The sequence below is a fragment of the Castor canadensis genome, chromosome 11 (assembly GCF_047511655.1).
Source record: "Castor canadensis chromosome 11, mCasCan1.hap1v2, whole genome shotgun sequence".
Lineage (NCBI taxonomy): Eukaryota > Metazoa > Chordata > Mammalia > Rodentia > Castoridae > Castor > Castor canadensis.
The window spans coordinates 11,886,973-11,946,283 of NC_133396.1; the positions used below are offsets into that span (position 1 = coordinate 11,886,973).

A 59,311-nucleotide genomic window follows, 5' to 3' on the forward strand; every position below is an offset into this window, starting at 1 on the left:
ATCCATTTGTTTCAGATATGCATTTCTAACTTCTTGTCCCTGAGGTTGACCAAATTAATCACTTTGCATCTCTCTGAATTTTTGACAGCCTGATAAATTAATAACATATCCAAAAATGTAAATATGAACTGTCTGTGTTGCTAAGAACAAGATTCATTCCGTTTATGACCATTCAGCAATCTTGTATATTATTATTTTGTTTATTATGCTTTCGTTCCACAGGCATTACTGTTGGGTATCTAAATCCAATGTTCCAGGCCAGCCTGAGCTACACAATGAGCCTTTTCTAAAAATAAGTAAATAAACAAACAAACAAACCCAACTATTGGCTAACAGAGATAATATAATGGGTAATACATAGTAGGTGGCCAGAAAATACATTCTAAGTTGGAATATATGTTGAGCTATCTAAATATTTACTGACATGATACTACACATGAATAATAAAATATTCATTACATTGTAGTGTCTTTATGTTGTGTAGCATCTTTATGTTTACATGGAATTTTCCTTACTGGACAAATACATAAAGTAGAAGGAAATTTCTTCTTGACTTTATGGGTTTCTTAATCTTTTGGGCCAGAATCCATAAAGGTGCTCAATTTCAGGAATGTGACATTTTTCATCATTTCTCTTGCAATGTATATGAAGTCATTTGAGCATTCTTTTCTATCAGCGTGATTTTTATATAAGCACTAAGCTACAATTAAAAGGAAAGTAAAAATGAATTATAGAAATTGATGCCTAATACATTAGGTATGTGGTTTTAAGTTACATAGCAATGCTATGACAGAGGCAAAAATAAGCTAAGTAAATATTGACTTTGACTACAGGATGTCCTTGTAGTCAAAACCTTGGACAAAGGTAAGTCAAAGGAGATACTCACCTTGGCCATAAAATTTAAGGGAATACCAAAAACTCACTATTTATCCAGATTAATAATGTTTTAATGGACTATTTTGGGAATGAAAATTAATGTAAAATTACATTACAAACAAAATATCAAAATTTCAAATAAAGACAACATCTAATCCTGTACTTGTACAATTTGGCCTCACTCTAATCTCACCCCTGAAATAAAAATATACACTACAAGAAAAGTATAAGACATTTTGAAAAACAATAAAAAATGCTCTTAAAAGGCCCAATGGACAAGTCAGGGTAGAAATAGGTGAAGATCAAATCCAAGAACTAGTTGACCTAAGAAATAATCTAAAATTTCCCACAGACATATAAAATGTAAGAAACTTGGAGATAAAGAGGACAGAATTTAAAAAAGAAAAAATAGAACAATCAATACAAAAATCAGAATTTCCGAAGGAAAGAAAAAACAAAATAAAGATAATATCTGAAGAGGAAGAAGATGGTGGTTTTCCAAAAATGAAGAAAGACAAGATTGTTCAGGTTGAAGAATCACATCAAGTTCAAGTAGGTGACAAAAATTCATCCCAAAACCAGAATGACTCTATCACAATTAAGAAATAATGATATTATGACATACCAGTACCAAAGATAAAAATCCTACAATAAGAATATTAATAGATACATCAATTATTAAAGATATGTATTACTTTTAAAATACCATTAGTGAATATTATGAGTTGGACTCAAGTTCTTTACCTTTCTACTCCATTGATCCTCATGACAACTTTATTTAATATTGTCACACTTTATAGCTATAGAAATTGAGGCACCAGTGATTTGGCAACTTACCAAGGTCTCTAAGATGGTAAGTGGTAAGCTGGGCTTCAGATCCACAAAGTCTGATTTTGAAGCTCATGCACTTAATCATGATTCACAACAATTCTCAAGGAGAAGCTGTTTAGAAAAGAATAATAATTTGACTGATAACAAAAGAGTAGAATAATATCCTCAAAACACTAAGGAAAAATTTTGATCTAAGTTTGATAACCAACCAAAATTTGGAAGTAATAAAGCTATTTTCAGGTAAAGAAGGACTTAGAGTTCAGTTAATCACTAAATAGCTGTATCTTGGATGAAGGAAACTGAACCCAAAAGAACAAGTGAGAGACAAAAAATAATAGCAAGCAAAGAAACCCCCAAACACATAGGTAAATCTAAAGAAGCAATGACTATAATTATAATGACTAATTGGTTACATGTGCTTCACAATGGAGGAGATGAAAATGTTAGGTAACAATATTATAAAAATGAATGATATAAGTAGAGTTAAAGCATTTGCTATCCAATATTGATGGACTTGTTTAAGTTGTGTATGAACATTCGTATTAAATACAATACATAACTTCTGAAAAAGTAGGTTGAGGAACAAAGACATTGAAGAAATTGTACTTAATCTAAAGTCAGGGGAAGCAAAGAAAAAGCATAATAAATAGAAAAATAATAATACGCCAGACATTAACCCAAATAGAATTTGGTCAGAAAAAGACACATGAATTACTTTTTTAAATGCTAATTGAAATAAAAATTCTATAGCCATATAAATTCAGATGGAGTAGACATTAGTAAAACATTATTTTGTGATACATAACGTATCAGAAAAAACATAACTTGAGCCAAAAAACATCAGTAGTATAGTCTCAAAATTTTGGTTTCAACCATATGCAATTGCCAACATTTGACCACTTTTTGACCTTTAAAATAGCAATTTATGTAAAGTCAATAGAATTTTGAAAAACTGAATTTTTAAAGTACGATTTTAACATTCAAGTGTTAGAAATCAAACAACATAAGACACTTGATAAAATTCATGTATTTTAGGACTTGATGCCAATCCTTAGATTCTCTGCATTCTTTTCAAGTATTCAGCGAATATTTTCAAAACCTGAGCACATACCAGGCCCTATATGGTATTTCAATAAATATTAAAGAATTTATAAGATATATGGGCTATATTTCTCTGACCACGACACAACAAATGAGAACTCAATTCTAGAGAGAGAAAGAGGGAGAGATGGAAAAAAAATTCTCCTGTATGTTTGGAAATTCTGAAATTATTTTAAATTATTTATGGGTCAAAAAGGAAAACTCAGTGGAAATAATGATGGAAGTTATAAATAATACCAGGCTGATTTATCATGCTCTGATTTTCCCATTTAATCTGGTTAGCGTGATAACATCTGGCGATACTGCTAAAGCTAATATAGTGGACTTCAGTTAAGCACCCAGAATTCTAGATTAACTGTGGTAGGTGCTATTGTTGAAACAGGCATCTCCCTTACTCATGGATGTGGGCAGATCTGATTCTGTCTCTTTAGCGTTCTAAGTGAAAGGCAGTTCAAGCAATAGTTTAAAACATTCAGTGCCTCCAAATCAGAGCAATACAAACAAAAACAGGGGAATATGTTTTTGCAGCCCTGTTCATTCTCCAGTCATCCAAGAAAAACATTTCCATAAAATGTCATGTGCATTCGAACAGAAAGGAAAAAAACATGCAGAAGTCAGCAAAGCTGAAGTCTGCTCTTTAGTAATTCACTTAATGAGAGCCTGTGGATTCCATCCACACCATTCTCCAGTAACATCATAATGTTGACATTCCAGAATCAGGGTCTAAGATGGCAGAGAAATAATGAAGATGAATCTCCACGAATCCCGGGGTTTTGTGCAAAAGCAAGAGCTGCATGAACACTGTTGAGTCTGGACACCATTCTAAAAATGTCCCGTTTTAATAATTGGAAGAGCTCTCAAATAAGCCAAAGCTTAGTGTCGCCTGACAGCATCAGGTAATCAGCTCATCTCTCTTCCTTTATGTCACCAAGGACAGGCTCAGGTGGTGGGCAGCATGGCCTTCCTGAGGCAAAGAGTTTGATCAATCTGTGTCAGCCAACGCTTTAACAACAAGAGCAAAGAAAACATTTTTGAAAATGGATGCCTTTGCTTTAGGGTTGGGGGTTATGGACATTTTTAATTCTGTATTAATTGCCTTTAATGTTGTCTTGAAATGAATTAATAAGTGAAAATAATGATCACATTAGATAAAATTCATTCGCCACCCTTACTGTGAGTCAGTGGCTCAAAGCGAAGGTCCAATGTAAAGGGTCCATATTGTGAGAGAGACAAAGGACTAGATCAAAATTTACACTATGCTTTCTGGCGTCTTGCTTCTTTACCCCTGACTACAAACCTGTGCCAGGAAAATATTTCTCTCTGTCCCTTGGTGACTTCTTACAGGGAGGGGCTCCAGGCCATGAGGAACTCTCTGTCCTGATTACTCCTCCCCTTCCCTGCTACAGTGGACACAGTAGGGATGGGGAGAACAAGCCAGGATGTGTTAACTCTTCCTCACAGTGTCTGAGGTTCCTTTGGGGGTTTCGAACGCCTCATAACTCCCTGCCCCAGTTTTGCTTAAGCACGGTGGGGTGAGGGAGTAGGTAGTCCCTCCTCAGTGACCAAGCTGCATCGCACATTCTGTTGTACAGGAACTGCCCTCCCTCCTCTTGGGGAAATGCCTTCTAATTCCGCTTCCAATCTACCAGAAATTTCCCATAAATCATTCCCTCTACTTGCTGGACACTATGACATTCATTGATCTTATGTGATCTAGCATGGCTCTTTATATACTAAAGGAAATCTCTAGAAACTTATAAAACCCTTTTCTCCTTCCATGAAGACTGATTTCTAGGATGATTACCTTGCTGTGAATTCAACATACCGTCTTAGAATTAGAACCTTTAAAGTGACTCATTTTCTTTGCTTTCCACTTTATCCTAATTTTCTCCAAACCAGGGGAAGCTACATCAGTGATGACTTACTGAAAATAGGATGAGTCATGCTGTGTGTGGTGGCTCAGAGACTGAGGCAGGAAGATCTCAAGTTCAAGGCCGCCAGCCTGGGCTACATAGCAAGACCCTGTTTCAATAAAAAAAAAAATCAAAATAGGATAAGTCAAAATGGTTTTTATAAATAATGGATTGTTTACAAAGATAGCAGAGAGGTAGAGGAATGCTGCAAGAAGCAGCACAGTGCGTTTAACTGATCACAACATAGCCAGTACCACCCAAGTTCCAAGACGTGATAATCTGAGGAACTGGGCACCAAACCCAGGATACAGCGTGCAGAGGGAAGTAGTAGCCTTCAGTCGCCATCTTGTAATACTCAAGGTCACCTCTCAGAGAGGCCAGGCAAGGTAATAATGCTGGCAATCATTATTCTCTCTTCTCTTGAGCTCTGCCAGAGCAGTCCATGGGCCTAAACCAGAGACAAGGGAACCACTGATGTAATAGAAACAGATCAGCTCCAGGGTGGGACAGAGGGAGGGTGAGTATGACCAACAAACATTAGATATCCTGTCACAACACCTTCCCCGAAAGAGAATGAAGACCGGGTCAAGTATAAGACAGTGTGAAAAAGGAAATCTCATGCTAGTTTTCAAAAATATTACATCCTTAAAACATGTCTTTCTAACCACAGTTTAATTTCTGTCAGTATCCATCTATGTATGAACAGTTGTCCCTCAGTATTCATGGGGAACTAGTTCCAGGACACCCATGAATAGCAAAATGAATGGATGCTCAAGATTCTTATACAAATGGTGTAGCATTTGCACAGGACCTAGCCCCACATATACTGTAAAGCATCCCTAAGAGCACTTAAAATACCTACCACAATGTAAATGCTACATAAGTAGTTGCTATCCTGTGTTGTTTAGAAAACAATCTTTTTTTTTCTTTTTTTTTTTTGTTATTCATATGTGCATACAAGGCTTGGGTCATTTCTCCCCCCTGCCCCCACCCCCTCCCTTACCACCCACTCCACCCCCTCCCGCTCCCCCCACCTCAATACCCAGCAGAAACTATTTTGCCTTTATCTCTAATTTTGTTGTAGAGAGAGTATAAGCCATAATAGGAAGGAACAAGGGTTTTTGCTGGTTAAGATCAGGATAGCTATACAGGGAGTTGACTCACATTGATTTCCTGTGCGTGAATGTTACCTTCTAGGTTAATTCTTTTTGATCTAACCTTTTCTCTAGTTCCTGGTCCCCTTTTCCTATTGGCCTCAATTGCTTTTAAGGTATCTGCTTTAGTTTCTCTGCATTAAGGGCAACAAATGCTAGCTAATTTTTTAGGTGTCTTACCTATCCTCACCCCTAAATGAGGATCCTAAAATGCTCTCGCTTTTATCATGTGCTCAAAGTCCAATCCCATTGTTCTGTTTGCCCTTGATCTAATGTCCACATATGAGGGAGAACATACGATTTTTGGTCTTTTGGGCCAGGCTAACCTCACTCAGAATGATGTTCTCCAATTCCATCCATTTACCAGCGAATGATAACATTTCGTTCTTCTTCATGGCTGCATAAAATTCCATTGTGTATAAATACCACATTTTCTTAATCCATTCGTCAGTAGTGGGGCATCTTGGCTGTTTCCATAACTTGGCTATTGTGAATAGTGCCGCAATAAACATGGGTGTGCAGGTGCCTCTGGAGTAACCTGTGTCACAGTCTTTTGGGTAGATCCCCAAGAGTGGTATTGCTGGATCAAATGGTAGATCAATGTTTAGCTTTTTAAGTAGCCTCCAAATTTTTTTCCAGAGTGGTTGTACTAGTCTACATTCCCACCAACAGTGTAAGAGGGTTCCTTTTTCCCCGCATCCTCGCCAACACCTGTTGGTGGTGGTGTTGCTGATGGTGGCTATTCTAACAGGGGTGAGGTGGAATCTTAGTGTGGTTTTAATTTGCATTTCCTTTTTTGCTAGAGATGGTGAGCATTTTCTCATGTGTTTTTTGGCCATTTGAATTTCTTCTTTTGAGAAAGTTCTATTTAGTTCACTTGCCCATTTCTTTATTGGTTCATTAGTTTTGGGAGAATTTAGTTTTTTAAGTTCCCTATATATTCTGGCTATCAGTCCTTTGTCTGATGTGTAGCTGGCAAATATTTTCTCCCACTCTGTGGGTGTTCTCTTCAGTTTAGAGACCATTTCTTTTGATGAACAGAAGCTTTTTAGTTTTATGAGGTCCCATTTATCTATGCTATCTCTTAGTTGCTGTGCTGCTGGGGTTTTGTTGAGAAAGTTCTTACCTATACCTACTAACTCCAGAGTATTTCCTACTTTTTCCTGTATCAACTTTAGAGTTTGTGGTCTGATATTAAGATCCTTGATCCATTTTGAGTTAATCTTGGTATAGGATGATATACATGGATCTAGTTTCAGTTTTTTGCAGACTGCTAACCAGTTTTCCCAGCAGTTTTTGTTGAAGAGGCTGCTATTTCTCCATCATATATTTTTAGCTCCTTTGTCAAAGACAAGTTGGTTATAGTTGTTTGGCTTCATATCTGGGTCCTCTATTCTGTTCCACGGGTCTTCATGTCTGTTTTTGTGCCAGTACCATGCTGTTTTTATTGTTATTGCTTTGTAATATAGTTTGAAGTCAGGTATTGTGATACCTCCAGCATTGTTCTTTTGACTGAGTATTGCCTTGGCTATTCGTGGCCTCTTGTGTTTCCATATAAATTTCAAGGTGGATTTTTCAATCTCTTTCATGAATGTCGTTGGAATTTTGATGGGAATTGCATCAAACATGTAGCTTACTTTTGGGAGTATAGACATTTTTACTATGTTGATTTTACCAATCCATGAGCATGGGAGATCTCTCCACTTTCTATAGTCTTCCTCAATCTTTCTTCAGAAGGAAAACAATCTTTTTTAAAGTTAGTACACACTCAGTATAGACACGTATGTTTTCCCCAGCGTTTCAATGCCCAGTTGGTTGGATCTGTGAGTGTGGAACCCTTGGATAAGAAGGGTACCTCAAAATTTGGACAGTGAATTAAATGATCACCCATCATATCTCAGCAAACAGCAGTCCTGTGTTCCAGCTGCTCATGCTAAAATGTAAGAGAAAGTCTCAATTCTTCTCACTCAAATCCTGTTTAACAATTAGTGAATCCTGTTGGAACCACCTCAAACTGTATAAAGTAACCAGCACTTCTCTTTACATTGGCTGATTCCACATGGTCCAAGGCACTTGTTCCTCCTCTGGGAACATATGTGTCCTTCTTCAGATTGTTCTCAATTAGCTCCCAAAGTTATTATGATTCCTTTAGATATCCACTAATTTGCAAAGCTTCCCAATGAAAACAGCAGCCAGTCCTGAGTTCTTTCTGTTAACCAAGCACTGTTGAAAATCTTTTTTGCTGATATTAGCTACTCCTTAAAATAACCTTCTGGGGACAAGCATTATTACTGTCTCCACTTTACAGATGGGGTGACTGAGACTAAAAGAGTGAGAGTTTGTTCAAAGTCAAATAAGCTGCCCAATATGTAAGATCTGAGATCAGAGTCTCTAAGACAGACAGGGAGCTGGAGAGGGGAGGATAGCCTTGGAGAGGGCTTGTCCTTCCAAGTCATGGCTGCCATCTGGAATGTCAGCTCTGGTTTTTCAAGAGACACTTTCAGTCCACATTGAAAAGTCCCATTTTAATTTCAGTTGGTTTTGTTTTTCTTTTTTCTTTTCTTTCTTTAAAAATTTTTATTTACTTTTGTTCTTTCGTTGTTTTGAGACAGGGTCTTGCTAGGTAGCTAGGCCGGTTTAAACTTATGCTCCTCCTGCCTCAGCCTCCCAAGTACTAAGATCAGAGACATGGGCCACCATGCATGGATACCTTTAATTGATTCATTGATTTTAAAAATCAATGAGTTACAGTATACAGCAGGATTTTCCAATCTGCAACATTTGCTGGACTGTAACAGAGAAACCCACCCCTCACTCCAACACCTCCCACCCATGATGTCCTTCCTGGGTTACAAACACAGAATGTGTTTTTTTCTGTCAAGCTGAAAACTGTATGCTTGCAAGCTCAATAATAATAATATGATTGACTATTTGTGGCTACCAGTATGAATTAAATATCATGCTAAGAACGTTGTGTATGTTATATCATTTACTATTCACAACACCCCCGTAATTTATATATGTATAATTATCCACATTTCACAGATGAAAACACTGGGTTCAAAGACATGAAGCCATAAACCTAAAGTCACAAAACAGAAAACAGCAAAGCTAAGCATTCAACTGAGGTCTTTCTGATTTCAAAACTTAAGCTTTTTCTACCAATGGTGGACTTTTCCCTGCCCAACTCTGAGATTCTAGACGCACAAACCAGAAACCCCTGGGGACAATCTATTCTTCCATATCAGGTGCCAGCAATAATCACAAAATAATGCATCTTCCTTTGCAGACTGTTAACCAATCATCCGAATATTCTTCCTAAAAACACCACGGACACTGTTAGAACACCAAACAGAAGAAAAGATAAGCAAAGCAAAGAGCAGGACAGTGTGTCCTCGGAAGTGGGCGGGCTGTGAAAAAGCAAACATTTACTGAAAATTAATAGGAAGACAGAGACTCAGCCAAAAAAAAAAAAAAATACTAGGCAAGGCCTCAGTTCCCTTTTTGTTTTTCATATTTAATTTACAGAGAAATGGTCATTTTAAAGAGTAGCTTTAAAAAAAAAATGCTGTAATCCCTGGACCTCAAAGAACAAGTTTAAATAAGAGGATGCTATCCTTGAAGCACGAATGCCCCCTTTTCTCCTTGGACTGTAATTCATCCTCCTTTTGGGTGTTTCAGCCATCCCTCTCAGCATAAGCAGCTTTCAGACTCCCTGTTTACTTCCAATACAATAACAAAGTCTGACCAGAAGTTGCAAAAGAGAAAATCTGTGATTATGTCCTTCCACATGCTATGTCATTCACTAGATTTATTGCCAACCCTTGAATCATTTCTAATCCCCCAAACTTTAGGTGTCTCAAGCTTGGTTGCATGTTCTTTCAAGTGTGTGTATCATTACTTTGAGAGGTATAGCAATAAATTACAAGGTTTGCTCTTCAAGTGAGGTATTGCCAAAAGACTTCATTTCTACATAATGCTTAGTAGTAGGTCTCCCCCAATTAATGGGCTCAAGATGAGTTTCCGTTCCTACCTTCCCACAAAACAGCTGTTCCTTCCCCATGATTTCCCTCACCTCAGTCAACAGCACCATCATCCACCCCCATTGTTCATGTTCAAACACTAGGAACTCCCTTGCATCTTCTTTTCACCCTCAACCCAATTCATCAGCAAGTCTTGCCAGTGCATCTCCAAATTCTCTCTCAATCCCATCCTGCGCTCCCTATCTCCAGTGAAGCTCTCCCAGGGCAAATCACCATCATCTCTCACCTGGACTGGGACAACTGCCTCCCTTGTGGCCTCCCTGTTCCACTCTTCCCCTCTATAATCAGTTCTTCACAAATTAACCCGCCCCTTAATTTTCATAAACTGCAAATCCAAACATGGCATTTTCTCATTGGCTTCCATTGCTTTTGGTATAGAGTCTAAAATCAGGGCCATTTCCCATAAGACCTTCATGGCCTGCCTCAGGCTTCCTCTCCAGCCTCATGTCATGACATTTCCCTGTCAATGCCACTTTGACCGCACTGGCTTCTTTTTCTTCCTCAAATATTCCAAGCCCTTAACTGCCCCAAAGCCTTTACGTTGCCATTTCCTCCGCCTGGGGTACTCGAGCCCCAGTTTCTATTTGGATCTCAGTTCTGATCCTCCAGATTCTGCTCCAAATTCTTTTGCCAAAGAGCCTCTTCTGACCATTCAATATTATGGTTGCCCTTGGCAGCTACGCCCTCTCTAGCTCCCTTGTTTCTTTCTATTCTGGCACCTTCTGCAAACTACAATTACTTCTGTATTTATTTGTTATCTTTTCTACCATCTCCCCCATAATCTAGCAGAGACCCTGAAGTATAACAGGTAGCAAAAAACAAGTGTCGAATGAACAGATCCCACGGACACCATGTTATAGCTCCAATAAAGCACCTATTAGAGCCAAAGTGAAGGAAAAATTATCACTACCTGGTGTGTGAAAGCAAGCAGCCAGATAAACTTATTAAAAAAAAAACACGCTTTCAGTTAAGATTACAGAAGATATTTTCTAACTGATAACGTTGGTCTGGGGAGCAAGATGCAAAGATAATAAACACGTTTAATTCGAAACAGATGGAAATGTGGTCAGTTCTCCACTGGTCTTTTAAAAATCATTCTTTTCTCTTCAGTATTTTATGAGTATAATTTTGAAGTGCCAGAATCTATTCTCATGAAGGCATCCCAGTTCCCCAGTAGCCACAGGATGGCCCCATTCATCTTGACAAGGCTGGGTTTAATTGAGTCCTGTGGGCTCAGACATACTTGCATATCTGCCAGATATGGTATATGGTAATGCTTAGCTACAACTTTATACACAAGAATCCCAAGGTGAGCAAAGCACTTTCAGATCCTCAAATAGGGCACTAGAGAAATGTAGAATAGCATATTTATTGAATGTAGATTTCCTTAATGTGTTAAAATATGCTTTAGGATTGTTAGTTCAAATGTCACAACTTGCTAGAAAAATTGCAGGAATCTAGTGAGCAGACAGAGAGCAGATGTTTTTCTAAGCTTAAGAATTTTGTCTTCAACACCAAACAGACCAGATCAAAATAGAACTACTCCACGACATATCATCATTAAAACAACAAGTTCAGAAACTAAGGAAAGAATATTGAAGGCTGTAAGAGAGAAAAAACAAGTAAAATACAAAGGTAAACCCATCAAAATCACAGCAGACTTCTCAACAGAAACATTAAAAGCAAGAAGAGCGTGGGGTGAGATCTTCCGGGCACTGAATGAAAATAACTTCAACCCCAGGATACTCTACCCAGCAAAGCTATCATTCAAAATAGATGGAGCAATAAAAGTCTTCCATGATAAGCAGAAACTAAAACAATATGTGACCACAAAGCCACCATTACAAAAGATTCTGCAAGGGATCCTGCACACAGAAAGTGAAACCCAACTTAACCATGAAAAGGCAGGCAGCACCAAACCACAGGATAAGAAAAAGCAAGACAGTAGAGAGTAACATCAAGTTAGGTACACACAATCAAACCTTCAAACAACTAAGATAACTAAATGGCAGGAATCACCACATACCTATCAGTACTAACGCTTAATGTTAATGGACTTAATTCACCCATCAAAAGACACCGTTTGACAAAATGGATTAAAAAAGAAGATCCAACAATTTGTTGCTTACAGGAGACTCATCTCACCGACAGAAAAAAAGCATATGCTTAGGATGAAAGGCTGGAAGAAGATTTACCAAGCCAATGGCCCCCGAAAACAAGCAGGAGTAGCAATACTTATCTCTGACAAAGTAGACTTCAAACCTACATTGATCAAACGAGATAAAGAAGGACATTCCATACTAATAAAAGGGGAAATAGACCAAAAGGAAATAATAATCATCAATCTGTACGCACCCAATGTCAACGCACCCAATTTCATCAAACATACCCTGAAAGACCTAAAAGCATATATAAACGCCAACACAGTGGTTGTGGGAGACTTTAACACTCCATTATCATCAATAGATAGGTCATCCAAACAAAAACTCAATAAAGAAATCCAAGATCTAAAATATGCAATAGATCAAGTGGACCTAGTAGATGTCTACAGAACATTTCATCCAACCTCTACACAATATACATTCTTCTCAGCAGCCCATGGAACCTTCTCCAAAATAGATCACATCCTAGGGCACAAAGCAAGCCTCAGCAAATATAAGAAAATAGAACTAATACCATGCATACTATCTGACCACAATGCAGTAAAAGTAGAACTCAACAACAAAAGTAAAGACAAAAAACATGCAAACAGCTGGAAACTAAATAACTCATTACTTAATGAAGAATGGATCATCGATGCAATAAAAGAGGAAATTAAAATGTTCCTGGAAGTCAATGAAAATGAAAACACAACCTACCGGAACCTATGGGACACAGCTAAGGCAGTCTTGAGAGGAAAGTTTATAGCCATGAGTGCATATATTAAAAAGATTGAAAGATCCCAAATCAATGACCTAATGATACATCTCAAACTCCTAGAAAAACAAGAACAAGCAAATCCCAAAACAAATAGAAGGAGAGAAATAATAAAAATAAGAGCTGAAATCAACGAAATAGAAACCAAAAAAACCATACAAAGAATTAATGAAACAAAAAGTTGGTTCTTTGAAAAAATAAACAAGATCGATAGACCCCTGGCAAACCTGACTAAAATGAGGAGAGAAAAAACCCAAATTAGTAGAATTAGGAATGCAAAAGGGGAGATAACAACAAACACCATGGAAGTCCAGGAAATCATCAGAGACTACTTTGAGAACCTATATTCAAATAAATTTGAAATCTAAAAGAAATGGACAGATTTCTAGATACATATGATCATCCAAAACTGAACCAAGAAGAAATTAATCACCTGAATAGATCTATAACACAAAATGAAATTGAAGCAGCAATCAAGAGTCTCCCCACAAAGAAAAGTCCAGGACCTGATGGATTCTCTGCTGAATTCTATCAGACCTTTAAAGAAGAACTGATACCAACCCTCCTTAAACTGTTCCACAAAATAGAAAGGGAAGGAAAACTGCCAAACACATTTTATGAAGCCAGTATTACACTTATCCCAAAACCAGGCAAAGACACCTCCAAAAAGGAGAACTATAGGCCAATCTCCTTAATGAACATTGATGCAAAAATCCTCAACAAAATAATGGCAAACCGAATTCAGCAACACATCAAAAAGATTATTCACCACGACCAGGTAGGCTTCATCCCAGGGATGCAGGGGTGGTTCAACATACGAAAATCAATAAACGTAATAAACCACATTAACAGAAGCAAAGACAAAAACCACTTGATCATCTCAATAGATGCAGAAAAAGCCTTTGATAAGATCCAACACCATTTCATGATAAAAGCTCTAAGAAAACTAGGAATAGAAGGAAAGTTCCTCAACATTATAAAAGCTATATATGACAAAACTACAGCCAGCATTATACTTAACGGAGAAAAATTAAAACCATTCCCTCTAAAATCAGGAACCAGACAAGGATGCCCACTATCTCCACTCCTATTCAACATAGTACTGGAATTCCTAGCCAGAGCAATTAGGCAAGAAGAAGGAATAAAAGGAATACAAATAGGTAAAGAAACTGTCAAAATATCCCTATTTGCAGACGACATGATCCTATACCTTAAAGACCCAAAAAACTCTACTCAGAAGCTTCTAGACATCATCAATAGCTATAGCAGGGTAGCAGGATATAAAATCAACATAGAAAAATCATTAGCATTTCTATACACTAACAATGAGCAAACGGAAAAAGAATGTATGAAAACAATTCCATTTACAATAGCCTCAAACAAAATCAAATACCTAGGTGTAAACCTAACAAAAGATGTGAAAGACCTCTACAAGGAAAACTATACACTTCTGAAGAAAGAGATTGAGGAAGACTATAGAAAGTGGAGAGATCTCCCATGCTCATGGATTGGTAGAATCAACATAGTAAAAATGTCGATACTCCCCAAAGTAATCTACATGTTTAATGCAATTCCCATCAAAATTCCAATGACATTCATTAAAGAGATTGAAAAATCTACTGTGAAATTTATATGGAAACACAAGAGGCCACGAATAGCCAAGGCAATACTCAGTCAAAAGAACAATGCAGGAGGTATCACAATACCTGACTTCAAACTATATTACAAAGCAATAACAATAAAAACAGCATGGTACTGGCACAAAAACAGACATGAAGACCCGTGGAACAGAATAGAGGATCCAGATATGAAGCCACACAACTATGAGCAACTTATCTTTGACAAAGGAGCTAAAAATATACGATGGAGAAATAGCAGCCTCTTCAACAAAAACTGCTGGGAAAACTGGTTAGCAGTCTGCAAAAAACTGAAACTAGATCCATGTATATCATCCTATACCAAGATTAACTCAAAATGGATCAAGGATCTTAATATCAGACCACAAACTCTTAAGTTGATACAAGAAAGAATAGGAAATACTCTGGAGTTAGTAGGTATAGGTAAGAACTTTCTCAATGAAACCCCAGCAGCACAGCAACTAAGAGATAGCATAGATAAATGGGACCTCATAAAACTAAAAAGCTTCTGTTCATCAAAAGAAATGGTCTCTAAACTGAAGAGAACACCCACAGAGTGGGAGAAAATATTTGCCAATTATACATCAGACAAAGGACTGATAACCAGAATATACAGGGAACTTAAAAAACTAAATTCTCCCAAAACTAATGAACCAATAAAGAAATGGGCATGTGAACTAAACAGAACTTTCTCAAAAGAAGAAATTCAAATGGCCAGAAAACACATGAAAAAATGCTCACCATCTTTAGCAAAAAAGGAAATGCAAATTAAAACCACGCTAAGATTCCAACTCACCCCTGTTAGAATAGCCATCATCAGCAACACCACCAACAACAGGTGTTGGCGAGGATGCAGGGAAAAAGGAACCCTCTTACACTGTTGGTGGGAATGTAGACTGGTACAACCACTCTGGAAAAAAATTTGGAGGCTACTTAAAAAGCTGGACATCGATCTACCATTTGATCCAGCAATACCACTCTTGGGGATATACCCAAAAGACTATTACTCCAGAGGCACCTGCACATCCATGTTTATTGCGGCACTATTCACAATAGCCAAGTTATGGAAACAGCCAAGATGCCCCAGCACTGACGAATGGATTAAGAAAATGTGGTATCTATACACAATGGAATTCTATGCAGCCATGAAGAAGAACGAAATGTTATCATTCGCTGGTAAATGGATGGAACTGGAGAACATCATTCTGAGTGAGGTTAGCCTGGCCCAAAAGACCAAAAATCGTATGTTCTCCCTCATATGTGGACATTAGATCAAGGGCAAACACAACAAGGGGATTGGACTATGAGCACATGATAAAAGCGAGAGCACACAAGGGAGGGGTGAGGATAGGTAAGACACCTAAAAAACTAGCTAGCATTTGTTGCCCTTAATGCAGAGAAACTAAAGCAGATACCTTAAAGCAACTGAGGCCAATAGGAAAAGGGGACCAGGAACTAGAGAAAAGGTTAGATCAAAAAGAATTAACCTAGAAGGTAACACCCACGCACAGGAAATCAATGAGAGTCAATGCCCTGTATAGCTATCCTTATCTCAACCAGCAAAACCCCTTGTTCCTTCCTATTATTGCTTATACTCTCTCTACAACAAAATTAGAGATAAAGGCAAAATAGTTTCTGCTGGGTATTGGGGGGGGGAGCGGGAGGGGGTGGAGTGGGTGATAAGGGAGGGGGTGGGGGCAGGGGGGAGAAATGAACCAAGCCTTGCATGCACATATGAATAATAAAAGAAAAATGAAAAAAAAAAAGAATTAATCTAAATAACCCAAAATAAATAAATAAATAAATAAAACCATACTGGATTTTAGTAAAAAAAAAAAGAATTTTGTCTTCAAAAAAAAAAAAAAAACTGCCCAGATACTCGCAACTGTGCAACACATGAATTGATTGCATAAGCAAGATCTTTTGAGAGGAGCAAGAGAACTGTCAGGAATGAAAAGAGGCTTCAGATGCCACAACTTCAGAAACCAAGTTCAAACTCATATAGGTGATGCATCATTTTTACTCTGGGTGGCATGAAGAAAACTTCAAGTTTCTGTCCAATATCAGCTAGTGTAGTTTAATGACTGATACTAACATAAGGTTCTAGTTGGGACTATGTTATTTCTAAATCCTTTAGGATGACCACCTTTAGGATGTTGGTTTTCAGATTAAGTTTCTTTGGTTTTCAAGGGGGAACAATGAACCCACCAGAGATGTTACCATTTAGTGCTTCTGCAGATGGACTAACCACAAAATGCCAAAGCAAAGTCATGTGCTGCCTTCTGAGCCCTTAACCAATCCCAGGACACCCTTAACCTTCTCAGGTAGAGAAGGACCCTCTTCACTCTCTGGACATCACTGTGGATTTAGGGTCAGTTAAAAAGGCACAGCCCAGATTTTCTGTTACCCATCATTAATATTTTGAATCTACTATTTTTGTTCCTCTCTTCTTACACCCAATATTTTGCCACCCATCTATCAAATATGGATTGAGCACCTGTATATTGCTAGATGAGTGCTACTTACTAGAACATTGGTGAAGGGAGTAGAGAGAATCTACGACTCATGGAACAACTCATGAAACAAGTAATCTTACTTACTTATAGTGCACTGGGGACCAGAGGGAGGACAGGTCTGGGGTAGGAGAGGAAGGTGTCATGGCCAGCACCATAAAGAAAGTGATAATAGGCATTTCAGGGAGAATGAAGGACAGTGTGGGGCAGAGGGGAGGAGAGCAAGGAAAGTGCAGCATTCCAAGTAGAGGGAGAAACCCAGGCCAAGTGACAGAAGGCAAAGATCCTGGGGCATTCCTAGGGCACTGGAATATTTTGCTGGTGAAACAGCACAAGGGAAGGAGTAGTGAGCAGGCATGAATCAGGAAGAACTGTATGGCTCTTGACAAGTGAGATGTCCTAGGTGTTTGGTTAGGAGTCACTAGGGAACCATGTTTGACACTCCTAAAAAACAAAAAACAAAACAAATAAATTACTTAATGTGAAGAGGTAGAAAAAGTAGAAAACACAATCTAACATGTGGTATTTTTTCCTACCCCACAAAAATAAAATATATTTATGTGCTAGTCAGATTTCCATTGCTATGGCAAAATACCCAAGGAAATCAACTTAAAGGAGAAAATACTATTTTTGCTTATAGTTTCATAGGAATCAGTCCATGGTCAGCTGGTTCCATTGTTTCTGGATCTGTGACCAAGCAGTCCATCATGGCAAGGAGTGTCTGGTGGAACAAAGAGAGAAGAGAGAGAGAGAGAGAGAGAGAGAGAGAGAGAGAGAAACCAGGGACCAAATGTACCCTTCAAGGACACAACCTCCAGTGCCTACTTCCTCTAACTAGGCCACACCTCCTAACATTTACACCACTCCCAATAGCACCACCAGCTGGGACCAAGCTTTCAACACCTATAAGTGTTGGTGCCACCTCTGGTGGCATTAGTATGGAAGACCTGTTCTCCAATTGCTGTACTCCTCAGGAGGAGGAGGGTGTGCCCACTCTTCTCTCAGCTCTGTCTTTTGCAAGAATAAGCTGTCCACATCAACTTCTTTTCTTTCTAAATCAAGTCATTTTTCATGACATTGGGGGTCCCATTCAACCCCTTCTTTTCATGACTAGACACTGGTCCTCTCGTTTTGAGGTTGTTGAATGATTCAGAACATCACACTTAATGATGGATTTTTTTTTATATTTAGAATTCCCCATGAGAGGAAGAAGGAGAACACAAAGCAAGAAGACCAGCACTTGCCTCATGGTCTGATGCTGCAGGAGACAGAAGATGCCCAGAGCACTGAGAACCAAATTAAGGAGATTGGAGAAGACACAGCTGCTGTGGAAGGCCCTTCTCTCAACAAAATAGAACTTCAAAAAATCACAAATGGTAAGGGCAGCCCAGGGTACCACCCCAGTCCCAGTGCTCTCCCAGGCATCCTTTGTGTTTATGAAACAGGACCCTGGAGCTGGAGCCTCCCACGGCAAGAATGGAGCTGATGTTGTAAGACAATACTAATATATATATTTTTAAAGCAATATTACAACAGCAAGTCTGTAGAGCTTGTACTACCCAGACCGAACTTCTAGCTCAAAAACCTTATATGTAAGTGTTACCCAGTGTTGGGTCAAACAGGATTGCTTCCAGTGAAACCAAAGCCCATGCATGCCAAAAGCTCGGTACTCATATTCATTCCGTGTCCTGAGTTCCAAAAGGTCAGCCTCATCTCAGGAAGAGAATCTGATTATTTGAAGGAAGTGCGTGAGCACTGTCTCCAGAGGATAATTTGGTTCTGGCCCAGAACCCACAACTCTGTCCCATTTTTTATAGTTGCTTTTACAGAATTGAGCTCCTCCATGCTGGATCCAGTCTCCAAGGCCAGTGAGGCAGACAGCTGAGCCTGAGAACAGCCACTAGCCAATGAGGCTTCTCTTCAAGTGCGAGGAATTACTAGTCTAGTGCCTATTGTAAATGACTTCAGAGCACTGCTACAGAAAATAGCAACCCAGCTGGTCACCACCTCTCCATCTCTCTCCCTTTGCAAATTCTTTCTCCTTCCCCCCTCTCATTGACCCTTCCCCTCTGCCTAACATACCTATTATCTGAAGAATTACTTATCCTTGCTCATGGTTTGCAAGGCCTAATTTGCCACCATGAGCTAAACAACGGAGGAGCCTACACTGTGCAGAGAGAGTTGGGAAGACAGGGAAGCCAGCCATCTCCCCATTTCCATCTCTTCCTCTACCTAAAGAAATCAAACTTTTTGCAAATACATGATGTATCTGCTAAGAATACCATATGGACGGGGTGGAGGAAGCTAGGAGGTATTTTGTTTGTTCATTTGTTTGTTGTTTTTGAGATATGTAGCCCAGGCTGGCTCAAATTCCCGATCCTCCCACTTCAGCCTTCTGACTAGCTGAGATTATAGGCATATACCACTATGCCTGGCTGCCAGGAGGTATTTTTAAGGTGAAAAGTTGTCTTTAGGTCTCATTGACTAACTAGAAAATGCAACTCTTCCTGACATTAACATAGAGCAATTGCCAAAGGGGACACATAAATTGTCTAAATTACCTCCAGGATTCTCATTGCAGAAAGTCAGAATTTCTAGTTATGCAGATGCTGCATATTTTTCTTGAAAAGTCACAATTTTGACTTTAGTCAAAAAAGTCTTGATTTTAGTCACATCTGTCCCATGAAAGCTGTGAAAGGGTGACCTTGATAAGGAAGCACTTAGAAAATAGCTCATTCGCAAGGCCCAGTCTTGCTCCCCAGAACTGCAAGTAGCAATCAAGGAGAATTGTAGGGTAGGGAAAGAAAAGAGAAGAGACTTAGCAAATGTGGAGGGAAAGGAAGGAAAGACCCTTTATTTAGGATGAAAGCCTTGGCCTTGAAGGCAGCGCAAGTGCGAAATCTTCACCACACACAGAGTTCAGAAGGAAGTGTCAACATCAAAGGCTGTGGGAGAAACTCCAGGCTCATGCACCGCCAACCACCACTGTCCATCAGACATTTTCTGAAGGTCTCCCATGAGTCCCTGGCCTCCCAACGCCACATGTACTCATACTTCCCGCATTGCTCCGGCCTCTCCAACTTCTGTTTCTCTCCAGTTCCATTTAAAGCTCTTAGCTCCCTTTTGTTTCGTTTCTTTGTTTTTGTTTTTACCTCCACTACAGGCATCAATCATTTGCGCAGTGAACTAAGTGACAGGAAGCTTATGATTTAAAACCTCACTCATTCTTTCATTCAGCAAACACTTGTTTAGCACCCACTGTGAGACAGGCTCTATTCCAATGAAAACACACAGAGAATAAAACTATAAAGATGATCAAAGACACAGACACAGAGAATGCAATAAGGGGCCCCAATCCCTTCTCCAACTCATCCCCACCCTTGCAGAGCCATGGGTATGAACACAGCTCCCACCCACGTATGACCCATCCTGGGCCAAGAAAACCATCTCAGGTCAGCACTCACTCCCTCAGAAAGCAGTTGCTTCAGCCTGAGATCAGAATCCCCACTCACTGCACATATGTAAGCCTGTCTGTTCCTTATTTTCCTTCCACGTGAAAGTGATTAGGCTTTTTCTTCCATCTGGGGGTGTCTACCCACTTCTGACCCTAAAAACTCAGGAAATTACAAAGCAAGTTTCCAACTGAGGCTTTTGCCAGCGCCGGGCAGACTTCCACAGCCACCAATTTGCTTTCATAGATGTTGAAAGCCAGATGAAGTATGGAGGAAGAAAGGTTGGCTGGAGCTGGGCATCCCTGTTGAATTTGGGAGTGACCAGCTACAGAAGCAAGGCTATCTTCCATTGCTGGATGATGCATTGCATTGTAACTAATAGAGGAAACATCCACAGAGGAAAAATGTAAAGTCTGGCAGTGGAGTAGCAGAGTTGGGGCGTGTGTGTGTGTGTTGGAGAGAGACAGAGACAGAAACTCAAAAACATTTAAAAAGAAATGGGTTTGCTTGGAAGTGTGTGATTTCCACAACAATGTTTTGGAATCTAAGTACAGAAGATAGCGGGGGGTGACTGACTGAAGAATTCACAGCCCTCCCCAGCCATGTGTTTGCAGCAATCAGAACCACAGTTCCTGCATGTAATCTGCCTCTGCTCGAGGGTATCAGGGGAAATTTGGAAGATTGCAGATCAAAGGGAGAGCTTGCTCCAATTTGTCCAGAGTCAGGAAAACACATCTTTCAGACCAATATTGGATAATTGCGCCTCCCGTCCAAACACACTCACTAAGTCTGGGTAGTTTAGTATAGCATGACATTTTATTTTTTTTGGTCTGGAAAGGGACGATGAGAGAAAAAGAAAACAGAGCAAATAGATCAAGAGTTCAAAGAGAATGGAGGATCCTCTGCTTACATACTGTGTGGTATGTGCGACTTGCTACTGATCTTGGCGCCATGGTTTTTCATAGTGTAAGGTGGGAGTTCATTAAACTCAGAGCATCAAAGAAAACAAAGTTGGGAAAGATCTTAAAAGTTGTAGTCTGACCACTAAAAGCCTGACACATAAAACACACTAAATAGCTGTACAACTCATCAATTAATTAACTGATGGAAGAAACCAACTCATGAACGCACTTTGGGAACTCTGTACAACAACCAGCAAGTATAACTTCATTATGTGCTTAAGCACAGACAGGAATGGGACCTTCCTCTGAGATGGACCACTCAGTCTTTGGCAGCTATGGTTGCTAGTGGTGAATGTGCACCCAAATCCAAACCTGAATCCAAATCTGCCTCCCAGGAGCTACCAGAAAAAAATGGTTCTGATTCCACCTTTGAGATAGAGCCAAAATAAGCTTGACCCTCACTCTAAATTACAGTTCTTCAAGGATTTGAAGACTGTCATGTCCCCCAATGGGTCCATCTTCTTCAGGCTAACTCTTCCCACCTCCCATGGCCCTAAGTGGTAAACAGTGTTTTTGTTTTTGTTTTTGTTTTTAGCCCCATCTTCATCACACTGTCTCTGACTGCCCTTTGAGGTCTAGCTCTTGAGTTGAATTCAGGGATTCAGCTATAGCTAGATTAGGAAGGGGTGGATGTGTCTGTTCCCTTCTTGTTCCAGGTCCAGTATCTATCCAGGCAGGCATTGACCTTGCTGAAAGATGAGTAGCTACTGCCCATTTATCTTACCACAGCCTCCTAGATCTCAAATAGACCCTGAGGCAAGGGGTGTTCAAAGACATCCGACAACTCATTCTTTGGTCTTTTCTGCCTCAGACAAAATTAGACATTTTAGGCCTGATGACTGATTTGTTATCCTGGTTAAATTCTATTTTGGCCACACTTATTCCTTAGCCCACACTACATCTATGTTTCCCAAAAATCAGTACTGAGAAAGAGAGGTGCCCTGTTCCTTCCCCCTCACACTGACTTCAGCTCTACAAAGGAATCCTTTAATTACAGTAAAGATGTTGAATTATTCTGACACACCTTAACATTTGACAGTTTACTGAGTATTTTTCAAATGCTTAGGGAGTGTAAAGTATGAAGTAGGTTTTTGTATCAGAAAGAAATTCATGTGGGAGCTGGAGGCATGACTCAAGAGATAGAGCATTTGCCCGGCAAGTGCAAAGCTCTGGGTTCAAACCCTAGTACCACCAACAAAGAAGAAAAAGGAAAAGGAAGGAGAAGAAAAAGAAAAAGAAAAAAGAAGAAGGGATAAAAGAAAGTATTGTCTTCAACAGAAAGAGGAATATATGCCCCCATATTTGATGTCTAGAGTGCCAGGCTAGTAGGTGGCTCCATAATTCCACCAGAGACCCAAGCCGTTCTTAGTTTCCTGCTTTTCCTTAGTCTCATGTTCACAAGATGGCTATCCATCTCTGTAGGTCACATACACTTTCCAGGCAGGAAGAAGACAGGTAGATGCAAGGAAAAGAAAAAGGCACAGTCTAGCTGTGTACAAGAAAATGATTCCAAGACACCTCTTCCCTACCAATAGACTTTTACTTTCTCATTGACCAGAACTGTCACAGGGTCATCCCAGTTGCAAAATCGTGGAATGGTTTTAGCTAGGAAACACTGACTTCATCCCACAATCAAGACCCTCTCACTGAGGAAGAGGGAAGAACCAATGTTGATATCATGCCTGATTTACAGAAGAAACTAAGGTTTACAAAAGTCCAGTGACAGGCCCAAGGTCACAGAGCTGCTAAGTGACTCCTCAGTCTAGTTCTATACCATTGGCAGCTGCAAAGCTCACACAGCATCTCTTGGCTTCCAAATACCCTCTGGTGTGGAACAGAGATGGCAGAAAGATGGTGACAGAAACCTGAGAATGTATTCATAATCACATGGGAGGACACACATCTCCTCACAAATACTGACCTTCAGCCCCCAGTAGAGAGCCAGTTCCTGCAGAGAGTCCAAATGAGTCCTAAAGTAAAATATCTCTCTCCCCCTCTCTCCCTTCCTCCCTCCTCTCTCTCTCCCCTTCTCCCTTTCCTTTTCTTTCTCTCTCTTTCCTTCTCTTTCCCTTTTCTTCCTGTATCTCCTCTCTCCTCCTCTCTCTCTCCCTTCCTTCCTCTCCCTCCCTTTTCCTCTCTTGCCCTTCCTTTCCCTCCCTCTTCTTCTCTCTCTCTTTCCCTCTCCTCTGTCTCCCTATCTCCTTCCCTTCTCCTTAACAAAATGAAAAATCTGAATTAAAATGTTCATTGCTGCTAGAGGTAAAGCCTATCTTTTCTTTAAGGAAGGAAAATTGCAATAATTAGGATGGTTGAAATTCTAAATCTGAGACCTGATCAGAAAGGCAACTCAGCACCCATCTGGAGTCAAGCAGATGGGTGTCACCATGGGGCACAATCATGTCTCTTTCTTGAGGTTTCTTTGGGCTTCCAGTCCTGATTAAAACAGCATTTCTTCCCTCTTTCTCTTGAGAACAAGTTACAAATTAATCAACATGGAGGACATGTTGGAGTGTGGACCTAGAAAAGACGCTCTGTCCATGTCTGACCCCAATTCCTGCACTGTGTGTGTAGATGTGCAGTGTGTGGGATGTGCAGGCAGTCTCTGCCTCTAACTCCTCTTCACAAAGCAGCAGTGTTTAGAGTCAGCCTTGGTTTTGTCCCAGTTTATAGCTCATGGAAAACCAGTGAGCTGATGCAAATGACCCTGATTTTAGAAACTAGGTTTAGGGCTGTGGTTGAACAGCATGGAGTCACAAATGTCAGGTCTTGACTGAGCTCCACCGGTTCCTAGGGCGGGTCCTTTGACTGCTCTGTATCGTTACTTCTTCTCTAGTGCATTCATGTTCTCTCACCAGGTTAGCAAATAACCACACATTTAGTGGTTTTAAACACCTGTTAATTATGTCAGTTTCTGAGGGTCAGGAGTATGGGCAGAACTTAGCTGAGTCCTCTGTTCAATTTTATTTTGAGAGTCAGAGTTGTTGGCAGGATTTAGTTCCTTGCAGCTTTAGGCCCCCTGGTGGCTTGCTTCTTCAAGGCCAGCAGGCTTTGATCCTGAACCCTCTTATCAAGCCACCCAAGATAAGCCTCCTTTTGATTTCTTCAAAGTCAACTGATTAGGGTCCTTAGCTACATCGGCAAAATTCCTTCATCTGTTCCATCCTGTGATGTAATCACATAATCATAGTCACCCCAGGGCTCATCAGATTCACAGGTCCAGCCCATACTCAAGGAGATTGTCTAGAATACGCAGGATTGAGAGCAGAACCTTGAGACCTTCTTAGAATTCTGCCTGTCGTACCCTGTACAATGAAGATGCTCATAGGATCTGTGTCATTTCATTGGTCTAGAGATTAAGTGAGATGCTGGATATCACACTAAGTGCCCAGCAAGCAGTGACTGCTGTAATCACGTTAGCATTTTTGAACATCAACTCCATAGCAGGCCCTAAACTAGGAACTTGAAATTCAGAAAATAATGACACAAACCTTGCTTTAAAAGAAATCATAGTGTTCCTTTAGTACTGATAGTTTTCCCCAATTCAAAAGTAGGCAGGAAGCAATAGGCTTCAGTCCAACTAAATGATTTTTCTGATATAAAGACTCAAAGGTTTCTTGGCTTATTGGAGCAACTGTTAAAAATCAAAAGTGCTGAAGCCAATTAAATATTGTAATCCTTAGAATTATTATTTCCACCTTCAGTATCCCCCTGCTTCAGCTGCTTACACTGCAATTAAAGGAGCATCTATGTGGTGCCATTGCTCCAGCCCAGTTTCCGCTGCCCATATTGGAATAACCTGGAGGATTGGTCCAGAGTCCCCCCACCAAAACTCAGGTGCAGTTGGCATGGGGTCCATCTATGCCCTGGGATTTTTTTAAACCTCCCCAAGAGTCTCCAACACACTCCCAGGGTTGAGAATTGCTGTTCTGCCAGTTTAGTGTTTTCCTAAATTACTAAATTTCCTTTTAAAAGAAAGTGCTAGAGACCTAGAAGCCAAAGATACCTGAGCAGTGGTAAGAAATTTCCCACTTACTTTCAGCAAAGAAATTGAAGTCAACATATTTCAACACCTTTCAAGACACGGCCCCACATATCACTGCTCTCAGCAGAGCTGCTCATCTCAAGGCGGGGAATAGCTGGGTCAGTGCCAACAAAAGATTAATCTCCCCACATACCCAAAACAGCTGCTGGGGCTCAGCATGTTTTCTGCTTGCTAATTCAGTGTTCACTCTGCTAACTGCGTGCATTAAGCACCTACTGTATACTTCATGCTGACTGCTGGGGCTTCGAAGGTCAGAAGTATCCAAATTTGACCTTCAATAGCTTGGAGTCTAGTGCCAAGATGCAAAGATGCCCTTTCTGTGCTCAAGGAGATGTGCTTTTGGATCTAATTAGGACATGGAACTAATTTTGAGGTTAGAAACAAATCTTTTAAATTTTTTCTCAATTTTCTATGAATATGTGTATCACTCTCCAGGGTGTAATCACTTCCAGAGAACAGCCTCTCTCCCTTCTTCTCCTCCACTACCCTGCCCCCAAAAAATCATTACTAAGGATAGGAACTTAAAAATTGCCCAATTGGTTATCTCACAGGATTAAAGAGCAACTCAGAGCCCCTGGAGCCCCTGCCTCCTCCCTCTCCCTCCACCTCCTCCAACCCAGGAACACACCCTGAGCTGGGTGGGGCCGACCCCTTCTGCATGTGAACACCCCCTGCTTGCAGCAGAACTGACTGTAAATGCGGCACAAAGCAGACACTGACTGACTGAGGGCTTTGGCCAAGCCCAAGGAGGCTGGAATCCTCTTTAAAGATAATGCTGGGCCATGGGCGCCATTCAAGACAGAGACATGTGGTCTCTGGTGTTATAAAATTAAGAATAGGTTTGGTTCTCCTGGGGTCCACAGGGAAGTCGTACCACGTGTGTCTGCAAAGTTCTGAGATGCAGAGCGGCAGTTAAGCTAAATGGGACAGAACTCTTGCTCAACCCAAACGCTCCTCACTTCTGCTCTTCTTTCACGAACAGAAGACTTTGCTCTACGCTAAGTTCCAGAATCCTACCATCACCTCAGAATGAAGGGTTTTAGCAAACTCAGAAAGAATTATTCTGAGTTGTTTTCTCATACCTACTCCAGCATTCCGAGGAAACTGCCGTGTGAAGCCTACTTCATTCTCTATTTTTAATACTTTGAGAAGGGCAGGGCTTCATTCCCAGGCTGCTGGAGGCCTTTGGGAGACCCACCAGCAAACACCAAGTCTAGCTCTCCATAACATCAGCTCCTTCCATCTAGGGAAAAGGAAATGAGCAACACCTAAGGTCAGGGCTGTCCCAGTAGAGGAAAAGGTCTGGGAAAATCCAGAGATGCAGACTTGCCATTCCTTACCCCTTTGGTGCTCATGTGTGGGAGAATAAATGACTCCCCAGCAACATTAGGAAGTTAGACTAAACAAGTCGCCAGCATGAAAATGAGTGACTCAGGAACACAATAGGATTTACTGTTTGTTTGCTTGTTTTAATAAAAAGGAGTTTTACATCCCCACCTTTGTTTAAATGTAAACACGTGTAAAATCTAGAACATGGACTGGAAGATTTCAAGATCCCTTGGGGCCCTAGATTTTATAATTGAAGCAGGCAAGTTTGAGCTTGGGTCTTTTAAGATTTGGGCACGGGCCAGGTGTCTGGCCTGAATATGGATTTGGAAATTGCTTAGAAAACATCAAAGGGCTCATTTCTATTTTGGAAGCCAACACAGATCTCTTTGCTACAGGGGATACTGAGGCATCCACTAAGGCAGGGCTGGCAAACCCTGGGCCAAATATGTCCTCTACCAGTTTCTGTATGGCTTGTGAATTAAGAATGGTTTTCCATTTTTAAATGGTTGAAAAATAAACCAATTGTGAAAAATAAATTAAGTAAATTAAAAGAATTACATTTTATGACATGTAAAAATTATTGAAAGGTCAAATTTTAGTATCCATGAAGTTTTATTGAAACACAGCCCATGCCTACATATTTACATATGGTCCACAGCTACTTCTGTGCTACATCAGCATGTTCTGTAGTTGAAACAAAGACCGCATGGCCCACAAAGCCTAAAACATTTACTGTCTGGCCTTTTAAGAGAAAGTTTGTTGACCTCTGCACTAAGATAAAAGAATAATCGTGCACACAGGCAGAAAAATGAGAGGGTCATATGATTGTTTCTTTATTTGACATAATTAAACAACCATGTGGGAGCCTCTAGTGATCTTCTCTATCAGTTAACCCCCCACAGTGAGCATCAGCCCAACCTATGTGACATTAACAGAACAACTCACCAATAAAGCACCTGGCCATGAGAATTGCCTGCCATGCTTTGTCACATTCTCATAGCTTCTAGAAAAGCCTATCAGAACATCACTAAAGTCGATTTATCTCCTACCCAGAGCTCTCACTTTTGGCTCTGGGTTGATAGTCTGCTTCATCTCTTGTCATACTGTTGGGTTATATCCAAAGAAATTAACCCTATGCAAGCCAAGAAAGAAGCAAGCACCCTATGTGGGATGCTAGAGTGTAGCCTTTCTCTCCCTACTTCCTTGGAACAGATTGGAAGCTGCCAATCCCCCTGGGACCTGTTTGTCCACCTTTACTCTCCTCGAGTCTGGGCACCACCAAAGCTGTGGGACGAAGCTGGGAATTGCCTCCTCCAATAGCAAAGAGCTTCCGAATACATGATGTAAGTCTTTTTAGGGTCCTCCTCTCCCTACTTTTCTTTTCCAGAATGAGAAGTGAGCTTGTACTCTACACAGGGGTGAGCTGAGCAAATGAGGTGTTGTGGCTGATGAAGACCAGAAGAGCAGGAGTTAAGTAGTTTCTAAGATACCACCATCTACCCACTCCCACCCCTCACTTCCCTGCCACCAGATAAGACTTGGGAGAGAAATGAAACTCTGAAGTAAGACCCAATGCATTATCAATTTCACTGAGGATGCTTCAAAAGAAAAAGGAAGGAAATCCTCATTTTGGACAGTTTTCTGAAGTTCCAAAAGGTCTTTTCCACCCTAGGGAGCTCCTGATCCACCTCCGTGTTCTGAGTTTATGTTATGCCTCCACTGTGTAAGATGTTAACAGGTTCATTTTGCCTTGTGGGAGAGCTGTTTCTGAAGTTTGCCTTATTTTGACTTTTTCTACCTAGTGTCTTAAAATCCAGAAATGTCTTCCTTCAAAACTTTATGTGACAAACTTCTATTGAGGGCTTCCCCTACAGGATGTGTAATCCATGTAGATGGATAAAACAGATGATGTTTTCTAGGATCTTAGGGTCTAATTGGGACACGATCAAGTAGAGAGACACTAGTAGAAAGTCAAAAAGGGACACAGACCCTTTGACTAAATGGAGTAGAAGACAAAAATCAGGATTCTATAGGATGAATACGATTAAAGCCAGGAAAGGCAGGAGAGGAAAGGAGGGGTAGGGGAACAGGATACAAGGAGAAAAGTCACCTTTTCTCCTTGCAAATACAAATGTCAGCTCTTATACGAAGAATATGATGGTAGTGGGGATGATGGCAATGATAAGAAAGAGGAGAAAGATGACTATGATTCTCCTAAAGAAAGTCAATATGGTAAATCAGAGGAAAAAGCAGAGCTGGGGGAGGCCAGAGATGGAGGCCTCTCTCACTTTTCATTGCATATATAGCACTGTGTTAGGTGAGCTATGGCCAAAGCTGATCAGGATAGTCTAGTACATCTGAAGTCAATTGGCACCAAGCTGAAGCTCTTTAAGGTGGACTCTAGAAACTACCTTCCTTGGAACAGAGTAGCCACCCTGAAGACACATGTATGAATTTAACTTTGATACAAGAGAAGGTGACAGAGACCTTAGGAAAGCCTATGATTTCATCTTGGATCCATTTCTCCATAGGGAAGGGAGAGGTTGATCTTCTGTCTCCTGCCTGCCTCCTGAACTACTGTCTTGATCCCCCTCTGGTATTTTATGGTCAATGATGGAAGAAACAAAACAAGACACATTTTTGTTTCCTGTTGTGTAGGAGACAGAAAATGGGCTAACACCCTAATTGCAATGAGGTTCTCAAGCAGCCCACTCCTCAGCACACCCCCACCCTCCCAGGTGTCTCAGTCACTCAGCCATCAGCAGCCAAAATCCATCCATCACCAACATCAGTTCCTAACCATGTCCCTGCCTCTGGGAAACATGGAAGAAATTAGGGTGTGGATACAGATAGCCTTTGCTGAGCCTCCTCCACAAACAAGGGGACTTGGAAGGGGTATCCTCATAAAGAGTCAAGGCCAGACCTCACTCTCTCATTTGCCACACATGGGAAGAGCAAGAGGAGGTACCAGTTGTAAAGAAGAAACTGACATCCAGGCAGAATTTGAGACTTTTTGTCAGTCAAAAAGAGCTAGGCAAGAGAAAGAAACTACTTGAGGGTGAGGTGATCAGGAATGGATACCAAGGGCCAAAGCATTGGAAGGCAAGCCACCCAGCAGGTGCCACAGTCAATAAAGGCCTCACAGACTTGTGCCTGGGAAGTAGACATTGCTAGAGGAGACTTCCTGGTCTGCATTGGTGTCTCCTAGTAGAATGCTAATGGGGCTTCTTTGATCAGTTTCTAGCAAAAGCAAGATGAGAGTCACAGGTGGGACCTTCCATCACCCATCAGATCTTGCCTCCTATCCCTGGGAAGGATGGTTTGTAACCCAGGACATTATTTTATTATTATTATTATTATTACTACTAATTTTGGGTATTGAACCTGGTGTCCTGTACATGCTAAGCAAGTGCTCTACCACTTGAGCCACACACTCAGACCTTTTGTTTGTATTTTGTTTTTAAACTAGGTTTTGGCTAGCTTTGCATAAACTTGGCTCAAACTTGTCTGTCTCCCATGTAGCTGGGATTACAGGCAAGTACCACTTCATGTAGCTTTCATTCTTTTCTTTTCCTTTTGGTGGTGTTGGGGCTTGAATTCAGGACCTCATGCTTGCTAGGCAGCAGCTCTACCAATGGAGCCACTCCTCCACCCATTTTTTTTGTGTGTTGGGTATTTCTAAGATAGGGTTTCATGAACTATTTGCCTGGGCTGGCATCCAACATCAATCCTCCTAGTTTCTGCCTCCCCCTCTGGAGCTGGGGGATGAGTTGAGGTCCCGCAGATGTACAGCAATGGTCCCAAACTCCCAGCAGCAGATGGAGGGCATGGTCCTTTGTCTGCCTCCCAAGGCTACAGAAAATCAAGAAAGGTCAATGGAAATTCAACTAATCAACAAGAAGCATGAATAAGAGCTTCCCGCTTTACAGCACACTTCTTGTCTCAGTGGATCCCATAGCCATGTGCTCCCTGGTTCCTCTGCAGGCACACATGGCTCATCTGCCCCCACAGGGACATTTCAGGCACTTTATGGACATGAAGGTGGAGAAGAGACTGGCTGGCTGGAAGGAGCGCTGCAGTCGCTTTGGAGACATTGACATGCACAAGTGCTGCCAGTTTGGACAGATCTTCTCTCCTTTCCAGGCTCTTGCCACCATGGTGAGCTCTTCTTTTGTAATGGATTTCAAATAAAATCTTTTGGGAGACCAGTGCCAAACCCCAAGTTTTACTCCTTTTAAGGAAAATATTAGTCAGTTCTGTCCACAAAAACACTGCATAACAAAAGATTCCAAAATTCAGTAGCTTGTAATCACAAGCATCTATATAGCTTGACTCATCGTCTGCAGGAAAACATACACCTTTTGCTTCTGTTCACTGTAAGCTCACAGCTTACAGTGAAAGAACTGAGAATAACTGTCCCATCTGACACTAGATAGTCTCTTGTGTCAAATGGGATGGTATCCCACAGGTCAGTGAGGTTTGGGGGGAAATCTGAAGGCAATGATTGCAGATTCAATGTTCACAGACAAGGTAATTTCAAGGGAGGAGGTGAGTGGGGGAGGGGGAAGTTTTTAAATGAACATTCTGTGGTGCTAAAATTTGAGTGTGTCTGTCAATCACTTCAGAAACCTAATTAAAATGTAGATTCCCAGGTCTGTAGTCTCTTCAATTTGGAGGTTCTTGGGTGGGGGTTGGAACTTCCTTTTAAAATAATTCTCTGTTCACCACCTTTATGCATCATTACTTAGTGTGTCCCAACCTTGTTCATAGCTCATACAGAAAATGGTACATCTTGAAAGGCACACTGGGATAAACTTAACAGGTTACTAATGGGGCTAAATAATTAGGACTTCCAACGTAAAGGGGACCAGTATGTCCCTGTACCAACTCACAGCTCAGCATCATGCACTGGAACCCAGCTCGGGAGCTTTTGGTACTCTTACTTACACTTTTCTGAATATCAGAATCACGTGTATCCATTACCCCAGAAAAGTTGAATAAGAAACTGTGGATGCAAGTCCTAGGCATCAGCTCATCAGGCTTTGAAGCTCCCCCGATGGTGTGACCAGTTCATCCTGGATTTCCCAGAACTTACCTGTGTGCCTGTCCTGGGACTTTCTGGCTTTTAGCACTTTAAGTCCAAAGCCCCAGGAAACCCTGTTTTAACCAAAAATTCCAGGCCCTTGTAATCAGAACAAATCAGATGGTTGGTCACCTTATCAACAGATGAGTCCCATGAGTGGCCAAGCTTGGGGGGGCATACATCTCTGAACTTTCTAGAAACTAGCCAGATTCTCCCCTATCCGTTCACTGGCTAATATCCCTAAAGCTTATGCACAGCCTAGAGCTAAGCACTAGTACAGAATTCAGTAATGGAAATTCCAACCCAACCCTCAAGGAACTTGCAGTCTCCTAGAGAAACTGAGCCACATGCCAAAATCATGGTATAAACACAAACATAATGAACTCCATAGCTGATGGCCCAGAAGATGAGAGCAATCCAAACAAGAGCTGCTTTCCGCCAAACCCACCCTCCAGGGCAGAGCACATATGCCATGCATTGAGAAGACTAGCACTCAGAGCTCTTATTGCACGCTAGGTATAGCAATAAAGACTTCACAAATACTTAATTCTCATACCTTCCATCACATGAGCATAAAACATGAGGAAACAAAATCTGAAACATATGAAGTCACAACTAAGATTGTTACTGGTCCATGACAGAGCCAGGATTTGAACTTGATGTTCAAAGGGCTGCTCCCGTCAACAGCTCCCTGAGAGCTCCCTGTTGTTGGTGGTGATGCTGAGCAGGCAGCACCAACCCTTATGCCATATTTCATTGTCATTATTCTCTGCCTCATAGGAGATGCGAAGAGTGGTGCTTCCCCGAGACCTTCCCATGAGTTCTCACATGCAGAGACTGGGTGCATCATGCCTCACTGACATGAATCTCCAAGACTTACCTTTGTCTTCCACAGAGCTGACTTTGGGAAAGGATGACAGCAACCATGAGAAAGAGAAACCAGTGAGCTACATTAAAACGCCTTTATTCCCCCCAATAGTTAAAGCAACAAAATATAATGACATGAAATAAAATTTGAAAAACTGTATTCTGATCCCTGGCTGCAAGACTTTACATGAAAACAATTAGAACATGGGGTCCCAAGAATGCTGAGACAGTCTCAAACCTGACAACACTCAATAACTTGAGGCTCTGTATGATCATTTTGGGGAGGGTGAAACAATTGGGAACTGCAATGCAAAACTGGAACTGAATCCTCAATTAAAAAAAAAAAAAGCACATCCTCACACATCAAATCAAATGTTGATAGTCTGCTGTTTTTTCAGAGAGAGAGAGAGAGAACCTCTCCCAGGTTCTCAGCAGATTTCTCCATGGCTGGAATGGGGTGGCTTGCCCCTACCCTAACTACAAAGGAAACTGAGAAAGGAATTGGACATATGCTGGGAGTCATGGTGTACCATCAAGAAAAGAACGTGGGAAAATGGCTAATCGGTAGCAATCAGTGTCTGCCATAGTGGGGCACTCAGTAGTTTGTACGTCAGACCATGACAAGGAGAAGTTTCTATTTATTGTGAGTGGAAATGTGCCTTCTTTTATTTTGTTCTAAGCATCAATCCTAAGGCTGCTCTTCTGAAAAGACTTCTCCTCCCTAAATAGCTTTCATTTTCTTTTGATGATTAAAAGTGATCTTATAATAAATTACCCCAAACCTCACTAGCTAGAGACCACTTGTGTTTGCAAGTTGATAATGCAAATTGATAATGCTAAAACCTCTTTTCCATGTTTTTGTTGGGTTGTTTCTTGGCACCATGGCCCAACATCTCTCAAAGGGTCACCAAATCCACTTCTGAGTCACTGGGTTCACTTCTGGGTCCTGCAGTCCACCTCCAAATTCCTCCCTGTAGCAATGGAAGCCACAACGCCTATTTGCATATTACAACACTGCAGCCAGTGAGTGATATAACTCCACCTTCCGTTCAAACTTTTGAACACAATAACCAAATCAGAACAAAACACAAAACTTATTCCTTCTTCTTTTCTTTAGTCCTTACCTCTTTTCACAAATTCATGGAGATTTTAACTTTAAAACACACACACACACACACACAGAGAGAGAGAGAGAGAGAGAGAGAGAGAGTAACGTTTATTTCTGAAGTACCTGATGCAGAAGACACCACATTTTCCCTCCTTTTGAGCATGTGTTCTCTCACCATCTTACCGCCTGGGATAAATGACTGCCTTTGCAGCTCTGTTGCCTCATTTAATTGCCTTCTTGCTTTTCATCTCACAGACATGATTTATAACCACACAAGCAAAATTTTATATTTCAGTGTTTTCCATTTCTCTTAAGCCAGGGGCTCACAAACTGCTATGCACATTTGTTTTTGAAAATAAAGTTTTATTGGAATGCAGGCATGCCCATTTGTTGTTGGCACATTAGCTGTGGGTGCCTTTGTGCTATGGGCACAGTTGACTAGTATTCATAGACTCCATAGCACATAAAGTAGAAAGCATTATCTGATCCTTTACAAGAAAGCCTACTGAACTACTGTCAGCCAAATTACCCTCTACAATTTCTACTTTACTTAGTTCTGAATTTTTTTAATTAGAAATTAAATCAATTAAATTTTTAATTAAAAATTAATTTTTAATTATTTTTTAAATTTCCCTAAAGTTCAAGACTATGTTCACCAAAACATTCCATCACAAAGACAGTACCAATAATATTGACATACTGACAGTTCTTTTGAACCTTGAACATGTCATGTACTGATATAGCCTGAACATATAAATTACACTTATTCACTACTTCCCAAGTACTAAGTACATTGATTCATTTAATTTTTTACAATCACATCATGAAACAGGCAGTGCTATTTATCCCCATTTTATAGAGAAGAAAACCAATGCACACAGCTAATAAGCAGCAGATCCAGGTTTTGGACCCAGGACTCATGATTTCAACATCTATACCCTCAGCACCCATGTCCTGCCTGCCCAGCAGCGTTCTTCCCCAAAGCACCCTTCTTCTTTGTGCTCCCAACTTGTTCTTTGTTTCAACAATAGAAATCTTCTAAGAAGTTTCTTCTACCTTCTCGGCTATCCAAGGTGACTAAGTGCTACCAAGTACATGTGGTTTTACAGTGTGTGTATTCAAGTATCTCTTAGTTTAAGTAATAATGACCCCAAAGGATAAGAAGTATAGTGACACCAATTTGACTGTAGCAGATTGTTATCATAGCTCTATTTCATTATTTGTTACTGTTTTTAAACTCTCACTGTGCCTAACTTGTAAATTAAACTATATTACAGGTGTGTGTAGGAAGAAAGACGTGATATATAGAGCTCAGTACTATCTGAAGTTCAGTCATCCACTGAGGGCCTCAGAGACTTCTTGGAGATTAAGTTAACAGCAAAAGAAGTCAAGAACATACGCAGTTCCCATCCTAGAAGGACCTACAGTAGACATCTGCCTAATGCTCTCTCCGTCACTACTCTAGCTGCCTGCTGGCTGATTGACCATATGTATAAAGAAACTGTCCTGCACATTTTGTGCATGACCTAACAGTTTGTATGCAAACCTCTGTCTCTCCTATTACCGTGAGCCACTACCCTCCAGCTGCTACCATGGGTGAAAGGAAAACTCCACACAGATGGGCAGTGAGGGCTTCACCTTGGCACTCTCACACCTGTGTGTGTTTTCTTTTAAACTAGGTGTAGCCTACCTAGAACCCAAGCAGAGTTAAAGCTTTGGATAAGGTTGAAAAGAAAAACTGTCACTTTACTGCATAATTGACAACAAATATGATTCATATCTAGCTCTGCAGGAGCTCATTAGTGACACAAAGCAAAATCTGCATGAGAAAATTGTCTTCTATTTTGTAGGACTTGGGCAAGACAGGACTCAAAGGTGAGAAGTCATAATGGCTGAATCTGCCAACATATCCTTAGTAATTACTTTGCTCCAGGCACTGTGTTCAAAGCTTTGGGGGATTTTCTTCATTTAATCCACACTATTGTTCTGCTGTAATAATCCATTATGATTAAAGATAAGAAAATCACATAGCTCCTTCCCTCTCTTGTGCAGTCGTACAGCCCAAACCTGTTCTGCATGAGGCTTACCAGGTGTACAACAGATCTAATTAGCAATGATTTATCTTCCATACTGTTCAGAAAGATCACGCTCCTTCTTACCCCATCCTGCCCTGCAGTTTGTTTTTTCCTATGTTCTTTCATCAGCTGTCTTGATTAAAAATAACCCACACGTCTACAGTAGTCTCCCCTTATCCATTGTTTCACTTTCTGACATTTTGGTTATCCAAAGTCAACCAAAAATACTAAATGGGAAATTCTAGAAATAAATAATTCATAAGCTTTAAGTTGTGCACTATGCAAAATAGCATAGTGAAAACTCACACTGTCCTGCTCCTTCTCTCTTGGAGCATTAATCACCCCCTGTCCAGTGTGTTCACACTGTATATGCTACCCACCTAGTAGTTACTTAGAAGCCACCAAGATTATCAGATCATCTGTCATGGTATCTTAGTGCTTGTGTTTAAGTAACACTTATTTTACTTAATAATGGCACCAAAGTACAAGAGTAGTGATGCTGACAATTTGTTACAATAGTTATAATTGTTCTATTTTCTTACTAGTTATTGCTGTTAATCTCTCACCATGCTCAATTTATAAATTAAATTTTATCATAGGTATGTATTATAGTATAGGAAAGATATATGTGTACAGTTTGGTACTATCTGCCAGTCTCAGGCATCCACTAGGATGCCTTCTTCTTCTCTGATAAAGGGGGGACAATTTGCTAATGGATTCATCAGCCACTGCTTCTTGATAGTGCCTTCCAATATTGACTGCTGCTTTCTAGAGCTAATACTTAAAGATGAGAACCTTAATCTTATGGCAGCTGAGTAGGGCTGACAGGTTCCTTGGAGGTTTGGAAGTTGTGTGGGTTCCATAGGAGGAGAGATTAGGAGGACGGAAGGGAAGCAAGGTAAAGTTTGCCTGGTATGTGAGAAGCTGGAAGGAGGGTTCAAGCTAACACTCTGCCACTTATGACTGTGGGCCTGGGACAAGATGCCTGTGAAGCTGAAGAGTCTGGCTCTTGCTTAAACACCTATGTGAACTTTTCAGACCTGAACACAGGGAAAGCCAATTACAAAGGCTTTCCCTGACATACATGGTAAGGAAATGCTGCCTTCCCACTGCAGACAGAGAGCACAGCTGTGGCATGCAGCCTGTGAGGGGACTTGCAGTCCAGGACTTGGTCTTGAATGCCATATCCCTTCTCTATTTGCAGTCCTGGCTCAGGTACCATCATGCCAGGTCTCTTTATCTGTGGCCTTGGGCAGAAGCCTTCAAGGCCTCTTCTAAGGCCCTCTAATGTAAAGGAAAGAGAAAAAGCAAGAACATTTCTCTCTGCAGCTCAGTACCCAGAACTTTCTACTCCTGCCTTTCATCCTGACCTCCCCAAACTCAGGGTCCCACTATAACCAACAAACTAACTTTTGAGACAAGACCCATATAAAAACTGCAAATATCCTGTGCATTTATAATTTTATTAATAACAGGTATTTTCAAACAAAGCTTGTTCCTTACAACGAAGCCTGGATCTCCATATATTTGAGGAGCAAACAAAACAGGGAAAATAAAACATGCCCACAGTTGTGCTCTCTTTTAGATTGTTCCTCTTTCTTGCTGACTAGAACTAAATGCTGCCATATGTTCAAAAAATGTCCAACGTTTGCACATTTTGGGTTTTTTTCAAAGTTAGTTTTATCTGGTCCAGTCATAGAGCCTTCTGCTAAGTAACCCTGTAATCTGCACTTGGTGAATAACCGTGTAATTGAGCAATTGCAGTACTTGCTGAGGGCTGTTGTGTGGACAGTAGGTTTTTGGATTTGGTCCAAAATTTTCTCCTGGAATGCCAGGAAAGTAAACATGTGAATTGACTTATAGGACCCAGTGTTGTTTGGAACCTTCAACTTTGCTCCAGGAATAAGCAAGATAAGAAAGGAAGGTGTTGGGAAGCAAAGTATATCCCTGCATTTCCCTGAAATGATCTTCTGCTGTTCTTTTTTTTTATTGAAACACTCAGACATAGCTAAATCTGTACCAAGCCTATCTGAGGGCTTAGAATGGACTTTCTACAACTCTACTGCGTTAATTACTGTTTACAGACTGTCTCCATGTCCTGGAGCACCCTGAAAATTGACATTATTGTCCCTCATTTTTCAGTTGGGAAAGCTGGCTGATAACTGTGGGTGAACTTATACAACTTGTCAGGTTGTTACCAAACAAAGTGATGGAATTTGAACCCAAAACCTGTCTAATGATGAAACTCAGTGAAGATAAAGATCATTGTTTTGCACTAAAGTCACTGATCTCTAAGCAAAATAAAGAGCAGAGAAGCTCTCAAGCCTTGAAACACCACCATTGTTATCTGCACTTCTCTTCCCTTTGGTTCTAGACTTGCCCAGGTGATCTCTAAGTTCAAAATGTCCCAAATTCAAAACAGCACATTTCCTCCTAAGTTTTTACTGCCTCCCACCTTCTCCATCCACCAGGCTGTTGGAACTGTGTACATTGCAGTCAACCTCTGCCCGGCTGCACTGCCACCTGTTCCTGTACTTCCTAAGCATCCTTCAGATCAATCATAGGCCCCATCTCCATGTCCATCCCCCACCTTAGTTTTAGCTTCATCATCTCCTTTGCACTAACCATAGCCTAACAACCATTTTCCCCATCAGAGAGATTTTTCTGAAGCACAAATGTGATTACATCTCTGCATTCCTTCAGTGGGTCCTCATTGCCTAGCTCCAAATCTTTGGTATGTCACACGGGCCTTTCTTCAACAGTTTCAGCCTCTTCCCCTGATTCTCCCTGCCTATCTCCAGCCTCTTCCCCTGATTTTCCTCATTCATCTCTCTCAAATCCCACCTACTCACATCCATGATCCCTTTTCACACCACTGGATATCCTGGCTCAGACACTCTTCTGTTTCACAACTGTCCTTCCTTTGCGTATCTCTCGGCAACTCCTACTTTTTCTACACCATTTCTGTGAAGCTTCCCCCAAGTCACAGGCAGAATTAGCTCTTCTCTATTTTGCTCCACTCTTACAATATTTGCAATAGTGTATTGGAGCTGTTTGTGTTCCGCCTATGGGCTTCGATTTTCTAGAAAGGGATAATCATGTATTATTCAGCACTGTATTCCCCCATGGCCAGTTCAATGCCTAGTCTCCAATGGCAAACTCATTAAGTGCCTGGTAATGATGCAAATGAGTGAAGAAAAAAAATGACACCCAGGCTTTGGGACATTGGGTGTGGTTTAGCACTAATACAACAAATGTTACCAGGGATGGGAGAAAGACACCTGAGCAAGCACAAAGTGACTCAGAGATGAATGTGCCTGTGACAGAGGGCAAATGGGATGTCTGAAAGTTTCAACAAGCAAAAATAAACATCAGCAGATGTCCCTGCAATCGGCATGCATTTTCCTCCAGCAGCACTGTGGGATTTGTAACTGAGGCACTTCTGCCCATCTTGTAGATCACAGTCTGAAAATGGCCACACTGCAGCCAGTCTGGCAGGGAATGGTGACAGGGCTGTATTTGGAGGAATTCCCAAGCCAGGCTGGGCAAATCATTTCCCAGGTCATTTTATTTTAACCTAAATATTTTGCATCTGTTGAGCATCTGGACTTTTGCTCCATGTTCTGGTCTCTTTACACCCAAAAAATTACATTTTCACTAGGAAAGCAAATATATACATCTGGAATTATTAGAAGTCATAAGACTGTACAGTCAGTGTTATAGTGTACAATATTAGTTGAGAGTAATGAGGCACCAAAAGGATGGATGGGTAGATGGGTAGATGGATGGATGGATGGATTCATGCATGCATTGATGGAAGTGTTGCTGGATGCATGGATTTCAGAAGCATGGAAGGAAGGAAGAAAAATGGATGGTAAGCTGAAATAGTTAAGAAAGAGTTCATGGTGTCCAGTGTCTGGTACAGAGCTAAACACATAAACTTTTTTTTAAATTTTTTTTTATTGTTGAATAAAATACATAGAACAGGAGATTGGTAAGAAGTAGAGAGGCAGAAGAGTATAAAAGATGTTGCAAAATGGAGGAGAGGAAAACCTCCACAAAGTGGACCAGAGAGTACAGTTGGGGGAAAGAGGAAGGTAGATACAGTAGCCACCACTAGAAGAATGAACATTTACAGACCTTCACCATGTGCCAGCACTTTTCACACGCTGTCTCCATTGTTCCTCCTGCACACACATGCAAAATGAAGTAAGTACTATCAACAATTTAATATGGCATGTTAAGAGAAGTGAAGCTCAGAGAGGTTAGGTACCTTTTTCAAGGTCACCGCTGCAGTAGACGGTGCACATAGAACAAGACTCCAGGCTCTCAATAATTCTTACTGAACTAACTGGATAAACAGTAGATTAAGGAACACCTTGACTACAATAAAGTGAATTTTTTTTCAAAATACTAGGTCACTAGGAGTGTTAGAAATCTTATCTTTTTTTCTTCTTCCCAAAGCTTTAGCTTCCTCTAAGCAATTCAGATATTATGTAGAGTATCTCATCCAGCTGAACACCCTGGACAGTCAACAGTTTCTCTGGTATGAGAAATTCTGACTTGTAAGTCTCAGTAAAAACTCTCTATTGATTGTCACATTATCGCCCTATAGACATATCCATGACTGGACCCTAACAATCCTCTCTTTCCTTCTGTCCTCTCTTCCCCATCCTACTTCTTTGCTGCCCCTTCTCACCATTCCTCACTATGCTTCATCTTTAAAACTACTTTTTCCTCCTTAAGAACTCCAAGCTCATCATTCCTGAGGGCCTGTACACTTGTTGTTACCTTGGCATAGAAGTCTTGTGCCTTCTCTAGGTAAATGGGTGGGTGCATGGATGCAGGGATGCAGGGATGGATGGGTGGATGGATGGATGGATGCTGGGCAACTGAATATTCTCTGGATTTGGAATTTCTTCAAGCTAATTAGATACATTAGATTACAAAGCCTCAAGATTACAAAGTTTCATTCAACACTCCAAGTAGCATGATAATTTAGCTCAAATTGAAATACTCGGTATTACTTTAAGGAAGGATATTGATGAGTGAGAGTTAAGAATTTTTGGAAGATTGCAGGTATTGATACTTTTGGTCCTAAAATGGCACTCTGTATGCCTGCATAAAGTGTTAGTTTTAGCAAGAAATGCCAGTCACTCCTCATACTTGAACGAAAATAAGAAAAAAAATGAACAAATGAAAGGATGAAAATAAAAGGCAAACAGGAAACCATGTTTATTTTTTACCGTAAGTTAGTCAAACTCCCACACCTATGCCGTACGTTTCCTCTGTTAGAAATTATAAAGCACAGCAAGAACATGACCCTGCTCCCTTTCTCCAAAAGCTGTCTTACTGTCTACACTGGGCACAGAGTGTGCAAAAGATTAAAGAGGAGCAGAGCTAGAGACAGAAAAAAAAATGCTCCATCTTCCATCCAGGATTCCTCAAGAGAGTCCTCCTAACAGGGAACCGTGCTCATATCTAGCAAACACAAAGATTTATTTATGAGCGCATGCTAGCAAGAACTTGCTTGCTGAAAAGTCCTAACACAGCCTGATTGAGTCACAAGATAGACCAAGATGCTGCTGAAAATTGTTCTGTAATGAAATGATGTGAGAGAAGACATGAGGACCAAAGTCATGGTGTGTGTTTACACACTATGACTGTTGAAGTTCACTTTCAGACAATTATTTTGCTCCCAATTCCCTCAGTGAACTTTCTGAATCCAATAGAGTCTCCTCAAGAGATGTTGAAATGTTAATACCTATTCTAATTTAGACTGTTCTCTTAACTTCATTTAAATTACTATTATTATGCCCAGTCTGCTATAATGATGCACTTTGGTAAGCCAAAATGTCTCCAAGGTGCAGGCCTTTAATGAGGATCTTAGTCCAAGAGATGTAATTTGACCAGTCTGCCATGAAGCGTTCACAACTGAGCTGGGCCTTGCCCCCACTTGCACTGAACTCCCTGTGCCTCCTTACGATGCATTCTGCTTGGTTCTTGTCTCTTATCTATGGCACAGTCACCTGATGGTGTCTTTCTTCCTGTCTACTTGCCCATTCTTGGTATAGCAGTAATGGCACAGTTGAACAGTTAACAGGAAGGCTGGAAAAATATCCTTTTTCATATTCATATGAACAAAAAAAAAACTTGGTAAGGTCATATGATTGAGAATAAAATTGCTTTAAGATGTAGTGACCCCCCACTATCTCCACTCCTATTCAACATAGTACTGGAATTCCTAGCCAGAGCAATTAGGCAAGAAGAAGGAATAAAAGGAATACAAATAGGTAAAGAAACTGTCAAAATATCCCTGTTTGCAGACGACATGATCCTATACCTTAAAGACCCAAAAAACTCTACTCAGAAGCTTCTAGACATCATCAATAGCTATAGCAAAGTAGCAGGATATAAAATCAACATAGAAAAATCATTAGCATTTCTATACACTAACAATGAGCAAATGGAAAAAGAATGTATGAAAACAATTCCATTTACAATAGCCTCAAAAAAAATCAAATACCTAGGTGTAAACCTAACAAAAGATGTGAAAGACCTCTACAAGGAAAACTATACACTTCTGAAGAAAGAGATTGAGGAAGACTATAGAAAGTGGAGAGATCTCCCATGCTCATGGATTGGTAGAATCAACATAGTAAAAATGTCTATACTCCCCAAAGTAATCTACATGTTTAATGCAATTCCCATCAAAATTCCAATGACATTCATCAAAGAGATTGAAAAATCTACTGTTAAATTTATATGGAAAAACAAGAGGCCACGAATAGCCAAGGCAATACTCAGTCAAAAGAACAATGCAGGAGGTATTACAATACCTGACTTCAAACTATATTACAAAGCAGTAACAATAAAAACAGCATGGTACTGGCACAAAAACAGACATGAAGACCAGTGGAACAAAATAAAGGATCCAGATATGAAGTCACACAACTATGAGCAACTTATCTTTGACAAAGGAGCTAAAAATATACGATGGAGAAATAGCAGCCTCTTCAACAAAAACTGCTGGGAAAACTGGTTAGCAGTCTGCAAAAAACTGAAACTAGATCCATGTATATCACCCTATACCAAGATTAACTCAAAATGGATCAAGGATCTTAATATCAGACCCCAAACTCTTAAGTTGATACAAGAAAGAGTAGGAAATACTCTGGAGTTAGTAGGTATAGGTAAGAACTTTCTCAATGAAACCCCAGCAGCACAGCAACTAAGAGATAGCATAGATAAATGGGACCTCATAAAACTAAAAAACTTCTGTTCATCAAAAGAAATGGTCTCTAAACTGAAGAGAACACCCACAGAGTGGGAGAAAATATTTGCCAATTATACATCAGACAAAGGACTGATAACCAGAATATACAGGGAACTTAAAAAACTAAATTCTCCCAAAACTAATGAACCAATAAAGAAATGGGCATGTGAACTAAACAGAACTTTCTCAAAAGAAGAAATTCAAATGGCCAGAAAACACATGAAAAAATGCTCACCATCTCTAGCAATAAAGGAAATGCAAATTAAAACCACACTAAGATTCCACCTCACCCCTGTTAGAACAGCCATCATCAGCAACACCACCAACAACAGGTGTTGGTGAGGATGCGGGGAAAAAGGAACCCTCTTACACTGTTGGTGGGAATGTAGACTGGTACAACCACTCTGGAAAAAAATTTGGAGGCTACTTAAAAAGCTGGACATCGATCTACCATTTGATCCAGCAATACCACTCTTGGGGATATACCCAAAAGACTGTTACTCCAGAGGCACCTGCACATCCATGTTTATTGCGGCACTATTCACAATAGCCAAGTTATGGAAACAGCCAAGATGCCCCAGCACAGACGAATGGATTAAGAAAATGTGGTATCTATACACAATGGAATTTTATGCAGCCATGAAGAAGAACGAAATGTTATCATTCGCTGGTAAATGGATGGAATTGGAGAACATCATTCTGAGTGAGGTTAGCCTGGCTCAAAAGACCAAAAATCGTATGTTCTCCCTCATATGTGGACATTAGATCAAGGGCAAAGACAACAAGGGGATTGGACTATGAGCACATGATAAAAGCGAGAGCACACAAGGGAGGGGTGAGGATAGGTAAGACACCTAAAAAACTAGCTAGCATTTGTTGCCCTTAACGCAGAGAAACTAAAGCAGATACCTTAAAGCAACTGAGGCCAATAGGAAAAGGGGACCAGGTACTAGAGAAAAGGTTAGATCAAAAAGAATTAACCTAGAAGGTAACACCCACGCACAGGAAATCAATGTGAGTCAATGCCCTGTATAGCTATCTTTATCTCAACCAGCAAAACCCCTTGTTCCTTCCTATTATTGCTTATACTCTCTCTACAACAAAATTAGAGATAAGGGCAAAATAGTTTCTGCTGGGTATTGAGGGGGGGAGTGGGAGGGGGTGGAGTGGGTGGTAAGGGAGGGGGTGGGGGCAGGGGGGAGAAATAAACCAAGCCTTGTATGCACATATGAATAATAAAAGAAAAATGAAAAAAAAAAAAAAAAGATGTAGTGACCCTAAGCTTTTACACACATTGAAGAATCCAACCTATTTCTATGTATACAGGAACCTGAAGTTCTAGAAGTTTCAGAAAAGCAAACTATCACTGTTCTCAATGTAGCTTACTTGAATGTAAACTGTGTTTCCCTGAGGAATTAAGAATGTGTGGGCATCTTTAGGGATCAGTGGGCACAAAGACTGATCAAATTAAGAGCTCTCAATCACTGCAAAATAAGGAGTAAGTTTTGGCATGGTATGGAGGTCTGTCACACAGACAAATGCCTCGTGGATTTGTGCATGGAGGAAGAAGGAAGTTACAAGTAAAATGATGGCATGCCAGGACACCATGGTGCCAAAACAGCATCAGTCTGCAACCAGTGCAGGTCAACACTAAATGGAAAGAGACAAGGGGATCTTGTTAGGTAGAAAGCATGAGCAACTTTGGTACCTCGGAGGCACCAGCAAATTAACGGTGCCAAAGGCCAGCACTGACAGTCTGAGCCCTTAAAGCCCCCAATTATTTGGAAGCTTAGGTACCATAAACCCTGGGTCAATCAAAGATAGTGGCTTGGCTGGAGATGCCAGCATCTTCAATGGGGTTCTTCTTGTAATGCTGGGCAAAGTCCCCATGTCCAGTTCTGCAGTCCAAAAACATACTCAAAGGAACCTGGGACAGAGGCCCAGTAAAATACAAAGATTTATTTATGAGCACCTATGAGGTCCATCCTGGGGACACCAATAATGAGTAGGGATATAAAAGGAACTGCTTCTTCCTTCTATACTAAATGGGGGACATTCCCAGTCAAGAAAATTTATTACTATTATTAACATATCTCATTCTCACTCCTTGGTAGGATAGCATGAAGATACCATAGTTGCATTAAAGTTCTCAAATATATTCATTATGTGAATAACTCTTACCAAGCGACATACATGCATGAGCCTACGGTTAGATAGAGTATTAGTTACCTGTCGCAGGCCAAGTCCTCAGACAGGAAACAGACTGAGATTTATGTGCAAAAAGTTAACTGGTGTTCTTAGGAGCACCACTTGTGAAGGAGTGAGTGAGGGAAAGCAGGATGGGAAAGAAGGGATTGATCTAGGATGCAGTTGTTAGTGGCTTCAGCCAGTCGCATTTGGAACTGTGAAGTAGAGACAGCCCTTTCACATTGTGCTGAATTGAGATAAGTGGGACAATTCTTTGCACATTTACATCAACCACCACTAGATGTGGGCTTCCCCTGGGAGGGCATGTGCTCTTGAGAAAGGAAACTCTTCAGCAGAAGGAATTATCCAGCTAGGAGTCAGAGGCCAACTCAGGATATCTGGAGGAATGAGCACCTGGTCCTGAGAGTGGTGGGAGTAGCATATTACAACAACACTTACACTTCCTTTCATGTACCTTCTATTTACAGCAGTGCACACCTAATCCTGGATTGGATTATGCTGGAAAGTAAAATACACAGGCCCAACTATATAGACCCTTCTTCAAAATCCCCTCCTCCAAACAATTTAACTGGGAAAGGAAAATAATGGGGCATGGTGTGTAGGGGAAGAAATTGAGAAGAGATCTAATTTGAGGGATTAGACTCTGAGGAGGAAGGGAGACATCAAAAATAAGCCTTAAATAAAATTATAACTTGAGGGGCTAGGAGCATGGCTCAAGTGGTAGATCACCTACCTAGCAATGATGAAGCCCCAAGTTCAAAACCCCAATATAACAAAAGAAAAAAAAAATACATCCTACACTTTTGGTGATATTTGACCTCCTCTTCTTTGTTCCTACCCCTCTTCTTCCTCTTGGTCAAGAGGAGTAAAATGAAGCATCTCTGCACTTACCATTATTGATTAAAGTCCCACTGTTTCCCAGGCCCTATGTTAAGTGCTGGAGACACACAAGTATGCAGACAGTCTAGGTGGGGACAAATAATTACAGTGTGGTAAAGAGGTGTATGACACTGTATCACAGAAGAAGGCAAAAGGAGAGTCTATCATCTGCATGGACAAGCAGACAAGATGGGAGGGTACCCCTTGTAGGCTGACAAGAGAGCTAAAAAGAAAGTAAGCAAAGAGAGAGTAGAGCTGCTCACAGCAGAAGGTAGAGAGGGCAAAGATGTCAGTTCGTATTACTTACTAGCTCTCCAGAAAAGCAATCTGATGACATATTGTAGTTATTATTGTTTTTGTTATTGTTCAGAGCATTTCCAGACTTCTTTCTCCCACCCCTCAGGCCTCCCTCACAACTTCCAATTTTTCTCTTCTCTCTATCAGACTTCCATTTGAGTAGTGCAGCCGTCTGTAACTAGCTGTAGAGATGGCTGCCAGATTCAAGTAACTGGCGCTAAGGTGTAATGGGAATAAATCTATCTCCCATATTAACACTTCAGACTAAGACTATGAATCCCTATGGCCTTCTACAGAGGAAATTAAGAGAGATTTTTAAGCCTATGTCCCTTGAGTTTCCCAAGTTAGCCCCATTCCTTTTAGAACATCTCCACACCATAGCTAATCAGCCCAGCATAATCAACAACACAGATTTACTGAGGGTGAACCCCCTCTTCTCACCTCTAGAGGGAAGATCCTAGAAGCACTTGAGTAGAAATATGCACTAGGGTTCAACGAGTCCTGCTCTGCAAACACAGGGCTTCCAGCAGGACCCCATCTAGAAAGCCAGGAAGGTGGTACCAGGTTTGAAAAGAGAGGCAGAAAAACCTGAGTTCTAGCCTCAGCATTGCCTATAAACAGGTAAGTCACATTGGGCCAATCACTTCTGCTCTCTTAACTTTTTGCTTCTTATACAAAAAATGGGAAGGTTGCTTGCAATGAAGCTTCTCTGATGCCCCTCTGGATGTGTAATACATCTTTAAAAGGTGGTTTGGCACTCCAGGCTCTGGAAATGCCTGCATGACCAGAGAGTGAGAAACTGCACAGGAAGGAACCCAAGATATCCAGGGCACACAGTTGCCAGCTCATCAGGCTATGAGTAAAGATGTCAACCTGCTATGGAGACCCGGATGGGAAAGTGCCAATGTGTACACCATTGTGTAGGCACATAACACCCAGCTGGTTGTCTCTATGCTTGATTCATTCTCAGGTCTTGTTTCTTTGGGCTTTTCTTTAAGATAAAGAGTTTACCATGTGAAAAATTAAGAGCTACAGCCTTCAGGAAAGTTTCATGCTCTTTCTGGTAGTCAGAATCACATCACTCCATCTTCTTCCCTTCTAGGCTGGTCAGTCTTTCTTACTTTGAGTCAAAAGCTGAGTGAAAATTGGTATAATGAAATGAATGTTTGTGTCCTCCCAAAATTCTTAATTTGGAATCCTGAATATGATAGAATTAGCAACAGGGTATTTGGAAGGTAATGAGGTCATGAGGGTGCAGCCCTCATGAGTGGGATTAGTGCACTATTAATTAGGGACCCCAGGGACCTCTCTTGCCCTCTTTCTGCCATGTGAAGACATAAGAAGTCAGCTTTCTGTAATCTGAAAGAGCTCTCACCAGAATTAAACCATGGTAGCGCCCTGATCTCATACTTCTAGTTTCCAGGACTATGAGAAATATGTCTATTGTTTTTAAAGACACCTAATCTATGGTACTTTGTTATAGTACCTGAGCAGAGTAGTCATTCATTTAGCCACCTCCCATCCTTACCACTTTCTTGTTCAGAAATTAAAATGTATAGCTAACTATTTGGCTAGTCAAGATGGCCACCCAAGAACAAAATCTGTATGCCATTTGTCACTTACTTTTTGATACCATAAATGCTGACTCCAGTCTCAATCCAAAAGAAATGCAGAATTGGAAGAGAGCAATGAGGTTAGACTTGACCTCTAACTGCTGTTTCCTCAAGCCAGGCATGTCTGCCCTACATTTCACTGCCCTATTGATGGGTAGGTCATGACTGTTATGTACTTCCTGGCATTTGAATCTGGTCTGGCATTGATTTAAGAGAAGGAAATAAGTCACAAATCTTTTGGGGCAGAGATAATTGCAATAAGGCATGTTCTTCTGAACCAAAGCCTCCTTTTCATTGCCACTGGGTTCAAGAGGCCTCATCTCAACATTCCTTGTCCAAGTTGTGTCCCCAGAGTAGGTGGCCCATCCCTGCCCTCTTGGCCTTCAATGTGACCATCAGCTAAGCTTTGAAATCTTCCTCTCCCACCTTCTACTGAATAGTTCCTGTGGCTCATGTTTTCCTGTAGAACAACAACTCAAGGTCTTTGTACTTGCCTGTTGGAAATCTAACTTTTAAATGCATATCTTAATGAATGAAGGGCCAATTATTTCTCTACACACTTCTATTGTGAACTGGCCAAAGGGTTATGCACAACTTATAAGTTCCTTTTTTGTAAAAATGGTAGCTGCTGCAGAATTTATCTATCTCTCTAACAACCTTTCTTCCAGGTTATAAAAAAAAAAAAAAGTAAATCTCAGACCAAGTTCGCCCTATCAGATGAGCTTTTTTTCTTTTTGTCTTTCCTTTTTTGGTGCTGGGGTTGAACCCAGGACCTCACGCATGCTAGGCAAGCGCTGTACCACCAAGCTACATCCCAGCCCACATGAGCCTTTATTTGACAGCCATTTATTGACAGCTCTTCCCTTTCTTAACCATGAGCTCTCTTCCACAATCACCTTGCTGGTCTCTGCTACTTCTAACTGTAGTGTGTGTTCCCACTTGGCCCAACTAGGAATGCTGCATCTTTGAACCCTAGATTTTCTAACCCTAAACTACACAGATACATCCAATGTCACCATAAATATGTGCTCACACCTGGGATGTTCCCCCATCTACCTAAATGGATGACTTCATTCAAGAAAAAAAAAAATCCACAGTTTGAGAGCACCCGAGAAAGCAAACCTACACACAGCTGTACCTTCTTTTGTAATGACACCTACTTATTGTTTTATGTGATATGAAATTGCTACATAGTCATTTGTGAAAAATGACTATGGAAAATACAAAAAAGCAGCACAAAGATTCAAGTTAAAATAGCCATAATCTATATTCTTCTTCCAAAAGTAGCCACATCACCAGGTTAAAACCTATTGACAGACTTCTTTCTTCACACAGATACATACTTTATTAAAACGGAACTGTTAACATAATAATATACCCTGAATGCTTTCCCACATAAAGAAATATTCTTCTACTAAAATAGTTTCAATGGCTACGTGATACATATTAACTTTTCAGGTTTTCATTTTTATAACAAATTACACTTATCATGCCTATAAATACATCTTTGCAGAAATATATTATTACTTCTTGAGGATTAATTCCTAGATGTAGATATTAATAAACCAAAGTATATGTATATTTCTAAAGCTTTCAGGGTATTGCCAAATTGCCTTACAATTTTGGATTATTTTTTCCGTGTACCAGAGGTATATGAAAGAATGTTGTACCTTGTTCCCAAAGCATCCAGTATTGGAAAGTGCTGCCATGACAACCACACAAACTAAGTCTGGCTATTTGCACTGCAAAGGAAGTCATAATTACAAAGTGGTCAAGAGCACAGGCTTTAAAATCAGATGGCACTGGATGCAAGTGGGTTGTTCTGCCAGTCATTGTGTGTGAGGACTTCAGCAGGCTACTTAAAAAGAAAAGAAAAACTTTGTTGAGTTGTAACCTCCATGCAATCAATTGTATATATGTAGAATATATAATTTCAACCATAGAGAGTTGAAAAGATAATGTAAAAACAAAGTAGACTTTAAGATAAAGTCAACAATTGGATTTTTACTTTCAAGCTTTTTACTATCACAAATAAAGCCATGATGAACACCTATGTACAACTATTTAGACAAATAATTCTTTTTTCTCGGGTTAATACCTAGGGTTGGAATGCTTGGATCACACAGTGAAAATATGTTTACCTTTTTAAAAAGCTGCCAAAGTGCTTTCCAAAGTGATGGAACCATTTCACATTTCCACCAGGAGAATGAGAAAGTTCCACTTCTTCCTCTGTGTCTTTGTCAACACTTGGTATAACCAGTTGTCTTAATTTTGGCCATTCTAACAGTACACAGTAGAATCTCTTGGTCTTAATTTGTGTCTCTGTAATGACTAATGCCCAGTAATTTTTTCACAAGATTATTTGTCATATCTGTATTTCCTTTGGTGTGTGTCTGTACAAAATGTTTGTCTAGCTTTATACTAGGATTTTTCTTACTCTTGGGGTTTTGAGAATTCTTCATATACCTAAATACATATTATTTGTCAGATGTATGTTTTGGAAATATTGTCTTCCAGTCTGTAGCTTATATTTTCAGTCTCTTACCAGTGTCATTTCAGAAGCACAAGTTTTTAATCTGGATGCAGTCTAATTTATAGATGGTGTATTTGATGTCAAATCTAAGGAATCTTTAGTTAAGTAACACATTTCTTTCACCTCAATTTCCTAAGATGCCATGTAGAGATAGCTATGTTTACCTCTTAGCACAGATAAATCAATGAACCAAGTGTAGGTACAACTTAGAATAGAAGTTAAATGCTTGCACGTTGGCATTCCCAGACATGTTCAAATCCTAGCTCACTTAGTAGCTTTGAGAGTTGGGACAATTTATCTACCCTCTCTGTGGGAACCCTCAAATCCTTGTTAAATGAGTCTAACAAAAGTTTCTTGCTTATAGGGTCATTGTGAGAATTGAAAAATGAATGCATATGAAGCACAGCAAATATTGCTTAGCAAGTCCTCAATGTGTTAACTTGCTGAGAAAAATGTCTGAACTTTATATTTTCTTCAAGAACTCCAATTTAAGGAGAACAGTTTTCCTTTTTTTGAGTCAGCTGTCAGGATTACATCTATTTCTATAGCTTTGCCAATCTTCCTGTATCCGCCCTTGCCTTCCGGGGCAATAGTCAGACACTTCCTCTTAGAACATAAACCAGATCTAATTAGTCCTTTGCTCTGCTCAGAGCACCCCATGGCCTCTTCTTTTCTAAGAATAAGTTCCCAAGTCCTTCCATGGCCTGCTGAGCCCTCTGAATTGGGTGCAACTGCTTCTCTGGTCTTCTCCTCTGCTGCAGCCATACCAGCCTCCTTGTTAAGCCGTCCAAGTGTACTTGGGGCTGTTCTGCCTGAAGCCTCTGCACTGGCTGCTCCCTCTTCTTGGAATAGGTGCAAGGTTCCCTCCCTCCCTCCCTTCAGGTGTCCTCTCAATTTAACCTGCTCAGAAGGGCTTCCCTGACAACCATATTAGAAACAATGCCTACATCACTATCCCTGGCTCTACTTTTCTTTCTAGAACCAATCACCACCTGACATTATACAGTTCTCAGATAAATTACATAATGCTCACTTTTCCCACCCTGCTAGACAGTCTGTTTTATTCTCTGAAGTATCACAGTCCTTAAAATAGTGCAGGTTACAGATTAGATATTCAATATTTGTTAAGTGACCATCTATTATTTCCCGTGTCTCCACTTCAAAGCTCAGATCTGTAATTCTTCTTTTCCCAGAGAGCAGAAGTAATAATATAGTCACTGAGCAGAACTCAGATCTTGTGCTCTGAGCCCAGGACTCACACCCTCCATACTAGAGGAAAGCTGACCCCAAAAAGGGTTGTTATGGACAGAGGAACTAACAGAAGTGAAGATATACCCCAGGATGAAATAGAAAAATGACACGATTCCACCACCCTGGCTGTACATTTATGTCCCATTGTCCAGTGGATGGAAAAGATGATTTAGGAAGCAGGGAAAAACTCAAAAGCTCTTTTGTCAAAAGTGAAACAAAATAGCCATCTTCCTTGGAGTCTTCGGGGTATGTTCCACCAGACACTGGGATTCAGCCTTATCATCTGGAACAGGGATTGCATGAAGAGTTGAAAGTTCTTTATAGCACAACAGAGGCAGATGAACCAATGGCAGTGCCGAAGAACATCCAGGGCTCCAAAAATGTGGGAAGCATAATCTGAGTGTCAAAAATCAAGGAAAGTTCATTTTTGGTTTGATTGTTTTTTGATGGCAGTGGGGTTTGAACTCAGGGCCTTGTGCTTGCTAGGCAGGTGCTCTATCACTTGAGTTATACCCCCAGCACTTTTTGCTTTTGTTTAGCTGGAAATAGGGTCTTATCCTCCCTCCCAGGGCCAACCTCCAACTGTGATCCTCTTACCTCTGCCTCCTGGGTATCTGGGGTTTACATGCATGCACCACCACATCCAGCAGGAAATTCCAACATTAAAAGAAAGATATGGTGGCAGATGGTGGAGAGAGGGGAAAAGATAGGAGAGGATGGGCAGCCCTTGGTTTTCTTGTTTGTACAATAAAAGAATGGAAGGGCCCAGTGGTCTCTTAGGCCTTTAGCTACAAATTAAAATACGATGAAGTAGGAAAATGGAACCTGTGTTTCTGGAAGTTCCTTCCTTTGGGCATAAGGCTGCCTCTCAAAGGTGTCTGGGTCATTTTAGGTTCATACAGAGTAGACCTGGGATACCTTGTTTATTCAGGGAGCGTCCCTAGGAAACCTGGTGAGGGTAGGGAGAGTGAGGCAGGGAAGAAAAGAAAGCCAACAAATGTGAGTAATAAGCAGGTCACTGCCCTGGCAACTGGGGCCTCAACCCCACTGGGGACACTCTGAAAACCCTAAGAGTTGAGGAACCCTTGGGCTATACCAGAACCTTTGCTCTCTGGCATGTTGAGTCAGCTCTGCACCCAGACATGCAAGAAACAATAGGTATGGGAGCAGGATGGGGGAGGCAATGTGTGGTGGTGACCTCCATGGGGGACAGAAGGGGCACGGACAGGGCACTAGGAACATCTTCTACAGACTAGGAAACCTACAGTCTCCTCTCATTGGCATTCAATCATTTCACAAATCTTTATTGAGGGTCCCAGTCACTGTGCTGGGCAGTAGAAATTTCACAATAAGTAAGACTCCTGACAGGTTGCAGATAAGTACTTAAGGGAGAGAAATAAGAAATTTTTTAAAAGTGTGAGCCAGGTATCATGGTGCACCCCTGCTATCCCCGCACTCAGGAAACTGAGGCAGGAGGGTCATGAATTGTAGACCAGTGTGGTCTACAGAGAGAAACACTGTCTCACAAAAGTAGGGTGTAGTGGTTGGGAGTACATCACAGGCGATTTTCCCACTTCAGGAGGATTAGGAAGGAGGAAGAAAGAGAATTTGAGTCTGAGAGCTGAATAATGAGCAGCACTGAGCTAGAAGTTATAAAGCAAAGGGGAAAATGTTCCAGATAAAAAAACAAGCTGATAGGATACCACATGTTCAAAGGCCCAGAGGCCAGGGAGAGCATTCGAAAGACTGAAGGAAGCTAAAACCTCAGCAGACAGAGTATGCACCAAGAAGTGGTAAGAGATAGAAGAGAGTCAGAGAAGAGCAGGTGTTATGGTGTCATTAAGAGACCTGGGTTTCCATCAAAGGCAAAAGGAAGTCAAGGAAGGGTTCTGACCAAGGGTGTGGTGTGACAGGAACAGGAGCAGTGTTTAAAAGAGACTCTGCTTCCAACGTGAAGGACACGTCAACAGAAAGCAGGGCCAGATTGAGGCTGATGCCATCATCAGGGACAAAGCTGATGTGGCCTTGGGAACAGACCCTAGACAGCTTTCACAGACATGTAGGCCCAATCGACAGAACATGGCATCGTCTGGATACAGGATGTGAAGACAGAAATGGACAGTGAAGTTGGGCTGTCACAAACCCCAGAATGCCAAGGGTTGCCAGCAACTACAAAAAGCCAGAAGAGGTATGCCAGGACTCTACCTTAGGTGCTTCCAAGGCATGACCCTTCCACAACACCTTCATTTTGGACTTCTGACCTCCACAACAAGAGAATGAATTTCTGTTGTTTTCAGTCACTCGGCCTATGTGACAGAAGCTATAGGAAGCACAAAATGGAAGAGGAAACATTCAGCTGTTGGTTGACAACATGGGTCTGGAGCTCAGAAGACATCCCATGACTTTAGTCTATGCACTTCAAGTTAGTAACAAATACATGGTACGTAAAGTTGTGGGGAAGGTTGAGGTTGCCTGGAAAACGGTACACAGAGTGAGAAAGAGAGAATGTAGACAGAACAATAAGGAAGACTAATATTACTGGTCAGAAGAAAAGTGAGCTGTAAAGAACAAGGAGTTTGGAAAAGTAAGGAGAGAGAAATAAACGCCCTTACCCTTGTTTGACTAGCAGCAGAAAGGAGTCCACTTTTGGAGCAGGCTTGATGGAACAGACAGAATTACTGAGGATGAAAGTAGGAAACTGGTATAGTGCGGGAAGGGTTGGTCATGGGAAACTCCAGTGTCTGAATGAACCGAGTAAGATCAGAGCCTGGGTGTGATATAAAGAGAATCATAGAAGCAAGAAAGCGCTCGGGATATGGTGGTGAAGGGTGACAAGTAGGCAGTGGGAAACAAAAGAGAGCACTGACCATCAAACTTCGCAGCAGCCCTCTCATGGGCCCCACTATGTCATCATGAACAGCAAGTCAGGACAAGCCAAAACAGTCATTGTTCACCAGTAGGAGTTGAAGGATCCCCCAGAATCATGCCTAGTTTTGAAGCATGGACTTCCCCTCACTTTTTTTTTTTTTCAAAATGCAACTGGCAGAGTTGAACTAAGTGGAGCTATTTGTATAAAAAAGACCATACATAAATGGATGGAATTGGAGAACATCATTCTGAGTGAGGTTAGCCTGGCCCAAAAGACCAAAAATCGTATGTTCTCCCTCATATGTGGACATTAGATCAAGGGCAAACACAACAAGGGGATTGGACTATGAGCACATGATAAAAGCGAGAGCACACAAGGGAGGGGTGAGGATAGGTAAGACACCTAAAAAACTAGCTAGCATTTGTTGCCCTTAACGCAGAGAAACTAAAGCAGATACCTTAAAGCAACTGAGGCCAATAGGAAAAGGGGAACAGGACTCGAGAAAAGGTTAGATCAAAAAGAATTAACCTAGAAGGTAACACCCATGCACAGGAAATCAATGTGAGTCAATGCCCTGTATAGCTATCCTTATCTCAACCAGCAAAACCCCTTGTTCCTTCCTATTATTGCTTATACTCTCTCTACAACAAAATTAGAGATAAGGGCAAAATAGTTTCTTCTGGGTATTGGTGGGGAGAGGGAGGGGGCGGAGTGGGTGGTAAGGGAGGGGGTGGGGGCAGGGGGGAGAAATGACCCAAGCCTTGTATGCACATATGAATAATAAAAGAAAAATGAAAAATAAATAAATAAATAAATAATAAAAATAAATAAAAATAAAAAAGACCATACAGATCTGAGAGTTTGATTTATTCTATCATACTCTAGAAAATGCTAACAAACACAGACTTTTCTCACAGTCCTACAGCTACTTCAGTAGAAACAGAAAAGAAAAACTCTACCACAAGCAATCCTCACTGAATTTTGATGACTATCTTGAAACTTTCCCTCTGGTTCCCAAAAGTAATTACACTTCATTGTGGTGAAGAAAGCTTTGTTTTCTAATTATAGAACAGATGTTTCCCAGAAGCAATTATCCTGATGCCATTAGTAAAAAATAATCTAATAAATTGATCTTTGATTTACAAAACAGCCATGTGATTCTATCACAACACACCCTTACTAGAAAAGAGTTGTCACTTATATGAACCAGCTTTTCAGAGCAACTTGTCCTGCTTCACAGAATTCTGAGATTCTAAGAATCAGGTGCAAAAGTCTGTCATTGCCAGTTCTACAAAAGCAGTGGGAGCCCAAGGGACATTTATTTTGACAAAGGAGGAATTTCATGAGCACACCTCTGTTGGATTTCAGAACCTGGGTATGTCTCCCACATTATCTCCTTTATAAAGGTACTGGTAACTTTCTACAGGGTGGTCTTCATCAGCCATTCGCCTAACACTCATTTTGTTGAGTATCTGTAGTCTCAGGCATAATATCACTATAGTGTGAATGCATGCCCCTAAAAGTTCATATGTTTCAAACTTTTTTCTGGTACTGAGGATTGAAACCAGGACCTCCAGCATGCTAAGCAAGCACTCTACCACTTGAGCCAATCCCCTAGCACGTGTTGGAAACTGAATCTCCAAATTCTTGCATGAATGGTATTTGGAAGTGGAGATGCTGGGGTGTGATTAGAATTAGAGGAGGACCTGGGAAGTCCCATGATGGCATGAGTAGCTTTATACAAAAAGGAAGAGACCTGAGCTAGCATACTTGCTCTGTTTCACCATGTGTTGCCCTCTATCATGAAAGGATGCAGCAAGAAGGCTCACCAGATGCTAAGCAGGGGCTGGCACCATATTCTTGGACTTCCCAGACTGTAGAACTTTAAGAAATAAATTTCTTTTCTGTAGACATTATCCAGTCTAAGTATTGAATTATACCAACAAAAAATATACTATAACCAACCACTACCCTGCTAACAACTTTCGGTGGTTTCTCTATTACCTATAAAAAATCCAAGGGCATTGGAGTCCTCCATGAGGACTCTAAGCTGTCCTTTTTCAGTCTTACCTTATCTCCTCTGTGCTCCCACCAAGCTCTGAGTTATCCCTCCTCTGATGCTTCCCACCTTCCCAGCCAGAGGGAGTCACATTTTATGTAAGGAACTCATTTCCTTGACTCACATATTTTAGGACCCATTATCCTTCAAGAACAAATAGTATTTTGAGTATATGTTCTCTGAACACATAAAACTACAAGCAAAACTGTTGTTACACATGTGTAACCTTCAATTTTCCAATTTCACTATGATTTTGTCCAATTTCAGAATTTTTGTAAACCTAAGTGGTAAGTACCCACTGTAAAGTGCTCTGCTTCATTTTTTTTCTCCACATTACCACTAATGTTTTGCAGAATGTATTCCCGTAAAAGGCCATTATGATGTGTCATAATCACTACTTGATCTCCTTCAGAGCATTTTGCCACATCTAGCTTCATTCCAAAGTGATGGGTTTGGGGACACATTTTCTATGTCAGGCTTAGCACTAGCATGTAATAAAAGTTGAGACAATATTGTCACAAAATATATGAATTATTTTAAATTACAATAACAACATCATAATTGCTATGATCATAGAATTTTCAATACTTATAAACAACAAATTCATTTTTGGACTAAACAATATTGACATGGAATTGTGAGAATTTTTCTTTAGCAGCAAAAGAGAAATTGACATTTAGCAATAATTTGAGCAGAGGTTTACTATTCATTCAACCTATTAGCTTAGAAATTTTCCCATGAATTGTGTTTTTAATTTGAAAATAATAATTATAAATTTTGTGCAGTGAGACTTTGTCAATACACCTATACATCATATCTTTAAATTCCTGTAATTCAGACTCAAAGTGAAACAACTTTGAAATTTTTTCCCTAACTTCCTCCCATTTCTTCCAACATTTTCCACCTGCCAAAATCTCATCAATATTCAAGACCTTGATCAAATACTACCTTTTCCTTTAAAAAAAAAAAAGGATCTTTTTCTAAGGACAGGAATGTAAACTGGTCCTGCTAAGGGGAGGGTCCTAGCAGAAGGTGGGGATGAATGGAGCAGGCCAGGGAGGAAGAATACAGTTGGTGTACTTTACATATACTTATGAAGATAGAACACTGAAAACTGTTGAAGTCATTTTAAGTAGGGGGATGGGGAAGAAGGAGAATGATGGTGGGATGAACCCAATCAAGGTACAGTGTAAGCATATATGGAAATGTCACAATGAAATCCCATACCACTAAGATATGCTAGTAAAAATGCTTTAAAAATACTTCCTAATCTTTGCAACATAATTTAACCGCTTTTTGCTGAAGTCCAGTAACACTTGGACCTATATTACAGTAGAATTTTATGCAGATATGTCTTCTTTTCTTATCCTTTCCTTCTCTTCCTTCGATTAGTTATTCACTGCAGTTAGGGACCATATCTGACCTCCAGCACCCACCGTCTCATGTGACAGAGTTGATGGAAATAAGTCTTCACTTATTTGAATCAAATTGTAAATAAATGTTAATGGCTTTTTGTCTCCAAATGACCTGGTCTCAAGGCTGGGTCCTTTGGTTCAGTCATAAGTGAAAAAATCGAGTATTTTCTAAGAAAGAAGGTTTGGCACATATCTTAGTCCATTGTCTGTTGACTTTCAGAATACCTGAGGTTCAATAATTTATAAAGGATAAAGGCTTATTTGGCTCAGAGTTCTGAAGGTCGATAGGTTCAAGGTCAAGGGGCTGAGGTCCTTCTCACTGGTGGGGACTGTAGGAGTCCAGAGGCAGTGCAGAGTATCTCATGGTGAGCAGGTACATACAAGAGACAGAGGCAAACTGGCTGCAATAACAAAGCCACTCTCAAGATAATTCATTAATTCATCTATTCATGAATGGATTAATTATTCATGAGGGTAGAACCCACATGACCTAATCATTTCCGAAAGTCTCACCTGCTCCCACCTCTTAATGTCTTGCAATGGAAATTAAATTTCAACATGAGTTTTGGTGAGGACACGCCAACCAGAGCATCACAGTACTAGCTTCCCATAAAAGAGCTAAAGGAAAAGCCTAGCGTCACTTTCTGGGACAAAGGATGTCTTGTGAGTTGGCTTCCAGTGAGCTTTAGATTGCCAGTCCAGAGACCACTGTGGGTTCTTCAAGACAAGTCACTGAGCCTCTGAAGTTCCTCTGAGCAAAACAAAGCCATCCTCATCATTTTCCAGGAGTTATTGGAGCCACAGATGGTCTCACAACATGAGTGATGCTCAGGAACAAACTGCAGCACTCCTTGAAAAGAGACACCAGCTCATGAGTCCGTGGTTTCTATACTTGGTGCCCAAGCAGGGCACTCAGTTCAACAAATTAGTTGAATAAATGAATGAATGAACAAACAAACAAGAAGCAGGCTGAAAGTTACTGATCCAGGTGTGACTAGTCCAAATAGGC

General features: G+C 40.7%; 1 protein-coding gene across 1 annotated transcript; it reads left to right on the forward strand.

Moving 5' to 3' along the window:
- Positions 1-3,636: 3,636 nt before the first annotated feature.
- Positions 3,637-33,010, forward strand: LOC141414065 (uncharacterized). Its single transcript, XM_074048936.1, has 5 exons — positions 3,637-3,704; positions 18,176-18,360; positions 27,982-28,187; positions 30,754-30,927; positions 32,633-33,010. The coding sequence occupies exons 1-5, from the start codon at positions 3,637-3,639 to the stop codon at positions 32,861-32,863; spliced, it is 864 nt and encodes a 287-aa protein (XP_073905037.1). The 3' UTR covers positions 32,864-33,010.
- The last annotated feature ends 26,301 nt before the right edge of the window (positions 33,011-59,311 follow it).

Coding starts and splice junctions, on each gene's coding strand:
- LOC141414065 (XM_074048936.1), top strand. CDS start 3,637: ATGTCCCGTTTTAATAATTGGAAGAGCTCTCAAATAAGCCAAAGCTTA. Junction 18,361..27,981: donor ACTTCAAAAAATCACAAATG/GTAAGGGCAGCC, acceptor TCCTTGGAACAG/ATTGGAAGCTGCCAATCCCC. Junction 28,188..30,753: donor AGCTTGTACTCTACACAGGG/GTGAGCTGAGCA, acceptor GTTCCTCTGCAG/GCACACATGGCTCATCTGCC.